This window comes from Talpa europaea (assembly GCF_964194135.1).
Source record: "Talpa europaea genome assembly, chromosome: 5".
Classification (NCBI taxonomy): domain Eukaryota; kingdom Metazoa; phylum Chordata; class Mammalia; order Eulipotyphla; family Talpidae; genus Talpa; species Talpa europaea.
The window spans coordinates 130,542,818-130,614,906 of record NC_140071.1 but is presented as its reverse complement, the minus strand read 5'-3'; positions in this window follow the sequence as shown (position 1 = coordinate 130,614,906).

Sequence of the window (72,089 nt, the reverse complement as noted above, 5' to 3'; positions counted from 1 at the left end):
CCACCATTAGGATTGATGATGGGCACCTGGAATAGGGTGTGGGCATATGTAGATGGGGCTCACCTGGGCTAAGACTGGGCTTATAAGGGCGGCATCACGGAGATGCCAGCAGAAGCAGAACGAATGGAAGAGCAGTGAAGAGAACCACTAGAGAAGCAGAGAGAACGCCGGAGAGCCCAGATAGAGTGAAGTCTTACTGGGGGCTGGGAGGCCTGCCAGGTTCCCGTCCACCCAGCACCCCTGCCTGCCATGTACCTGGTAAATTGCAATAAAAGCCTAAAAAAGCCATGGAGGGCTCCAGAACTCTCTCCTCCTTTACCCCGTCTGCTTGGGTCATAGAGATCTGCCCTGTGTCATTCCTGCTGCTACATAGGTGCATCCGCATGCTGCACAGGCGCTGGTAGTCAGGTGCCGGGATTCAAGATCCTTTTTAGGGAGGTGAACTTGGGTGCTCAACTCACCTCTCTGATCCTCAGCATCTTCTAAAAATTGGGGTAACTACCTCTTGGGCTGTGAGGTAAGTTAAATGCAACATGCGTGTCAAGCCCTTAACCAGTACATACAGCACACGGGAGTCTCTTGGCAAGCGGTCACTGGTGTTCAGAGGCCAGGGTCATGGTCAGCTGTGTTGGCCAGGGTGTCTTCATGGCTGAGCTGCCAGACCTGGCTGCAGCCAGGCACATTCTCTGCTAGAACAGGTTTGGGGAGCCAGGGGTACTGGGGTGTCAGTTGGTCTCTCCCCAGCATCATTATTTACAAATTTGCTCATTGATTCTTTGTATCTTTACATGTGCTGCTTTTACTATTAAATACTGACTTAAACAGAAGATGCCAATTAATAAATGAGCCATTTGACCACCCAAATTGGTGTCCCATCACCAAATTCCAGTGTTTGGAGGTAGGATTACCCATATGTGAAATTTTTAGGACACTTGCTGAGTCCTTCAGTTTAGCTCAATTCAGACTCAACTCCGACTCCACAGATGAAGGGCCATCTCCTAAGACCGTGTCAGAGACCAGTTGCAAAGCTAGGTTGTTACCTGTGCCTCTGACCAACTGGCTTTAAAAATCAGGTACCCGGTACCTTCCTCAGCTTTGACTAACTTGACATTCTTCTCCCAACAACCTGGAAACCCCCATTCTTCTGGGGTTTTTATAGACAAAGCATGGTTGATGAAAGCATTGACCACTGGCAGTTGGCTCAGCCACCAGCCTCTCTGCCTGCCTGGAGGTGTGGGCGTGGAACTGGAAGTTCCAACCTCCTATCAAGTGTTTGGTTCCCTCGACAACCAACTTCCATTCTTAGGTGCTTCCCAAACCTCATTCATTTAACAAAACAGGCCGATCCCATTTAACAGGCTCCTGCTGGAAAGTCTATGGAGGAAACGCCAAAAGTTTAGAGAACTGCAGCCAGAAACTGTGAATAAAGACCAAGTATATGTGAGAAATACATTTTGGACATCTGAGTGGCTGAATATATCTTTCTTATAAATCACAGTATTGCACAAGCCGTTAAATTTTATGCCTGATTTTTATGGTTTACGGCCACACCATCACACAGCTCTAAGTTCGTGTTCACACATGGGGAGATTGTGAGCAAAGATTATTGCATGTTCTAGGTCAGTGAGGAAAAGCCCACAAGAGCTTGGGAAACCCACTTATTACAGGATATCATCAACTATGTGCTGGGCGCTGGCCTGGGCATTCACTTGGAATCTTGCCCTTAAGGAGCTTGTTTTCTGGAGGAGGAGACAGGTGGTCGATAAAGTAGTCTGAGCGCTATGACTGAAAACCAGATCATGGAGGAGAGAATGAAATAGCCAAGGGTGTGCAGTCAGGGCTGAATGCATGACCTGTGAACAGTCACTTGAAGCCAGAGAGGGAGGGTACCGAGTGGAGGCCTGGCTCACACAGGTGTGAGGAGAGCCAATGAGGCCATGGATGGGCTCGATAATTCAGCAGATGCAGATGTCCTGGGACATGCCGGCATCAGTATATAACTGATAACCTCTGAGGATGTGCACTCCTCCAGATCGTCAAGATATGAGCTCCCTGTGCCAGACAGTGGGGGCCCAAGTTCTCTGAGGAATACTTTTGATTGCTGATATAGTCAATAGCCTGTAGGTTTGTGTCTAAACTAGCATAATCACAGAAAACTATAGATTTAGGAATGAGATATGGGTGGTGTTGGAACTAGTCTAGTAAGATGCAAAAAGAGATGGAATCACCATAATAAACACAAGAACATACAACAGCCATGAGAAGGGGACGAGCTTGAGGCCTCCCTGGTGGCGCAAGGGATTAAACACAGCACTACAACGCTGTATGCAGCTTCTGCAGCACAAGTTCGATCCCCGGCCAGGGAGGTGACCCACGTGGTGCAGCTGACCTCTCCTGTCTCCCACGCTGCTCCCCTCAGCAGTGTATTTCAGTAGATCCTCCTGTCTCTGGTGAATCCACTCACCACCTTCCCACCTCTGGCCCACACCCCAGTTCTTCTGTGCATAAATAAATAAATCTTAAAAAAAAAATAAGGGGACGTGCTTGATGTGTTCAAGGAGCAACAGGGAAGGTGGCAGGCAGGACAGCAAGAGAGAAGGCAGAGGCCTCATATTCTAGTGCCATTTAGGTCATGAAGAACATGGGCTTGTTCTACGCAGGATGGAGGTGTCGGTTTGCAAAGGCTCATTCTGACCGCTGCTTGGCGAGCAGGCTGGTTGCATGCTGGGTCGGTGGATGAGAATGGAACAAGGGAGGCCAGTGTGGAGGCAGTGCGCTCGTCTCCAGGGGGCTCGTGGTGTCGGGGCCAGTGCTAGCAGTGGGGCCGGTGAGAAGTGGGAGGTCAGTTTGGGCAAAAACCGTGTGATGTGTCTGGTCAAGCTGGGCCGGGGTGGTCTCCTCTGTTGCTGATGTGGTGGGTGGGATTGGCTGCCACAGATCACAGGGGCTGTAAAAATGCAAACCTCCGCTCCCGTTTGTTTACCCCTGTCACTTGAGCCTCTCACTCTTCTGGTGACCCTTCTTGGAGGGCACCTGCTTCTGGAGCCTCATCCAAAGAGCTGATTGCATTTGTTGGCTTGAGTCATGGTAACCAAGTACCACAGTCTGGGTGACTCAAAGAGCAGAAATGTATTGCCTCACAGTTCTGGGGGCTGAAAGTGCGAGATCAAAGTGTCAGCAAGGTGCTTCCTTCCCAGGGCCACGAGGAAGGATCTGTTTTAGGCTGGGTGGGCCGGCTTCCTGTATTGGCCCATCATCTTCCCTCAGTCCGTGTGTCTGTCCAAAGCGCATCTTATGAGGAGCCAGCTGTATTGGATTATTGCCCACGCTAATGACTTCATTTTAATTTAATTACCTCTCTAAAGGCCCTATCACCAAATATGGCTATATTCTAAGGTACCGGGGGTTAGAACTTCAATATGTGAGTTTTGGGGAGGACACAATTTAGCCTATAACTATGACCCGTGGGCCTTGGGATGAAGTTTGGCGTTGGTTTGTTTAGGTTCACCAAAAGAGCCAAGAGACGAGGAGGACCTTCCCTCCACTGTGGACTCCCTTCCTGCAGGCTTGCTCCTCCAGGGCCCAGAGCTTCCATTTCCACCTCCTTCCCTGTCTGAGCTTGGAAGCCCGCTACCGAGCCAGCCGGCCTTTCTGCAGGCCTGACACTGTTTCTATTGTCTGCCTTCCTCCTCACGCACTGCCAGGTGGTCACAGCCCCAGCAGTGAGTGACACTTCTACTGGCAGGGAAGGCCCAGAAGGGTCCTGGCTTTATCCTTAGGTAGTTTCACAAGGTGTAAAGCCGCACCCTGGGGAGCATGAGAAGCCTGATGCGCTCTGTGGTTTTTTGGTGTTTTACCATCTCAGAACCATTATTATTCTGATTTTCTTCTGTTGTTGATTTTGGCCTCGGCTGATCAAGTATTCTATTGTGATAAGGCCAAGTATATGGAACACGTCATGCAGTCTTTGATGAGTAAGAGACCTGTGGTTTACAGCACTGTTATGAAATCCGTCCTCACCCGCTTCCTTCAGAAGATGCACATCCTCAGAGGCCAGCAGCTGTGCTCACGCACAGTCCTGGGACACTTGCATCTGTAGCGCAATCACTGTGCGTGCCCATTGTCTGACTTATGCCCGTGTGTAACTGTATGTAGTAGACATTTTCATCCCCACTTGACAAATGTAAAGTCTGAAGCTCCAAAAGGTGAAATGACTTGCTCCAAGTCACACAGTTAGGGCGAGGAAGGATTCACACACAGCACTGAGCAGTAACCCAACATTCTTTCAGCCACCCTTCCCTTTCCTTCTCTGATACAAGGAGCTCATATCTTAGGTTCCAGCAACAGCCCAGATTATTGGTTGCAAAGGAAAAAGGCCAGTTTGGTGACTGAAATGAAAAATAATTAGGAAGATGGCCAATATGACCATTGACTTGTAAGCCTTTTCCTTTCTTGCGGAAATTACACTAAGGCAACAAAGCTGATGAAACCTCTTTCTTCATCTCTAATTTTCCCCACAATTTATATTTGCAGATAAACTAAGAGATAGAAATGATCCACAAACTCTGAAATACCTGTAGTGGCCGCCCCAAACCTTTGTGGTAAGAAGACACATGGAGGAAGTACAGGAACCCACCGGTGTAGTGGGATGGCCTGCTGGCCAGAAAATGGTAGCAAAAATATACCTCTTCACAGTGAGGGGCTCACCCCAAAATACAAAAACCATGGCTCTTGTATGCAACCACCGTGGGAGAACTGGGTTAATAAGGCTGGTTGCTGAAGCTCTCCTAGGCTCCATGGTATGTAGGAAACAGTGGCAATGGTGTTCGAGAAATGCGCTGTGCCGCCATTTTTGCAGGAAGATGTCTAGCTTTGTGGCCCCATTGGGTATTGGGTTTTGATGTCTGTAGTGCTATCGTCGCCCCTCCTGCTCCTCCCCTGTAAATGGTTTGGGAAAATCCAATCCATTAAATTATTAGCATTATGTACTTATAAAAGGAACTGGCACAACATTTATACAGAGATCATCTATGAAAAAGAGGAGCAAAGTTTTCTAATAAGCAAAGAGCATTTGCCAGATGACCATATGTGAGGATAAATTTCCAAGAGCAAAGATTTACTGTACAAAATAAAACTATGAACTATGAAAGAAAATGTAGAATGATGTATGTCTAATTTAAAAAGTTAATATCATTAATAAAGATAAATAATGAATTATGTGAAATTTTAGTATACATGGAGAACTAATCCCCCTTGGGAGTATAACTCTCCCAGAAGTGATTAAGTTCATAAACTAAAGTTTATTAGAAAATAATGGGCAAAAACTCAATTAAAGAACAGGTAGTTCAGGGCAAGGGAAGGGCAGACTGCTTCCAAATTGATGGGAGCATGCTCAGTCTGACTTACACTAATAAAAATAAATGAATATGACACCAGGTATCATTTTTATGTCTCAGATATCACAAGTTTGGTAACACACTCTGTTGGTGAGGCTGTGGGAGGGATGGTAAACAAACACTCCTAGGCGCTGCTGTTGGGAAGTTAAACAGGTTCAGTCCCTGAGGAGAGGTGTGTGGAAATATGATGCTGGTATCACTGGACGCAACACTTGTACTTTTGGGAGTGTGTGCTGCAGCTTCTTGTGTACATGTAGAGTGACATCACCCAAGGCCATTCACTGTGGTGGTGTTAAACTTCAAGAGACTGGAAACAACAAATTGGCCAATTAGAATTGACTGAATAAATAATGATGCATTCATACAGTTGACTATTATCTGGATGAAAAAAAAGGAGGACACTCTACGTAGTGATAGGAGAATATATCTAAAATATGTTGCTTAGTGAAAAAACAAAGCCCAGAAAAGTGTTGTTGGAAAATTCTACCTTTTGGGCAAGGTGGAAAATATACAATCACATCTATCTACCTACCTACCTGCCTACCTGCCTACCTGTCAATCTATCTATCTATCTATCTATCTATCTATCTATCTATCTATCTATCTATCTATCGATCTATTTACCTACCTACCTATCTGTCTGTATCTATTTATCACCATCATCACCTCTTTATTTACTTCTCTACATATATAAATACTACTTTTGTATATATTATAGATAAGCTATATAGATATATAAATTATAGATAATAGATAGATAGACAGTTGGAGAGAAAGAATTGGGAGGAGAGAGATTCAGGGAAGGTACTCAAGAAACAATCACATTAATTTCCTAGGTGTCAAGGGGCCAGGTAAGGAATGAAAGGGAAACATTTCATTCTATACCTTTATACATAATTAAACATGTGTATGCTTTACCAATTTTTATTACTTTTCTAAAGTTGCTGTAAGAAATTATCACGAACTTGGTGCCTCAGAACTGCTGACACGCATTCTCTCACAGCTCTGGAGGCCACGTGCAGCAGCCGTCTCCTCCTGAAGGCCCTGGCAGCATCCTCGCTGTGCCAGTTTCTAAGAGCATCTTGGGATCTTTGCTCTGAATCTGGTATCCCAAATCTCAGGGTTGGGGATATCAACAGTTAAGAGGGATGACAGAGTGAGTGCAAGGTGTTGTTTTAGTCAGCTTGGTTTGCTGTAACAAAATATCATGATGAAGGGCCTCCCCAGTGGCTCAGCGGTTGAGCGCTGGGTTGCGAAGCTGCCCGCAGCCTCTGCGGTGCCGGTTCGATCCCCGGCTGCTCCCCGGCCACCGGAGGAGGGTCCACATGGCGTGCAGACCTCTCCTGCCACCCGCTGCTTCCCTCAGCAGTGTACTTCGGTCCTTCTGCCTGCTCTGCTCCCTGCTCTGGCTCTGGTGGATTCTCTCACCCTCCCGCGCTTCTGACTGTACCCAGTGCTTGTATAAATAAATACATGTTTAAAAAATAATAAATAAAAAAAATAAAACGGGCCTTCTTTAAAACAAAACAAAACAAAACAAAATATGAAGAAGGTGGCTTGCACAACAGAAATTCGTTTCTCTTGTTTTGGAGGCTGGGAAGCCCAAGGTCAAGGTGCCTTGATCAGTTGATTCAGTCCTGGTGAGAGCTCGCTTCTGCCTTGCAGACAGTGGCCTCTGGCCTTCTCACTGTGTCTTCACATCACAGGGTTGGGGAGGAGGTTGGAGAGGAGGGAGAAGAAAAGAGAGAAGAAAGAAGAAAAGAGAGAGAGTTTTAACTCTGATGTCTCTGCTTATAAGGGCGCTAATCCTTTGGTCAGGATTCCACCCTTATGACATCATTAAATCCCTTCTCCAAATACAGCCAAACTGGGTGTGGGTGGGGGGCTAGAACCTTAACATACGAATTTTAGAGGAACACAATTCAGTCCAAGGGGGTATTTTAAATGAACCAGAGCATTGTCAACATGGATGGAATTAAAAGGCATGATATAGGATTCTAGTATGGATTATGAATCATGCAGGATTTAAGGTGTTTTTAGGCTCAGTCATGGGGCACTCTAGTTTATCCTTTCACAAATACAGTTTTCTTCTGTTACCTGAAAGTAGACTGTTCCTATTTGCTGTGATTTGTTAGGTTACTATTAATTTACATGGCAATATTTTTTAGCATTCCTAGAGCCAAAAAGCCCTACCAGGTCATACCAAAAAGGAATGTTCTTTTTTTTTTTTTTTAAAGATTTATTTATTTTTATGCAAGAGCTGGGGTACAGGCCAGAGGTGCGGGAGGTTGAGAGGATTCACCAGAGACAGAGTGGGAAGCAGAATAGGCAGACTGACGAAAAGCACTGCTGAGGGGAGCAGCAGGCGAGACAGGAGAGGTCTGCTGCGCCATGTGGGAATCTCCCTGGCTGGCCAGGAATCTAGCCCGCGCTGCAGAGGCTGCGGACAGCTTCACAGCACTACGCTCAACTCACTGCGCCAACGGGGACGGGGAGGCCCAAAAAGGAATGTTCTTTCAGATAAAAGGGGAAACCTGTAATTGCTGGCTTGCATACAGGGGAGAATGGTAAGATATTTATGAGAATAGGAGATATTTCCTCTTAACATCTTTGGGTAAAAAAGACAAGAAATGTACTTAGGAATTAAGGAGTCAGACAGGCCTGGCTTCCCATCGCAGCTCCAGAATCTAGAAAAACAAGGGGAACAACAGAAACAGTAAGATCTATTTCCTTAGCCTGCTTGTACAGCCAGAGAGAACAGCCCTTGAAATATATTTCTTCACTAGAAGGAAAAAATATAGAATTTTGACTCAGAATGTATTGGGATAAAATAGGCTTTCTACCGAATGTCTTTTTGACTACTCTCCTCTCTCCACCTTCTTTTTCTTTACTTAGAACGTGCTTAGGGCATTAAACAGAAGGTATGGAAGAGATGCTATGGGAAAAGTTACTTGGGATCAAGCTGTGGGAGGACCTTGAATGCCAGAGTGAGTTTATCCTTAATTCTGAACATAAATGGAAAGACATGGAATTTTTCTGAGCTGGAGGCAACATATATATTGCATTGAAAAGAGTTTGGGGTCTTACTAGCTGTGTGGCTTTTGGTAGGACACCAGGTCTCGTGGTAGAATAGGAGTAAGATGCCTTTCACTGGGGAAGGCTGTAGGGAAGTCCTGCCAGGGGCACTTTCTAAACCTGGTTTTGGTGGTCTCACCAAGCACAGCCCCCCGTTTGGGGGAGAAGAACCAGGCAAAGGGGTAGATGCTGAGCTGCAGGGGGTGAGGGATACAGGGAACTGGGGCAAATGCTGGCGGGCCAGGGCTGTGAGCACAGACAAGGACTGCAGAGGAGAACAGGGATACAGGCAGACAGGAGGGTGGCCAGGAGTGGTGTCAAACCACCACCACATGGAATGGAGAGTGGCACAACCACTTGGGTTTTGGGGTGAGTGTTGCTAATTATAAACAATAATGCAGGATACATCAGACAGTGAAGGAGGAGCAGTAGGTCTAGAGGCAAAGGTGATGTGTTCGTTTTGGGCTAGGCTGAGTTGAAGTTGCTTTGAGATGCTAGTTTGGCTTGGCGATGGACAATGAGAAAAGTTTGGGGAGTAATTAATGGGGGAAGAAGAACGTGGAAATGGAGAGAATTGTAGGAGAGACTAAAATCCCTAAAAAAAAAAAAAGGGCGATTCACACCTTGAGAGGCAGCACCTTATAGTGCAGGCTTGAGCTATGGGCATGTTGTTTAAACTCCTGTGCCTCAGTTTCAACTTGGCAAAAAGAGGATTAAAAACCAGAGTTTCCTTCATCGGATTGTTATGGAGAGTAAATGAAGACATAAGCATGAAACCCTCAGGAGTCCTTCCTGGCACACAGGCGCAGTCAATAAATAGCTATTCTTCAGATTACAGGTGAATTACAATGGTTCCTTTACTGGGGAGCCACATTATCGGTGCTTTCCCCTATGTATGTGTTTGCATTGCTGTCATTCCACGCAATCAGGCACAGGCATGGGTGTGTAGGATCGTGGCGGGTAGAGCCTTCAGCGCCTAGACTCCTTCGTGAGGGACAGTCACTCACTGACTGCAGATCTCTGGCAGTAATTACAGGTTCCAGCCAGGTCCCCGATTTGAAGCGCCAGCTCTGTGAAACTGAAGCGTGCCAGGGGAAATGCAAATACCTCCAACGTTTTCATTTACCTGCGACTCAAGGCTTTGCTCAAGATCCATTACCTAACTTGTTCAAAACACACAAACATTGGTTCTGACTGCGGTCAGATAGACTGGCTATAATAACGAATTTGGCCACAGCTCTTCCTTTCGCAGGCGCCCTGTTCTTCCGCCACGGTGGGTAGATGCAGGCATGTACTAAAGTGTTGGCATTGTTAGGACACCAGCAGATCGGCTGAGCCCCTCTTACCTGCCCTTTTTAATAATTCAGGGTGGGGGGTAGGGGCGGGGAAAAGCAGGACTAGAGTCAAAATAAGGGGGGGTGCAATTGTATGGGGAATAGAACCAAAATGAAAATGCATCCATTGTGCAAAGATGAAAAAAGATGTAAAAATTATATAAAATAAAATATTTACATAAAAAATAAATAAATAATAATAATAATCCAGTGTAACTTGAAAGTCCTTTTAAATCTACATATTCGTGAGCTTGAGCTAGAAGTTAATGAAGCAGACCTTAAAATTTTTAATAAACAAATATTCCACAGATAGGCATTCGAATGAGCGACTCATTCAGAAGAGTCACTCTGACAATCTTTGACATCCCTAGGGATTTCCTAACACTTTGGGGGAACAGGCTTCCGCGTTCTTGGCACATCCTATTGGTTATCCTTATTGGTGAAACAGCTTTTCTTTTAAAGGGGGTGTGAATTTTTGAAAAGACATGAAAGTCATTCAGATTTCTGTGGGGTGATGCCATTGTTGTTAATAACCAGGTGTCCCTAAAATAAGCTGGCTATTTTTCTTGCCTGGATCATAAACTTGTTTGGAAGGCAAGCTTTACAGAGGAATTCTGCAGCACACTTCTCAAGGTGAATACCACTCCCAGGAATTACAATCTGCATGATAGGAGGCTAACGTGTCCCAGTTTCCGTGGGACTTTTGCTATCTGGACACAGAGAGTGTAATCCTGGAAAAACCAGGAACACTGACCATCCTATCAGAGGCAGGTATATTCTTCCAGTGACCAAGACTTTGACCTTGTCCCTGTGATATCATAATCCAAAGATTTCTCATCCCAGCTCACTTCCCACGGGACTTGGGAATGATTGCTAAAGGACAGTGCTGATTTCAGTGTTTGTGTTGCCATTGACTTGTTGGTTGATTATTCATTTTAAAGACCAGTCTAGTTGAATCCTGCTAGAACCTTTGGCTTAAACATTGTTCTGGGGGGCTCTCTTTTGCATTCTTTTGTGTTTTGCAGTTGCTGCCTCTTGGCAGTGCTTTTGCTTATACTGGTCAGCTTACGTTGTCCAAGTGGACACAGATTTATAGATTGAGCCTCTGAATTTTTAACCATGAATCCCTTAACCTATCTGAAATTCAGTTTTCTTAACCAGCAAAAGAAAAAATAAGAGCCTTTAGGATTTCATAACATGAGAATGAAAAGAGATAATATATGTGAACTGCAAATTATTAATTTTTAATATTTAATTTAGTTGCAATTTATTGAATGCCTACTACACCAAGACCTTCCAGAAACTCCTAATAGACACACATGCATGTTATGTAGCCATAGAACTGACCAGTAGATGATGTCTGTATCACTGTAATACTTAGCTGAACAAAGTTCTAGGACTTCAAAAGAAAGCAGGTTAATTCTGCTTGGAGTACTCCAGGAGGCTTCCCAGAGGAGGTGATTTTTGGATCAGACCCTGGAGGAAGGCTAATGGTGGTGGGAAGTCTAGGATGTGTTTGGGGAACTGTGTGTTGAGAATGAACCAATTTAGAGCCAGACCTTTCAAGGATCTTAAGTGCCAAGCTGAAAAATGTGAACTTTAGGATGGGATTGACCTAATCAGATCCTCTGGCCTCAGTGAGGAAGATGGAATCCACATTAAGAAAAAGCAGAACATGGGAAGACCAGTCATTAAAGTTTATTGTGTGTGCCCAGGGAAGACCCCCAAACTTGCACCTATTACGCTACAATACCCACACAAGGACTCATAGCTTACGTCTCCCTGTTGTTAAGAGATGCATGGCTGTGTATACACCATAGAATGATTTTTTTTTTCACCATAGAATGATTTTAAAAGCAAAGAAATAAATCAGAGCTAAAGGAAAAAGAATTGAATTCAATGATGAGGCACAGAGAATCAGCACACAGTAGACACTTAAATTTTCAACATGGGAATCAAATTCCTATCTGAGCTTTCTGACAGCCAAGGCAAAGGGAACATGGCGGGTCATGAGATCCACAGTCTTCATTAGACAAAGACAGGTCATTTTCTCAGAAGAAGCCCTGGTTCCTTTTCGTGGATGAAGATGGCACTGAAATAATCTTTTGGTTTCATGCTATTTGTGGGGAGACTATTTCTTTAGCTATTTTGGAGGGAACTTGGTGTTCAGCCTCACACATTCACTATAAGAGGTGACCAAAAATGTATCCAAACTAGAAGTAGCTACTGACAGTTTAGTTAACACTCCATGCAGGGCAGGATTTGGTGTGGAGAGGAACGCAAACATTGAGGCTCTGTTCCTTCTATCTCCTTCAGAAACTTTATCAACCTCCAAGTCTTATCTCCACTGATAAAGAGGGAAGTTACCAAGAAGTCTGGCAAAGGTCAATGAAGCCTGGATGCTTGGTTTGTTTCTCTTTGATTTATTCGAGTTCCTTTGAAGTACCACTTGAGTAAGAAGCTGAACGACCACTTAAATGAGAGTTTTGAATTTGTAACCATGCAATTGAGGTGTCCCGAGAGACTCCAAACCTTTAAAGGGGGCATATTCAGCCATTTTCATGAACAAAGGCAAAGAAAGCAGACTCTAGTTGTGAATGGTTTTTAATTGGTATTTTAGTTTCTTCCATTGTTCCACCTACAGTCTATATCCACAATGCTCCTTCCTGCCACCCCCATTCAGCATGGCATGCCTGGAATTGTAGTCCAAGGCAACTGTGTGTAAGAGGGGGTGAGAAATGGCGCCCATTCATTTCGATGGTTCATCCCTTTTCATTCTGTAACATTTGGCTGATGTGTTGTCAAGAGAGTGAAACCAGGTGAGAAGGGGAGAGGAAACTGATTTGCTCAATGATTAAAAAGTGGCTTTGACTCTAGCAAAGGATTTTCTTCTTTGGTTAAAAGGATTGTTGAAAAGTTAATGCATCCACACAGTAAGACAAAATTCAAATAGGGCAAAAAGTCAACCATTAGTGCCACATATTCATATATTTTGGCCGAGATGTTCATATTTATAAATAAGCTTTTCATTATGCAAATGAGAATTTATGATATAAGCTCTACTCTTGCTTTTTTTTTCTGCACTTAATAAATTTTAGAGAATATTCCTTGTGAGTTTCGTGTAAGCGCCTTTATTCTTTTGAAATGTGGAACGGTATTCCATTATCTGAGTACCATCCTTATTGTCCGGTTTCCTGCTAATGGATATTTGGCTGTTTTCCAGTGCGTTGCTATTGTATAGATCACAATCCATAAAATCAAGGAAATTTGAATTTGCATCAGTTAGGGTTTGGGAAGGAAAAAGCACTGAAACTCAGAAAAGTTCAAAATAACAGATTTATGAAAGGAACTGCTTTCCAGAGAGGTGTGAGCAGAGCTGGGGGAATCACTCATAGATGCTGAAGGACCTTGGAAGCTATGATCACCCCTAGGTCTGGGGGAGGGGAGGAATTGCCACTAGAGACACTGAAGAGTGGGAGCATGGAGGAAGGGCCACTGAACAGGAGTTGTATCTCCAGAAACATGATATCAGAGGACAGAAGGAGCAGGGGGAAATGCGCCTCCTCCACTCTCTCTCTCCCTGCCCTGTAATCTTCTGCCAGGGCTTCCCAATAGCCAACCCCAGCCACAGAGGCCAGTAGGCCAATGACCCAGATGGTCACCCTCCTGCACAGAACTGGACATAGAAGAGCAGAAAATGGATATGGTTGGGAGTGGAGTGCATGTACAGTTTATGGAGATTTCTAGAAGTGGTCATGCTCACTCAACGCATATGCTTTGTATTGTTGTCATTAAAATCAATACTCATTTTTATTTACCTGATCTTTGCGGTTCCCCCTCCCTTCTGCACTTCCATATTTCTACTGGGAATAATTCTCCTACTGGAGGAAGCCCCTTCATTCTTTTTTTTTAGTACAGTTCTGTGGGCTGCACATTCTCTCAATTTTGCTTCTCTTCTGACCTTTTGTTTTGAAGGATAATTGAACTGAGTCTATGATCTTACATGGCAGTTATTTTCTTTCAGTACCTTGTCTTCCAAGTTTTATTGTTTCTGCTGACAGTCACCCCCTCTCTTAATGCTGTTCCACACAAGGTTTTCTCTACTTTTATGCTTTTCTCTTTATCTTCGGCTTTCAGCAGTTTCACTATGATATGCCTCAGTGTGGTTTCTTCATGATTGAGTTCAAAGAATTCCTTGAAACTGAGTTATAACATATTTCATCAGTTTCAGAAAATTCTTGTCTATTATCTTTTCAAATATTGCTTCGGCCCTATCCTCTGTCTGTATCTCCAGTTACATATGTTACCCGTTTTTACCATGTCCCATTTGTCTCTTACAGTCTTTTCTATATTTTTCATCCTTTTGTCTCTTTGTCTTTAATCTGGATATTTTCTGTTGAATTCCAGTTCACTAATTTAGCCTTTCTGGATCTCAGTCTGCTCTTAAACTCATTTATCTAACTTAAAATTTCCCTTATTATATTTTTCAATCTTAGTGTTTTAATTTGATCCTTTTTTGTAGATTCTTACTCTATGATGAAATGATCCTTCTTCCTCTGTGTATCCATTGTTTTTGTTATTTAGAATGAAAACATTAGCTGATTAAAATAACTCCAATATCCTTGTCAACGGTGGGTCTACTTTTACTTTTTTTCTCCTGTTGTTTTTTTGGTTATTTGGACTTGTTTCTTAGCAGGCCTGGTAGGTTTTGAATGAATGGCAGATGACACGTATGCAGACAAATTTGAGACTGAAAGTGATTCTGTCTTCCTTTGGAGGGAGTTATCCCTTCCTCAGCTAGTTTGCGAGAGTTGGGACTAATCATTGTGAATCAGAGCAAGTCAGGCTTTCTGTGGGGTCAGTTTTGGCAAGACTGTCCAACTCGATTTCCCCCTCATCTTCAGGGTAGGTTTCCGTAGCGCTCCACTTGTGACTCTGAGGAATTAATCAGGGACCCTTTCTTCAATAGGCCTTGAACTCTCACACTTGCATCCTCACTGCTGTTACAACCTGCTTTATCTTTGGCGCTTTCTCCTTGGCTTCTTAGCCTCCTGCCCACTCAGCCTCAGCAAGTGGACATCTTCTGGGAAAGCTGGTAGTGCTGGTCTCAGTTCCCTGCTTCTTGTCTCCCATAGAGGTCCTGGCCCCTAAGCTTCTAATTTATCTCTCTAGCCCCCTGGATTGGCAAAACATTTGCTACTTTCTCTGCTTAACAGAAGTCTCCTGACTGGTGTGACTTGGCTTCTTCACCTCCTGCCCTACAGCCAGAATTGGTAAATTCTCTGGGGGAAAAAAAGCAATTGCAGAATGTCAGCTCACCTTTCTTCAACTCTTTATCCACCAAGAAGTTTTATCCATCAGTGCCTCAATACCTCCCCAGTGTGTCAAAGAGATGTTATGCTATTTTTATTTTATTTTATTTTTTTTGCTTTCTTTCTTGTTCTTTCTGGGAAGGCTGGCCTGCTATCATCTGCTCCATTATATTCAGAAATGTCCTGTGGGATATTCTTTGTTTACTTTTCCTGATCCTCAATTGTTTCTTAGTTCCTCCCCTCCTAAGAATTTTATAATGAGGATTTTCTTTGTATTTTGGGGGAGAAATCTTATTAGCTTTGGTTCCAAATGAATGTGGACTAGGTTACAACTTTGGCCCTGGCACTCCTCTGGATTGGTTATACATCAGCTCAGATATCCTTAGAGAGTCTCTGATCTCTGGCAAAATAAGTCTACATTTCCTTGTCTGTAAAATGAGGACAATAGTTGTGCTTTTATAAAGTCTGTGAGATATTGAACACCGGGTCTCACACACAAAGAAGCACTCAGTAAAAGTCAGTCATCTTTGGCTTCTGGGTAGCTTCTTTATTTTCTTTCTGTCTCAGTCATGCATTCCAGAATATTTAAGTCTTTGATCTAACATTTTTAATAGTTGTGTTGTCAGAGCAAGAGGATGCTTAATTCTAAAACTCCTTACTTAAATTAAAATGGGAGCTGATTTAAAGTGACATGAATTAGACAAAAGTGCTGGAAAGGGTGGCCTCTATTGTGAGGTCGGCATAGGACAATTTGTCTTTTGGAAGACACAGGGCTAGTAGCTCTTGTATGCTAAGCAGCACCCCAAGATTCTGCAGAGCCTACAATTAGTCCTTCCTGACCCAAATCTCCCATAGGAGTAGTTGAACTTACTAACATTCTCCAAAGTACTTTTTTCATTGAATACCACCTTCTGTTAAAGCTGGAGCATGTAACCCCAATGTATGTTTGTTACAATTTGTCACTTTTCTGGTATATGTGAGAGACAGAATAGTGTAATTGTTATAAACATAAACTCTAGCCAGAGTGGGGTTCAAATCTCAGCTCTGCCACTGGTTGGCTGTGTGATCATGGAAGGATTCCTTGACTTGTCTGGGTCTGTAAGGCAGTACTAACCTCATAGGATGGTTACAGAGGGTCAGTGAAGTGATACATGTACACTCTTAGAGTTTTGCCTGGCAGGGAAAAAGAATTCATTAACATTATCTATTATGAGATACCTGTGCTATAACATAAGTCTATAATCAAGAACAAGGGAAATATAAATGTTAAGATGCAGATAAATACATGGAAATGAAAGGCCAAACAGATTCCATTACATGGATGGTCCTATAAGTACTGGGGTGCATTCACACCCTCTTGGAGACTGCTGTCTTTGGCAATGACAAGAACCAATCATGTCCCAGAGTATTCTGAGTCTTGACACACCTCGTGAAGCTTAGAGGACCATGGGTGGATTTTCCCACACCTGGATTATGCACATGCTCATTTCTACAAAAAAATTCCTGCTGGTAAACAGTGATCAGGGGAGGTTGAACGTTGGACCGAGAACTCCTGTCCTCCCGACCAGTCCTGCGCCATCACTCCTGGGGTGGAGCACTATCTGGTGTGTACTCCTCACGTTGCATATGCCAGTGAGGCTTAAGCAATTGCCGCAGAGCTAAAGCCAGGGAGACGGTGGCCCATGGAACAGATACATGTCAGTCTGTCTGGGAAACCAATCATCATTCTTCTCCGTTCCCTGCAATTTCCTCCTATTTGGGTTTAATTCCTTTCTTTGGAGTCAAGGGGTCCATGAACTAAATTTAATCCCTGATCTGTGGACCAGCCCTTTGAATAATTTGAGATAATCATATCCTATTTCCACCCTTTGTAGCTCAACTCTAGGCTTCTCAACACACTGTTTACTGTGCAAGTCCCTTTATGAATAAGCAATATTCTCAGAAATTACTGTAGGCATGGCAACATTCCAGCAAAGTCAGAGAAGCATGTTCTGGGGCTAGTAACTCAGGAAGAACCATTTTTCCCTCTGGCTAATTAAATCACTTAGCTAATTTAATCACCCCGTGCCTAGGGAGCTGATAACAAAAATATTTACTTAGTAAAGGCATACGATCTTTGAGACTCATTTTAGATACTGGCATAGGATTAAGTGATTTATAGGCATTTAGGTGTTATAATAACTGGAAAAGAAGTGCTAGCATTATTCCCATTTCACAGGTGGGGAAACTGAGACAGGGGTAGGAAAGCGCCAAGTTCATGCAGTTAGTACACAGCCCAGCAGGATGTGGACTCAGTCTGGCCGACTCTGAAGCCTGTGTCCTTCACTGTGGCGTTGCCTCCTGGGCTGGTGGTTTGCATGATGGAGAGAAGCAGAAGAGAGTTTTTTGGAAGGAACTCCCTTTGCCTGTGGAAATCCCCTTTTCCAGCAAGAGCTGCCTGCTCTGAACACGTGGGGAACAGGCAAAGTTTTAAATAACCCTCTTCAGAAGAGCTTTGAACTTCCTTGAGAGAAGCCTTGACCTCTTCTCCATCCTGGCCGGATCTGCTCCTGCTCTCCCTCAAGTGGTCTAGTTTCACAACTCCGGAGCTGCCTGTAGATTGGGAGCGAGAAGAGCGAATTGCTTCCTCTCCTCTTCCTGTTCCCCCAGACAGATTGGGGTCACCTCCCACTGACTTCCCTACTGAGTGGCTCCTGATGAGCCTCATGGGGAAGAACCTCCCTGAATGTGTAGCAACAGCTTTCCTGCCTCCTGGGCAAGGATGGTTCTGGCCTGGGGGTGCCAGGGATTGGGGGAGATGCGGGGTGGTCCTGTGTGTCCCCAAACAAATACTCTTCCTCACCCAGCTGCCTCCCCAGAGAAAAGCTTCCCTGCAATAAACCAAAAGCCACCTCAGCTTGTCACCCACAAAAACCATGCCAGACTAGCCACGCATACAACCCAGCCTCCTGCCTGGGGGTCTGAGGGAGCTGCTCTTTCAGAGGATGCTGTACGGGGGCTGACGCAGGCTTTTTTTTTTTGCTTAATGTGAGATAAGGAAACCAGAAGCTTAAGCACATATGAGGAATTAAGTAGAAAGCTTCATTTGCCACAGGAGGAGGGTGTCACACTACGCACTCTCCTTCGGGGTGCAGTCTTTTGTTGGGAAATTCCTTTAATCTTCATTCAGCCTCCTGATCGAGAACAATGAACCCATCCCGCCACTCCATTTGGTGGATGACTCACTCATACCACCACCAACTCCCTGGAGGTTCTTTGCTGATCTGCACAGCAAGGGCAGTAGCAAAGGCTCCTCGAGGTTGGTATTCACCTCTCCAGTGGGTGGTGGAAAGGGAATGTTGGATAAAGTGACCCACAAGGTAAAGTGTGGCCGCTGTTGGTCAATGCAGATACTGTTTTTAAAAAGATTTATTTTTATTTATTTATGTATACAAGAGCTGGGGTACAGCCAGAGGTGTGGAGGGCGAGGGGATTCACCAGAGACAGAGTGGGGAACAGAACAGGTAGATCTGCTGAAGTCCACTGCTGAGGGGAGAGTGGGTGAGACAGGAGAGGTCTGCTGCGTGGGTACCTCCCTGGCTGGGGATTGAACTGGTGCTGCAGTGGCTGCAGAAAGCTTCATAGTGCTAAGACTGAATCCCTTGTGCCACCAGGAAGGCCCAATGCATATTTGTTTTTTTTTTTTTTTTTGGCCTAGACAGATGGACATTTTCAAGATGGCGACTTCCTTTAGGATTTTATATTTAGGAGTGGTACTTCAAAGCCTAGGGGTGGTTTGTATATCTTTGGCATCACTTGTTATTTGCCTGGAAAAGTCCTCAGGAATAAGGACATAAGGCCAAGTTTACTTTATAATCGAAGAAACAAACAAAGTAAAAGAAGAGAAAGGCAAAAATCCCAAAAACAAAACCAAAGAGGAGCCTTTGCTGACTAGGACCTCACTAATTATTATTATACTGTCACTACCTTTATAATGTGCTATAAATATTATTATTTATATTATATTATTAGTTTATGGTATGATAAAAAGGGCCAAATTGCTTTCTCCTATCAAAATAACTCAAAAAAAAATTGAAAGAAGTTTAGGTATGTACTGTAAAATGATTAAAACCTAGTATTCCAAAATGGTCTCTGAACTGGAGCAAAATCAAACTGATATTTCCTTCTGAAGTGATTGATACTAAGTTGGCCACAAGAATAGGTTTTGTTTTTAATATGAGGAAAAAGTTCTATTTAGTGAAAACCACAATTTGGTGAGTTTTGGCAGGTGTGTAACCTGTGCATCTTATCAGTGAAAATAGAATGACTTCCTGACTATAGACATTTCCTTGTGTCCCTCTGGTCAGTTCCTCATACTCAGAGGCAATCAGCCTCTGTTCTGATTTGCACCATAGCTTAATTTTGTCCCTCCTTGATTCTTTGCTCCACACAATGTTTTCAAGATCCAGTGATGTTGTGTCTATCAGCTGTTTATTCTTTTTCATTGCTGAATAGTATTCCATTATATGAATGTACCACAATTTGTTTACCCATTATTTTCATGAACAAGTTTTTATTTTTTTTAATAGAGGCATGTTTTTATTTATTTATTTATTTATCTATCTATTTATTTATTTATTTATTATATTTGTTTGTTTGTTTTGTTTATACATGCACTGGGTACAGTCAGAAGCGCGGGAGGGTGAGAGAATTCACCAGAGCCAGAGCGGGGAGCAGAGCAGGCAGAAGGACCGAAGTACACTGCTGAGGGGAGCAGCGGGTGGCAGGAGAGGTCTGCGCGCCATGTGGGACCCTTCTCCGGTGACCGGGGAGCAGCCGGGGATCGAACCGGCGCCGCAGAGGCCGCGGGCAGTTTCGCAACCCAGCGCTCAACCGCTGCGCCACCGGGGAGGCCCTCATGAACAAGTTTTTATATGTCTAGAAGTTCTTTAGAAGTGATTATAAATACATCATACATTTATTCATTGGACAAATGTTTTTCCAGACATTGTTGTATGGCTGGCATTTTTGGAGGTCATAGGACACCCTGATGACCAAAATAAACTCCCTGCCTTCACAAACTATTATTGTAGTGGGAGAGAGAGACATGCACATGTAGTCAACAAAATGAACAAGATGGTAGTCAGAAGCGCTAGGAACTTATTAAATTTGAGTAATGGCATCAAAGTGACTTGTAAGGATGCTGCGTCTGAGGAGGTGATTGGATTATATCAGGATGACAAAAAGGTTATCACTGGATGAAGAACCAGAAGAAGAGTCTCCACTTAGAGGGAACAACTGATAAGAAGGGCACAAAGTGGAGCTGAACGTGACACACCGGTATTGAAGGAACAGGAACAAACTACTATGCCTGGAATAGAATAAGCAAGGGGAGACGTGGTGAGAGGCAGGGCCAAAGACGAGGAGGGTGGAAACAGGTGTTTTGGGTTTTATTCTAGGAGTGATGGAAGGCCAACAGAGGGTTGAGACAGGGAGTCATGGGGTCTGATTTACATTTCAAAGGGTCATGCTGTCCAAGGGGGTAGAGGGAACGGTCAGCAAGGTCAGTTAGGAGGCTACTGGAGGGACTATGTGAGATGATGTTGATTAGGGTGATATCGTCAAAGATGGCTAGAAGGACACTGGTGAATTAGATGGAGGGAGGACTTAGAGAAGTGAGAGAAAGGGAGGAAGGAGCCAGGCATGACTCCTAGATGGTCCATGCAGAAACAGCTCCTGAGTTGGGTAAGCCGGTTGCAGGTGGAGTGGAGGTTGGCAGAGAGGAGACCAGGAGGGGTGTGTTGGCCACAGCAACTTTAGGATCCTTGCTGGCATCTTCAGTTGGGGATGACTAGTTGGCACTGGGATATACATGATCTGGAGTTCAGTTGAGAGGCCGAGGCTGGAGACAACTATGCACATCCTCAACATATGATGGATATTTAGGACATGGGGACTAATGAGATCACCTGGAGAGAAAACAGGGTTCAACACTGTGTCCTAGAGCAGAGCAAGTGAAGGAAGATGAACACATGATGTGTGTAGTCCCGCTGCCGCCATCTTCTCTACACCCATTGATTTATTTAATTTGGTTCATTTTAACTGAGGGAACATTGCTTTATAACACTACATGATTTAGAGGAATAGATTCACACTTCTTCAGATGTATGTCACCTCTGTAAGTCTTTAAATTCACAAGAGACATTGACATGGATTTTGTTGTGACAATTCTGCCAGATACTCTGTAGAAATGTAGTTGCAAATTGGCCTAAGGTAGTTTGGTTATAAACAGATACAAGGTTCTTTTTTGTAAATTTGGAACCCTCTAGAACTAGAGATAAGTGAGGGTTAGCTACTGCCCTACAACCTCAATAGAAACTCAAGGAAGGAATTATCAAAGTAAACATTCCTACACAGACATTACCTGCCTCAGGGCTGTAAAGAGTCCTAAAGAGCAGCCTCTGGGGTTTGGTGAGTTCTATGAAGTTCCTTTTGCTGGTCCCCAAGTATAGTCATAAAATGTCCACCCAAAGAGAACATTTTTGGTGGGACACAGGATCTTTTAGGGTTCAAGCCTCTACTATCAACCCTGAGCGTTAAGGGTGAAGGGTCAAGTAAAGGTAGGAAGTTATCTTCAATTTCACTCATATGTTGAATACCACTAATTTAATCAGTGGGGCCATGTGGTACATCATTCAGCTGATTAACAAGTCACTAACAACCCCCTAAGGAAACTCATTTTTAGCATCATTATGTGGGTTAACAAAGCCTCTGGGTTTCATGATTGGATATAAAAGTAGAGGAGGCACTTATAGTATTTTCTGCTCAGTGGGGTCTTTTGGGTTTAGTGATAACTCCCTAGTCTCCATACTGAATCAAGGTGACTCAATGCCTCTTGTTAATGCCCATTAACACCCGACCCTCATTCTCATCAAATCTGTTTTGCTGAAGTATTTTACAATAAATTATTAATATCATAATGTGATTTGTACAATTAGAAGACATGCTGGGATAATAAAAAAAAAGTCTCTAATGCAGAGGAGGAGGAGGAGTAATAGATACTAATTATAGATACTTACAAAAGCTGTATCCTTATTCTTGTCTGTATGAGGTATTGAGCCAAGTTCTTTGTATATGTTTCATTTAATTTTCACATAAAAAATGTGATGGATAGATGCTATTATCTTCATTTTATGTGTGAGAAAATGGAAACTCAGATAGCACCTTGCCCAAGGATTCCTGGTTAGTATATAGTATATTGTAGGGTAAAGAAAATGTCAGGCTTTTCTGCCCTTCTGCCATCAGGATAGATGATGGATCCTTGTCCTGAATGCATGCCTGATGGCGGGCACCTGGAATAGGGTGTGGGCATAGGTAGATGGGATTCAGCTGAGCTAAGACTGTGCTTTTAAGGGCGGCATCACGGGGGGACGCCAGCAGCAGCAGTAGCAGCAGCAGCAGAAGCAGCAGCAGCAGCAGCAGCAGCAGCAGCAGAAGCCGAAGCAGAAGCCGAGAAGCAGCAGAACGAACACCAGAGAGCCCAGATAGAGTAAAGACTTGCTGGGGGCTGGGAAGCCTGCCAGCCTCCCAGCCCCCCAGCCAGCACCCCTGCCTGCCATATGCCTGGTGAACCCCAAATAAAAAACCTGCAAAACTACTGAGGACTCTGACTCCTCCTTTACCCGGTCTGCATGGGATCAGAAAACCTGCACTGTGCCCAGTTCCTGACTTTACATATATATACCAACTATATCATATAGTTAGTATATAGCAAAAGATGACTTTGAATTTGACTCTATTTCTACAGCATGTGTTACAACCACAGCATCACGCTGCCTGGGTTTGAGAACTGGATTTGACACTTGCTCTTGGAGAAGTTGCTAAGCTTTAGTTTCCTCATGTATAAAACAGGGGAGGGGTGATCATGATGAATGAGCCAATGCATTTGGGCCTCCCTGGTGGCGCAAGGGGTTAAGCAACGCCATATGAAGCAATCCACCACCTCTGCAGCACAAGTTCGATCCCTGGCCGTCCAGAAAGAAACCCATATGGCAAAGCAGACCTCTACAGTTTCACCCCCTGCTCCCTTCAGCAGTGTGTTTTGGTCAGTCTGTGTAGGGTAAGGAAAAATGTCAGGCTTTTCTGCCCTCCCGCCATCAGGATAGATGATGGATCCTTGCGGTCCCGAATGCATGCCTGATGGCGGGCACCTGGAGTAGGGTGTGGGCATAGGTAGATGGGATTCACCTGGGCTATGACTGGGCTTTTAAGGGCGGCGTCATGGGGACGCCAGCAGAAGCCAAGAGAGAAGCAAGAGAAGCAGAAGCCGAGAGAAGGCCGGAGAACCCAGATAGTGAGGATTTGTTGGGGGCTGGGAGGACTGCCAGCCTCCCAGCCCCCCAGCACCCCTGCCTGCCATATGCCTGGTGAACCCCAATAAAAGACCTGCAAAAAAACACTGAGGACTCTGACTCCTCCTTTACCCGGTCTGCATGGGATCACAGAAAACCTGCACCGTGTCCATTCCTGACCCTACAGTCTGCCTGTTCTGTTCCCCACTCTGTCTCTGGTGAATCCTTTCACCCCCCGCATCTCTGATTTGTACTCCAGCTCTCATATGCATAAATAAATAATTTTTTTTTTAAAAAAAGCATTTCATAAGTTGTGAAAATGTTCCTGTGTGTCATTGTTTGCATGACCCTGTCCTCTTCCTGGTCCCTCACCTAAGTGCCCACAGGTCTTCCTTGATGACAGGAGTGTGGCTGGGTGTGTTTTGTATGGTGTCCAGCATAACCCTGGCCTTATCTTTCCTGGGCTGGTCTGCAGCTTAGGTTCAGGTCCAGTAGCCCAGAGCCCTGGAATTTTCCTGAAAGTCAATGCAAAGAGAAGAGTCCCTTCCTGTTTCTTAGAAACAGTCTCAGGTCATCTGCCTTGAGAGGGCAAGGTTGCATCCTGGTGATGGCTGTGCCAACCACCTTCTTCCTCTGGAAGGTGCTGAATAGCTGTTGTGGCACTTATATATGTGAATAGAGGGCTTGTGACTGGGGCATGGGGAAGATTCCATCCTGGTGCTGTATGCATATTTTTACTCATTAATTCATTCAACCTACGTGAAATTAGCATCTACCACTAGATGGAGAGAATATAATGGTGATTAACCTGACATAGCTTTCTCCTTGAAGCTGACAGACTATTTGGGAAGGTGATGATAAAACACTTTGAGTAAAAACTAATAACATGAGCCAAGAATGCATATAAAGTACATGTAAAACTAATTTAATGTAGTCTTGAGGAAGTCAGGGAAGGCATCCTGGAGGAAGGGATGTTTAATTTGGAGTTTATCCTGTAAAGAGAGTGAGTAGATGGGAAAGACTTCTTGTAGTGGCTTTTGGGAGTGATATAGATTTCATAAATTAAATACATTTGCATGAGGATTGGAATGCCTTTGTATGGTGCACACACAACTAACATTGCTTATCTTTCCTCTGTGTGTTCTGATGTCCAGGCACCAGCTTTTTGGGAACCAAGAGGCAGGGGGCCAGACATCTACTTTTCACAACATTGGATCTCTTAGCTGTGATGTGGCTAACACTGCTAATTCCAACACTTAATGTTTGAAGAAATGTGTTTCTGAGCCAACAGCTCCAACCGTGGTTTCTTTATTCCTTTCCTCATGATGGTTGTGGAGATGGCAGCTCCCCGGCAGGCTGGTTCTGCAGTGTCATCTGCAGGGCCCCGGTTCAGAATCTGGTGCTTCAGCCCTCCCCATGATTTTTGTAAATTCTTCAATTTCCCAAATTAAATCCCTTTCTGCACAGGATGGTTGGAAGGGTTTCTACTTCCTGCTACTGAACTCTTGCTGACAACTGCTTAGGTAGTGCCAGACTGACTTATTTAATCAGTATTTTCTGAGTACTTAGTATGTGCCAGACACTAGTTTTAGACTCTGGGAATATGATAATAAGCCAACGATCATATCACTGCCATCATATTATAATGACAATTACATTCTCAATCAGAGTGACCCAATAGAAATACAATGAGTACAGTTTCAAAAGTTCTAGTATCCACATTTAAAAGAGTAAAAAGAAATAGGTGGATTTAACGTTAATAATTAATTTTATTTAACCTAATATATCCCAAATATTATAATTTTTACATATGATTAATAAAAACAATTATTGAGATATTTTGTATACTTTTTCATATTAAGCCTTGGAAATTCAGAGTTTAGTTTTTACTTACAGAACATATTGAATCAAACATAAAATTTTCATTGGCTGTTCTTGATTCATATTACATGTCATAAAATTTACAGTTGAAAAAGTAGCTTCACAAAGCAAACACACTTAAGTTTCCTATTCCAAATACACTTAAAAGTTTTCCACTAACTAAAAAAAGTATTTAAATAAAACTTATCTTTAATATTTGCATCCATATTGACAAAACTTGTTCATCTTTTCTAGAAGAATTGATTTGACTTTGGAGCAAAAACATATTTGTTTCAAAATTACATCTAATGAATTCAGTAAACTCGCCAGCTCTGGGTCAATTCAGAAGCACATTGCATAAATTGAAAAACAACTAAAATTTATCAAAGACAATGAAAAGCCCCTTACTTTTTTTTCAGTCCTGGCAGCCAATTTACATACCATTGATTATCATGAAAATAATTTACATAAGATTACATATCGGGTACATTACATATCCGGTAAAGGTATATGATTATGACTATTGATTTGTATTATAAAAGTTTCAGTTTCAACATAAATTCTCATACTTGTCTAATTATGTCACAAATAACATTTTCACTTAGGAATTTCAAATTTAGTTCATTCATATGCAGAATGTTTTTGATGAGAAAACATAAATCACACTGCAATTTCCTGTCTTTGATTATTGAATATTTGGCAAACATTCCCTTTATTTCAAGAAAACCTGGGAGTTTAAAATGCAGTAAATCTTTGTAAAACTCTCTCAGGACTCAAGAAGCACTGACAACCACACAAGGTCATTCCATTGTCATCTTCTGTTTCTTTCGATTCTTCTGTAAACTGGAGATGCAGTCTTGAGGAAGTCAGGGAAGGCTTCCTGAAGGAAGGGATGTTTAATTTGGAATTTACCCTGTAAAAAGAGTGAGGAGATGTATTCAATGTATAATATTCAACTGTATACAAAGAACAGTTTTTTGCAACTATATTCATGATGCTTTTCACAGAGTGTCTGCAGAAAATTAAGCACAAATATTTTCAATATACATCATATTGTGGAGTAAGCATTAAAAGAAATATCAGTTTCTTTTTTGAAAATTCCTGTACATCTGAATTTTTGACATAACATGGTGGAACTACCATTTTTGGTGATTGAAGCTAATTAACTTTTTCTTAGCCAGCTAAAATTCCTCTTTGATAGATATAAAAAAATTTAAAAATACCTAGCCATTTTTAGGCAAACAACGGTTTCTTTGCAAACTGAAATTTTTTTGAGACAAATGTACCCAAAGGACAAATTGGACCGTGTCTATTACATCACAAGATTCATCTAAGAACGAGCACTTGTGATGTTTCAAGCTTTTTGGTTGATCTTTGGCTATTGTTAGAAAGTCTTGTATTTTATGGGCAATTATGTGGTGACTTAATTGAAGAGCTTTTGCATTTGTGAAACATGCATCTCTTTTGCTCTTTTCCTTAGAATTTTCTAGCAATATTTCCATTTCTAAAAAGTAATTTATTTTTCCATTTGTTCATCTAAAAATGTTTTCCTTTTGTGCAAGAATCCAAGGCCAAAATAATAGGTGCTGGTCTGTTTAAATGTATTTAAAAAAATGAAAAATAATTATTTTTGTTGACCATTTAATTCTGTTTTTAGACAACTAATTTCACTGTATTTTCTTTGACTATGAAAAGGGAACTTCTTAATAAATCCGCTGTGCATTTGCTGCAAATGTGTTCCTATTATCCACTATTGCCTCTTAAATTATTTTTTACACTACAATCGCTGTAGTAAATTGCCATTTTTTTCACCCTCTTTTCCAAACTTGACTCTTCTGAGCAAATCACTAGCTTCTGCATCCCCACTTATTTTCAGTGTACCACATAGGATTCTATATTTGTATTGCTGATGTAAAGAATACAAAAGCCAGTTACTTTACCAGCAAAAAGGATCTAACAAAGAATGGCACAGGACTTTCCATCTGGAAAGTGCAAACATAGGGTAGACCACAGGATAATCCTGATTCTGGAGAAGAGTTTACTTAGAGGAAACAAGGACATGGGAGGGGCTGTTCTGAAGGAGAGTTCATTGGAGAACAGCAAGCACACAGGGTGGTGAAGGTGTCTGGGCTGCAGAGCTTATCATTGGTTGAGATCAGAGCTGTTGCTGGGCCAGATAACTCTGCCTTTGGAATTATAAAGTAACAGACATCGTGTTGGATGTGTAGGGGTATGCTGCTTCCTGTGGGGTGTGCCATGAAGAAGACGGCACAGAAATGATGCCAGCAAAAAAAAAAAAATGCACGAGTGCGCCCCCTACAGGCCACCTCAAATCTAATGTTAATTGAGGTTTCCTTGTTTAATTGTTATAGCCTGTATTGCAAAATGATCACCACAGTAAGACTAGTTAACATCTGTCAAGTAGTTAACATCTGTGCAGTAGATCTCCAAGACTTATTTATTCTCTCACTGGAAGCTTGTACTTTTGGCCGCTTTCTGCCATTTTTCCCACTAAAAGTGTTTGTTAATGGTTTGGGGTTCAAAGTCTGGCGGGATGGGGCATTTGCTATGCACATTTCTATCCTCAAACCAAACGTATTCATTTTGGAGGAAAGGCAGTTTACAAAATAAGATGTTCAGCAATCTGCTTTTCCTCTCTTTTCTTGGCAAAACAAAATGAGAAAAAGAAGAGCAGACAACTAACCGTGATTGCAAGGTGTCCCCCGAGAAACCAAAGCCACAGAGACGATGACTGTGTTTTTTGTCCATTGCCATCCTGGTTACCAAAACAGTGGTGATGTCTGAATGGTAAATATGACTTCTGCCTTCTTTTGATTTTTGCTTCTGGCTTCTCTCAAAGATCTAAAACAAGTACAACCTCATCTGAAACCTAATTACCTCTCAAAGTTGCCACCTACAAATACCACGACATTGGGGCCTGAGATTCAACATGTGAATTTGGGGTACATGTGTGTGCATTACGGGGAACACAAACCTTTGGCCAAAACCACTCATTCTCTATTCCATTCAATGGAACACAATTTTCACCTTTACTGCTTTTTTGGGGAGGCAGAAATCTAGTCTTTCCAATAAAATTATAATGCCCCTAAGGGCAGGGCCAGGGCGGGACATGTCTTTTGTGACATGACAGTCTCTGATGCTTTTCTGGATACTTGGATTGTGGGAGACTCAGTGCCCACTTGTGTGGCTCGTGGGCTGGTGAAGTCACTCCCTCTCTCAGCTTACCCAGGAGGTGGCATGGCTTTCCGCACAGGTCTGTGAATTGCAAGCTTGTGTTTTAGAAGGGCCCACAAGAGAAGCTGATCAGGTGTTGGCTCTTTTGTGATGAATTAATCTAGGTATAATAAAATGTTCTTCATTATTATTTCTCACAGTTCAGCGTATCTGGGAAAACTCATAGGGCAAGTTCTAATTAGTTGTCAACTAGAAATTGTATCTGGAAGAGGGGTGTTCAGCTCTGCATGTAATTTCCTCTCAACTCCTGATTCCTAAATTCTGCTATATGTGTGGCTCACCATCTGCCTTAATTTAGTCCTGAATTTCCCTTTGAAATCCGTCACAAGTTGGCTTCATTTCAGTCCCTTCCTTATAGAGTCGAGACTTTTCTGTTTCATGATTAAAGCACTTTTCAAATGGTTGCGAGCGGCTGGTGAGCTCTTCTGCATTCGCTGTTCCCACATCATCTCTTAGAATCTTTCCCTGTTGCTTCTCCTCGTACTAGTTCCCCTGACTCCTACTGGCACATGGAGTCACTTCACCTGACTGAAGTCAACCTCACTCATATGTTCCTTTCAATTCTTTCTTCTTGCCAAATCCCACAGTTCCAGCATTCTGGAGGTGACCTGTTGACCTAAAACAAAAGCAATCCATTATTCTGATGACAAATAGGGTTTATTTGGAAACCTACAACAGTAGAGAGGGTAGATAGGAGAGTGTATTCATGGGGAAACCCATGTGTATTCCCCCAAACCCAAGGCTCTCACCCCCTAATTGACCTGTGGAGGACCTCCCTCCCATTTCTATCAAAGGTGGAACCAACATAATTTCTGGTGGGATGTGCAAAGCCCTAGATTTTGGGATGTGGTGCCCTAGAGTTTGCTGATTTGCTCATGTGTCAGCACTCTTGACCGTCTTCCAAGCTCATTTAAACAGGATTCTGCTCATTAATGTTCACAGTCCTCTTAATTTGCCCTGTGTTTTTGCCTACGTTCAGATCACAGCTTTAAAATAAATTAACAGCGGTTTGAGATTTACAGAATTGTTGGACAAATAGTGCAAAGAGGTCGTATCCTCACCCCGTCTCTGTTCTTATAATTTCTCCTGTTTTTAACATCTAGCATTAGGGTGGTACATTTGCTGCAATTAATGAGCCTATCCTGTTGCATTATTATTAACTAAAGTTCACTCTTTGTGTTGTAGACATCTATGGATTTTGACAGATGCAGTGTGATATGCATCTCTCTCTACAGTTTCATTTGGGATAGTTTCACCGCCTTAAGTGTCCCTCACACGGTAGCTTTTACGAGGTTTTTTATGCCGTGGTACTTCATCTCCAGCTGACGATGCTCTAGAGTTCAATTTCTGTTTATTGGCTGTCTCCTCTCACCTGAATTCTTTCTAGGTTGTAAGCTCCAGGTCCTAGAACATTCTCCACCATATTATGGCACTCAGTAGATATTTGTTGAATGAATGAATTGATGGGTAATTTAATCACCACTTAGAGCTTGGGTGGATTGTTCATGGATGTTAACATTTTGTTAGCTGTTGAAAGCGTCTTTGCAAAATGTATTAATACAGCACAACGTCTATGGATCCCTGCCTGAAAATGGCCAGCCAGCCCTGACAATGGAGGGGTTCTGCAGCAGTGAGCTCATCCGATTGATGGGTGTCAGCCACTCTGCAGAGCCCACCCCGGGACTCGTGATGTTTTGCTATGAGCCTTGTCCTCTAGACTAGCACTTCCCAAACATTTTTTTATCATCATTGTCCCCTTAAGGACACCTTTTCCTAAATTAGACACCCATTCCCCTCATGAAATTTAAGCACCATAAATGATCTGCTTTATAGCTGTTTGTATATTATATGCATGTTTATGATTTGTGCATAAAGAGTAAGATGGCTTTTAACCCCTTGGGGTGATGTCACCCTCTTTGAGAATCAGACTGTGAATCTTATTGTTGATTTGGAGAGAAAATCAGGGCAGGCATGCTAATGAGAGTCGGATGAAACTGTATTGAGAGGGATGGGAGCTATAACAGAGGGCCAAATTCTGATTCAAAACTGTAGAATCTTGAGAGTCTCACCAGCCAGCACAGAGAGGCTAGGGGGAGTCAGCTCCTGGCCTGCTTGAGTTGGACAAGGGTTTCTCTTTCTTTGGGAAGTGATAAATTTGCCACATTCCCTGCAGACTTACTACATATGAAAAAACCTGCTCCATTCTGGGAATGGCATGTAAATGGGGTCCTATGGATATCAAAGATTCCAGAGGTGAGGAATGGAGACTCTGCCATCTGGAAATGGTGGCACAATCCCAGGAAGGGAAGACTAAGAGTAGACAGACTAGCTGCGTCTAGGTGTGCCCAGTCCTGTGATAGGGTGGTATCATTCCGTAGGTCATTTTATGGGCTGAACTGTGTCCCCAAAAAGATGTTGGTCTTATTTGGAAATAGATGAACAAGTTATGAGAAGGGTGTTCTACAACTAGGGTCCTTGTAAAAAGCGGAACTTTGGACACTGACACAAACAGTGCGGGAAGATGCTGTGAAGGCACACTGAGGGGATGGCCACCTATAAGGAATGCCGGGGCCTATCAGAAACAAGGGGGTGGAGTGGATTCTCCCTCAGAGCCCAGGGAGAAACTGAGCTGCACACACCCTGGTCTAGGGCTTCCAGCCTCTAGAGCTGTGAGACAGCGCGCCTCATTAGTCCCAGCCGGCCTGCCTCTGTGGTCCTCGGTTGCAGCAGCTCCAGCAAACAATAGAGGTCATTAGGATGAGGATGGAAACTTTAGGGAAGCGGGTCTTAGTTCCACAGGGCAGAGAGGAAGGGGGCACTGAGGCATCTAACTGCTGGCAGCATACCTCTCGTTCTTCCTCACCAAGCGCCCCCAGAAGCAGGTTTTACTGACACCTGCATTTCCCTCACTGGGAAAAGGAGGCACAAAGACAGAAGCCATTTTGCTCCGACCTGTGCATGTCAGCACCAGGCTTCCAATGTATCTTGGTTCTGTTTTAATGTCTGCATCCTGGGCCTCCCTGGTGGTGCAGGGGTTAAAGACAGCGCTATCAAGCTATTGCCCTCCACTGCAGCCTGAGTTCGATCCCTGGCCAGGGAGAAACCCACATGGCGCAGCAGACCTCTCCTGTCTTCCTGCTGCTCCCCTCAGCAGTGTATTTCCGTAGATCTACCTGTTGTGCTCCCCACTGTCTCTGGTGAATCCTCTCATCCCCTGCACCTCTGGCCTACACCCCAGTTCTTGTATGCATAAATAAATAAATCTTTTAAAAAAGTCCACATCCTTCCATGAAGCCTGAGCTTCGAGAACCTGGGAGAGAGTGGAACAAAGAGCATCAGGCAGATGGGCTGCGGCTCTGCCAAGGGTGAGGACCGGGGTTCGAGATGTCCTAGGGTGGAGGGCGCCTCCCTGGTGGGGGAGAACTTGTGCTCCCAATACCTCTCCCAGGGCCTGGCGCCCACTTGCGCTTTCTTCTTTGGTTCTCACAGCAGCTCCTTGGGGATAATCATTTCCCAGTGAGAAAATCAAGACACAGAGACTTCCACAACTCCCCAAAGCGAGGACTAGGCTGGAGTCTCCGAAGTGCAAAGTCCGGCCCTGTCTCTGCCTCCTGCTTTCACGTGGCAGTGGGATGACCCTGTCAGCGCCCAGCACGGGGAGCAGCCGTCTCTGATAAGGATCTGACTCACCGCAGGGGCTCCGTCCTGTGATTTAGAATAAAGAGTCCTTACCCAAAGGCATATTTGCTCACCTTGCTCCGTCTGCTCAGCCAAGTTCCCGATGTCCAGAAAGCTGGTTTCATCTCCTGCTCAGCCCGGCAGAGGCAGCTGCCCAGATGCCCACATCCGAGGTGATGCGGCACAGAGCTGAAGGCTCCGGTTCCGACCCAAACCACCTGGGTTTGCACCCAGCTCTGGCTCTCACATGCTGTGTGTCCTTGGGCAGCTTGCTTTACCTTTCTGTTCCTCTGCTCCCCGGTGAAATGAGGACCACAGCGAGAGTGTTCACCCACTGAGTTCTCCCGTGGATTCTGTGCTGTGGATTCTCTGCTTCCCTAAAGTTTCCATCCTTCCATCCTAACATCCACTTTTATTTCCTAGAGAGGCTATAAGCGAGGCCTAGCGGCTGGGTGGCGTAAGCGACTGACGTGCACGTCTCATGGTGCTAGAGGCTGGAAGTCCAAGGTCACCGAGAGGGTTGGGAGTAGCCCTGGGAGTAGCCCAGGGATGTGGCCCTGCACGAGCTCTTAGTCTGTTTCTTCAAACGTGTCCCCTACACCTCAGTTGGCCCCTGAGTTCCAGTCCTCAAGACTGACATTTATTTCCCCAGTAGCAGGGAGGCAGACAAACTGGGGTTTAAGACAAAAATGGAAAATATCTTCTTAGAAGGGGAAGGCATCCACATAAAATGAAATTGTTTGTTTTCTCCCTGTGGGACATTTTGTCTTGCGCTCTTAAAAGCACCTACGGGGGAGTTTGTAGTTCCAATGGGTGGTAAATCCTTAAAGGGCTATTGTCGTCTGTCAGCTGGTCTCCTGGAGACACAAATAAAGAAAACATCCCCTAGAATAACAGGACCTTTGTGTCTTTTATTTGTGTGGCCCTTTGGCTCAGTGGTGCAGAGGCCTGAGTCAGCAGGCATCTTTAATTTGATATTAAGACCCAGGAGAACCTTAACACCCAGGGAGAGAATTATCCCAAATGGACTAACTTAGCAGGGGGAGCGAGTGATCACAGAAATGTTTTGTTCAGGGTCTCAGGAAGGAGTTGCTGCCAACTTCCTTGCTGAAGCTCACCCTAGCTGTCATGCTTTTCCTCACCGTGGATCACTGGGGTTCCATAAGGATGAGCTACTGAATCTGAACCCTGATTTTAGCATCTAAATGAGGGAAATTGCAAGATCCAGGGATTTCACAATTGCATGATCCAGGGATTCCCCTGTCCTTTAATGGAGGGTTGCTGGAGAGGGGTGGAGATCGTAGGGGCCCTTCCTGACCACAGAAGAGCCAGCTGAGTGAGGGCCGTGCTGCATGGGAAACCAATGTGAGGTAGAACAGGAATTTAACAAAGAGGCTGCCGTCTCCATTACCCCCCAAACTCTGGAGAAAGGTCTGTGCATGTTCCTAGGTAAGTTGGCCCAAACCCTACTTGTTTAAAACTGCCTCTGGAAGGGTCGTGTTATGGCTCAACAGACTTGCTAAAACACCAACAACTGGTCAGAACCAGTTCAGGATCCTGCTGTGAAGCCCCTGCTCCCTCAAACTAAGCATATATATCAGCAGCCTCAAAACCCAGGTCCTCTCTTGAATCTGCCTGCACTAGCTTTCTCAAGCACCCGCTATCGCTTGCAATAGAAGACTCATTCTGATTCGCCTGCTCTCACTCACATGAATTCTTTCCTTCGTGGAAGCTGAGGACCTCCAGGGTCTCTCAGCGCCCATGGGCCCCATCAAATGCACACACTGGGATAGGAACTGATGGGAGAATAAAAGATCCAGCCACCCACGATGTCATTTTGGGCACCTCCCATCAGCCTTCTGAGATTCACTGTTCTCATCTACAAAATAGGTCACTTGGACTAGATCAATCCCTCTCCCCCTCCCCTCAACATCTTGCTCATAATCTGGGGAAAACAGATAATAGCTGGTCCCCCCACCCCCACCCGCCCCCTCTGACTTGGGGAGGAGGGTCCGGAACCACAGCCTCCAACCTTTATCTTTTTTGACCACTCCCTCCTCGCTTTCCAGGAATCTCAAGGAATCCCAACCGCAAAGTGGGCAAACAACTGAAGCCCAACTATCTCTCTAGTGCTTTTCACCAAGTAAGATATTGTATCTTATCTTAGGAACCTTAGGAAGGACTTCATCCTCCTGAAATTTCACCACCAGCAGTTTATCTTTCTGTGTTGCCTTTTTCTTCCTCCTTTAAGCAAAATCACCTGATAAAGGTGGTTTTATGTCACCTGTACTTCAGTGTGAATCTGTGCCTTTGACCGTCCTGTGCCCTTTCAGCGGCACCCACTCTGCGCCAGGTGCCTGGCTAGATCTGTGGGTGTGCGGCTAATGAGGTCTAGAAATGGACCACACAGCAGAAACCCCCAATTGTGACCTGAGGGTGTGGCTAGAAGGAGGTCAACATGGGGGCCCAGGAGGAGACAGGTATCTCTGGGAAGATAAGGAATGATTTCTAGGAAAAAGGACTCTTGATCTCAGTCTTAATGTAGTAGGAATTAGCAGATAAAGAAGAAGGAAAAAGTAGTTCCGGGTTGAAGGGCCATCTACTGCAAAGGCTGGGAGATCGAAAATTCCAAAATGCCCTTCTGCTGGGCGTAGGGCCAAATTAAAAATCCTATTTTTAATTAAAAATAGGAATTAAAAATTAAAACTAAAAATCCTACAGAATTAAAAATCCTATTTCCCTTTCTAAGGATGGCGGGAGGTTGAAGGTGCAGATAATGAAGGGGAAGCTTTTTGCCCCTGGTGAACTTCACAAAGGAACTATTCCTGTGAAACACAGTATTTTATATAATCTTTTGTGTCAAGTCTTATCCTACACAATTTTAAAAGACTAGTATTCACATTCTTGTACTTTAAAAATAGCTTATTGTCATTTAATCATGATGGTTACTTATATGAAGATATTCTCCTTGATAGCATTCCTTTAGAAATATTGTTCCCAGAAGTAAATGCAATAAAAGTAGAACAAAAAAAAAATGTAGAGAATGTGTGTGTATAAACATTAACATGTTATAACCCTTTACAAGTCTTATGAAACACCCCATTGTATAAATCAGAGATCAGCAGGAACGCTGGGTAGGATTTTAGGGATATGCCTGCAGGTGTATGTTAACACTGGAATCTACCCCTTTTATACCTTATCACTTGATTTGTTTCTCTGCTCTCCGGAGCAAAGAGGGCAATAGAGAGCTGGAGGAGAAGAGGCAGGATCCAAAAGGATGAAAGTTTGTGTAAGGATTTGGTGAAGGAGAGGCATGCCTCTGGCTTATGCTGCAGAAACTGGGTCTTCCTTGTGAACACACTGCAGAGCCCTGCCCCCCAGCAGCAACCCCCAAACTCTAGTTTGCTTTCCACATTTTCCTGGACTCATCTACATTCTCCCACAGTCCTCTTTGCAACTGGCACTAGTCAGGGTTCCTTTATTGGCAGGATCCAGAAACTGACAAATCAGTTGGACACAGCACAGGCACAAAATAGGCACTCAACACATGTCATGGCTAAAACTGAGTGATGGTGGTGATGTTGCAGAATACATCTCCACAGAAGGGGGAGGAGCATTGCAATGCAGAGAAAGGATGCCATTTCCTCCACCCCCACTTACCTGCAGCCACCTTGGATTACTAATCCCAGTATGCCGTGGACCAGACTCCCTGGATGGGGTGTTACTGGGAGCTCGGGGTGGATCAGGGTGGTCAAGTGAACATACATAGGAATGAAGGCAGGAGGGAGGGCTTCTTGCTTTTGCTCTCTGCTTTCTGCTGCTCTGCTTGCACTTGGGAGACACATGGAGGAGAGACATGTAGAGAGACTTAGAAGAGACACTCGGAAGAGACACACAGGAAGGCTGCTCTCCTGGTCCTTGGCAGAAACAATGGCACCTGTTGTCCTGACTCCATGGTAGATGATTTTGCTACATTTTGAATTCTGAATCTCTTCTCTGGGACCTGTTGAACTTTATGGTTCCCTGCAAGAATTTACCTTAGATTTGTGGCAAGCTTTTTGGTCTCATGGACCCTACTTTGGGCCAACCCTGTTTGCCTGGCATTTTCCCGCAAGTGGATGGGTCAGTAGGGGAGTGTTATTGGGAAGCCATTATTGGGAATATCCATTCTTCTCTCTTTATGCATACCAATTCTATTAGAAAAATTTCACACTGGCAATCTTATTTCTTTGTCTTTGTGTGACAGTTAGCTGAACTTCTTTTGGAGTGTGCACCTCTTAATAGACTGGGGCCTCTGGGTGCCCCTAGGTTGCATGCTAACAGTGAGGCCAGTGCATGATCTGAGATACTAGAGAAATACTTCTTGGCACCACACATGTTACACAGGTCAAGTGGTGTCTGGAGTCTGAATTATATCACCCATTTCATGGGGTACCTTTGGTCAGCCATTCTGTACCTCACTTTTCCCCACCATAAACTTAAGGGCTCCATGATTCCAAAAACATCTCCCAGCTCTGCCCAGCTGTGTCTCCATGTATCACCCAGACTCATTCAGCAGTGAGAGGACTTCATTTTGTATCAGTCAGTGATGATTTACTTGTGTGTGAAGACACTTGCATGCTCAGACAGGGTGTGGTCAGGATACTTAATTTCCAGAGACAAAGGGCTACACACTAGAATCTCCATACTTTCTTGCCACGCAGGCTGAACTCTACATGTCAAGTTCAGTGATAATGTGTTATCTTTGAGTTTCCATTTTCCTCATGGAACAGGAAACAATTGGCACAACTCACCAAATTGCACCCCTGAAATGGCCAGTCAAGCTTCCCCTTTGGGATAATTTATAACTGTCATGTTTATTACCCCTTAGATTGACTTCACATCAAACAAGTTCCATAATGCATCTGCCATGTCAGAAAATGCAGGATAAAAGGCCCTCCAAGCTTACATGGTTGGATCTCTTGTAATTTTCTGTACCAGTCACTTGTTCCTTTTTTGCATTGCTGTATAGTATTCCACTGCATGCATACACCACGATTTATTTATTGATTTTCCTACTGATAATCATTGGTTATTTTTTGTTTATTATCCCCACTCATTAGTAAAGATACTGTGATCATTCATGTCTGTATACCTCAGTGGAAAGTGCTCATTTCTCTTAGAGATCTACCCAAGAATAGATTTGCCAAGTTGTAGATAGGGATATGATAATTTTTACTAGATTTTGTCATGTAGTTTTACTGAGGGATTGACCCAGTTTACCCTTTCACATGCAATGTTTGAGATTTCCAATGCTCCACTTCCTGTCAGCAATCTATATTGTCATTCTTTAAAATTGTAGCCACTCTGGGAGATGTGTAGGGATTACCTCCCAATGATTTTAAATTTCATTTTCCTGATAAGTAATGAAGTTGAGTTGCTAATTGAATGTTTTTTTCCCTTTGTTTATGAGGCATTAATTCATGTTTAGAAACTATTTTGGGATTACTGGTGATCTTAGGAAGTTTTAGAGGCACCATTGCTGTTCTGGGATTTAGCTTCCTTCTAAGGAAAGTGAACACTGGACACCAGTTAATACTTTGTCACCACAAGGGCTAATTGTGATGAGAGTGGCAGACTTTTAAAGCCAACATAGAGTGGCTTCTGGTAGCCATGAAGCCCCTCATAATGCGTCTCTGAAGAGAACCCCCAGAAAGTAGTGACTGCACTGGAAGGCACAGGGATTTAGAACCAGAAGATCTGAGGTTCAGCTTGGCCCTTTTAGCCATGGGACTTTGGGAGATCATGTTCTGGACCCCTGTTTGCTCATAAATTAAATTGGATAGGAGCTGTGTGTGGCTCCAAAAAAACATGGGAAAAATCACTGACACAATGGTACGTGTTAATGATAGTGACTGTTCAGAATGGGTGGGGGGGGGTGTCAGCAAGAGAGAAGCAGTGATTACCACAGGGATGCTGGAGTCAGCTCTCAGGGTTTCTTCAGGGAACCAGGAAACCCTGGAAGATTCTTGAGTAGGTATTGTGTATTGAGGCCTCCTCCCTTAGGTCTAAGCTCTGACTCTAGGAAATACCAATGCATAAAGAAGCTGACTTCAGTGATACTGCTGAGATGCCTCTGGTGTCCGGATGAATCCATTCAAGGACATGCAAAGTGGGAAACCCTAGGTGTGAGGGTGTCCAGTGAGAATGGAAGAGGTGATCTGAGGTTTCCAAATACACAAATCTTCTAGAGAGATGAAAGCCAATGGACTGGTTTTTGCAAGGACTTAATATCAAATTTTGACATATTTTTTAATTCCAAAAATCAGGAATAATAGTTGAAGGAAATCTGAGAAACAAAGGAAAGTATAAAAAAAGAAAATTACCTGTAATCCCACCTCCCAAAGTCAATTATTGTTAATATTGTACACCTCCACATTTTCCCCACTTAGCATTATAATACACTTTTCATAATGCTTTAATATTATATTTTAAATAATTATAATTGCATTCCATTTCTGGATGTACAAAAATTTAACCACAGAATGGTTGTTTTTCTTTTAAAATCTGCTCCCCACTTAATATTTTCTGATTACTTTAAGATTTGTCAACCTGGCTCAGTTTATTGTGCTCACAGGAAAAAGGTGCCAGAACTTGCCAAGTTATCACTTTTTGAGCATTAAATCTCCCACCTGTGACAGCACTGTATGGTTAACAGTTATTTATGGACAAAGAAGTGACTCTAAAGAAAATAGGGAAAAAAGAAAAGCCCTTAAGTGGGACTTTACATTTCTAAAATATATAATACTCACTCACTTGTCCTTTATCATTCATTCAATTATCTCTCATTCATTCATCATTCCATATTCTTAGGAGTCAGCTCTATGTGTGTCTTTGACTTCGTTCTGCTATTTATCAGCTTATGCCCATGATCTCTGTTCTCTTGGGCAATGTTCTCCCAAGAACATTGGGAGAACAATGGAAGAATCTGTAAAATGGGTAACAATGCTCCTCAACTTTTGTTATGAAATTTAAATCTAAAAAAGTATAGGGGGCACATTTTCCCACCAGGCCTTTAAGCCATCAAGTTCTAATATATTTATCCACACAGGGTCTATAAAGTCAGTTTTGTTGATGAGTGCAGGAAGAGAATACAACTGGGGCAAAAGCAGGATCATCCATAAAAATCAGAGCTACAGTCAGAAGAACATTCCTTCTCATGGTGTAGGGTGCTTCTTGTAGGCTGTGTGTCTAGTGGAGTTCAGAAGGATATACAAATATTTACTGATTTTTTTTTTTCTAGTCAGTTCTTCATGAACATGCTGAACTTGCTCACTGAGTGGTTTTCCCCAACTCCAATGAGAACCTTCCCTGATGCAGAATCTTTGTTCAGGCTCTGCCTTTCTGGCACCCTAGCAGCAGCCACTATGTTTCTAGACACTTGCTTAGCCTTTTTGCTTCCCTGGCAGCTCAGATAACTTGATCTCTGAACTTTTCCAACTTCAGGTTTCCGATTCCTCTTGGCTATTCTGTCAGCAAGAGTCATACCAGTAATGTCCCTCTGGAATTTGGTGGGTTATTTTCTTCTGAATTGAAGACTGCCATTTCTGTGCTAAGTCCTGCGGAGGAGAGTTGAAGTTATGTGATGAGAATTCGTGTGGGAAAGGAACGCAGACTCACATTTTGCATTAAGAGACTAAATAATTGGGCCTCCCTGATGGCGCAAGGGATTAAGACACAACCTATGAAGCTGTCTGCAGCCTCTCCAACATGAGTTCGATTTCCCGGCCGGCCAGGGAGCTACCCACATGGTGCAGCAGACCTCTCCTGACTCGCCTGCTGCTCCCCTCAGCAGTGTATTTCAGTAGATCCGCCTGTTCTGTTCCCAACTCTGTCTCTGGTGGATCCTCTCACCCCCCACACCTCTGGCCTGTACCCCAGTTCTTGTATGCATAAATAAATAAATCTTTAAAAAAAGAGAGAGTCTAAAATATCTTCCCATTGGTCTCGGCCTAGTGCCTCTGAGTCGGAGGCAAGCCTTGTACCCCTTCAAACACAGTCTCTGTGCTGCAGCTGCTGGGGAAGAGGAAAGATGGCAGCAAGGAGAGGCTCATGGGCAGAGAAACTATGGCTGATTCCTCCCTGTGGTTTTCTGTGGGGGATGGCAAACATAATTTGAATTTTGGAGCCTGATACAGCAAAATAAGCTGCACTTATGAGCCTTTACTATTTTCCCTGTAACTTTCCCAGCGTTTCTTTGGCATCATTTTTTGAAATACTAACAACTCCCAAAGACGTTCTTAATCCGCCGAAAGTAATCAACACTCAATTCCCATAGCATTTGCTTCTTTATGAAATTCCGTGTAAAATGTATATCAAAATTGTACAAGAAGAACTTTTGTCATGTAAAAATAGAGTAAGGTTCAATAGATGCAGATAATTAGAACCGTCATTTACCGTTATGTAAGACAGAGTTTTCATTTGGTCGAGCTGTATGGCTCTCTGATTCCTTCTAGCACTTTTCTCTGAGAATGAAGGAAGAAGCCCATGTGAAGTCTTCAGCACTAACAGAGTCACCTCAGTGACTTCCGCGGGCCATTAGGCAGCCAGTCAGCAGCATTTATGTCCTTGCTACCAGCAGAGTATGAAATGTGGGGCTAGGAGGAGTCCCTTTCTCCTGCTGGCTCTACATTCATTAATGTGTTAGGAAGAGAGGAGGCATGGTTAAGTGCAACTCCCACCTGAGACACCAATTTCCAGAAAGAATAATGGTCTCTCCAATATGGAAAAAAACAAAAAGAGAGAGAAAGAAGAGCAAAACCAAACACCCACCTGGCCCTTCCAGAAAGCAGCCAAGGCTGTGCCCTGTGCAACCTCAGCCCCTACTTCTCCTATTTCTGCCATTTTGTCTGAAGAAGAATCGCTCCATTTCTTCTTCTTTTTTTTTTTTTTAAGGTTTCTTAAACATTCCATTGCTTTTTTTTTTTTTTTTTAGATTTATTTATACAAGCACTGGGTACAGTCAGAAGCGCGGGAGGGTGAGAGAATTCACCAGAGCCAGAGCGGGGAGCAGAGCAGGCAGAAGGACCGAGGTACACTGCTGAGGGGAGCAGCGGGCGGCAGGAGAGGTCTGCGCGCCATGCGGGACCCTCCTCCGGTGGCTGGGAAGCAGCCGGGAATCGAACCGGCGCCGCAGAGGCTGTGCACAGCTTCGCAACCCAGCGCTCAACCGCTGCGCCACTGGGAAGGCCCAAGAATTGCTCCATTTCTACCATAAGAACACTCAATTGCCCAGCACATTGCAGTGATTGACTTCCCCTGGTGCTGGATCCTTTTGACAACCTGAAGTCATTAGAGAAATGGATCCTATGGAATCCCCCACCCCTTCTGCACAGCGAAGTGGAACAGGTCTTAGCTTCCTCACTTCTTTCCTCACCTCCTAATCCACTGTGATTTCAGCTTGGCCTTGGCCTCCACTGAGCCTGTTCCTGCCAAGATGACAGTGTCAGTAGACCCAGCGGTCATCCTTCTGTCCCCACCCCACTTGACCCCCTCAAGCCTTTGGTACCACGACCACCCCATCCCTTTTGAAAAATGTCATTCCTTAGGCTTCCTGGTCAGCAAACATCCCTCCTTCTACTCCTTTATGAATTTCTCTTTTCTTTGCCCATTCTTTATTTTTTTTTAAGATTTATTTTTTTCTGCATGCAAGAATTGGGGTACAGGCCAGAGGTGTGGGGTGTGTGTGAGGGGATTCACCAGAGACAGAGTGGGGAACAGAATGGGCAGACTGACTGAAGTACACTGCTGAGGGGAGCAGCGGGTGAGACAGGAGAGGGCTGTCCCACCATGTGTGTAGTTTCCTGGCCAGCCGGGAATCGAACTCATGCTGCAGAGGCTGCGGATTGCTTCAACGTGCTGTGCTTAACCCCTCACGCCACCAGGGAGGCCCCTCTTTGCCCATTCTTTAAGTGAGTGATTTTCAAACTTTTAGTTTTTGCCATGGAACCCCCTTATTTAAAACAAACAAACAAACAAATGCACTTTTATGTACCTTCAGGCCCAATCTAAAAACCATAAAACCAGAGCGGCTGGAAACAGAGGATGGGTGTGGCTCTCAGGGGCTGGCGGTGTTAGGAGCAGCCCTTTACCTCCCTTCATCTCTCCCAGAAGCCCTCAAAGCTCCTCTTCAGGATCCTGGGTGTTGAGAATAAGTTTGCAGATTATAGCCTGAGATGTTGTGGTTCTGCAGACACTGACTTGGCCTCTTCACATTCCACTCACATCCTTCTGAGGAGTCACAATTACTATCCTTTCTCCAAGTGCGATGTGTCTAAAGGGCAACAAGCAATACACATTTCTTCTCTTAATACTTCTGTTAAGCAATTGAGAAATGAGATGTAGGAGACAGAGATCAAAAAGTCATTTTTATTGCTGTCGAGGTTGATTAGAGAACATGACTCCAACCTTGCAGACAAATGAACTGCTCTCTGTCTTTCCAAAGCTAACACCCCAGAGTCTTGGGCTAAACGGGACTTTCACAAGCGTTTCTGTCTGGCGGTTTTATTGCCTATGGTGTTTTGTAATTTGTGGGGTGCAAAGACATTTAGTGGATGGGGGGCAGTGATCGTGGGCTTCTATGTAAGGAACAATTCCTTATGTTGAAGAATTCGCCCTAATCCTGCATGAGCTTTTATTTTTAAAGATTTATTTATTTATTTATTCATACAAGAACTGGAGTACAGGGCAGATGCGCAGGAGGGTGAGAGGATTCACCAGAGACACAGCGGGGAACAGAACAGGCAGACCGATGAAATACACTGCTGAGGGGAGGAGCGGGAGAGACAGGAGAGGTCTGCAGCTCCATGTGGGACCCTTGCCGTCAGGCCAGGATCGAACCAGCACTGCAGAGGCTGCGGACAGCGTCACAGCGCCGCACTCAACCGCCTGCGCCACCAGGGGAGGCCCCTGCTTGAGCTTTGAAGACCCATCAGATGTCCATGCAGGTACATGGGCGTTCTTGTTATCTCACCTACGGAGGCTGACTCTGTGTTTATGTGATGGCTGTATTTTATTCTTTTATTTCTTGCACAGTTTTCATGTGCATTTTACACTCCATTTTCTAGAGAAGCGAGCACTGGGAATCGAATGTTGGTTGCATGTTGGCGGATTGAGAACTCCTCTGAGGGTTGTTCATATTTGAGAAAATGATGGAACAGCAATGACTCCTGTAGTGTTTTCATCACCATATAATACAGTTACCACTGTCAGTCCTATATTGGCCAATCGCTGTGACTGTCACCTTCACTGAATTTCCATATATAGGTACTGATACCTCACTGCACCCTTTTGGCTTCTAGTAAACTTGTACACAAATATTTACATATTGAAATTTAATTTATTAAAAATTCCCATTTTTTCACTCCTTTACATTACAGTTCAGATAGTATAACAATTTTTTTTAAATATTGTTTTCTTGGTGAAGGGAGGAATTAGAGCTGGGAGGGAGGCAAGAGGGTGAAGCCTTGAATGGCCAACTAAGGGGTCAGAGACAATGGGAACCACCAGAATTTTAATAAGAGAACCTAGTACCAAAAAAATAATATTGTTTTCTCAGGTCACTTCTATTACCTGTAAATTCCCTTCAGAATGGCAGGACAGTGTTACAAAATGCTGATTCTGTCCTAGAGGAAACCCTCATGGAAACATGAGGTCAGAAAAATGAATTAAAAAAATTCAGATTCCTGGGCCCCATCCAAAGCTGCTGAATGAAAGCCCTCCAGAGAAAGCCCTGGCTTTTTCTGTCTGGGAGGCAGCTTCTGCCTTCCTCTGCGCCATCCCATGCTTCGGGCTGGCTTGGATGCAGGCACTTGCCTTAAGGTGACCAGCTGTCTCTCTCCTCCCAGACACTATATCCCTGCTCTTTCCTACCTTGTCTGAGAAGCATCCCTGACACCCCAGTGTGAACGATGAGTCCCTGCTGTGGGCTCCAGAACATTCCTGCATCTGCACTAGACTCTGTTGCTGCCTCTGCCCCTGAAACTTAAGTTCTACCAGCATTAAGACCATGTGCTTGTGGGCCTCCCCAGTGGCAGTGCAGGTTCGATTCCTGGCCGGCTAGGGAGATACTCATATGGCGAGGCAGACCTCTCCTGTCTCGCCCACTTCTTCCTTTAGCAGTGCTTTCGTCAGTCTGCCTGTTCTGATCCCAGTCCTGTCTCTGATGAATCCTCTCACCCTCCTGCGTCTCTGGCCTGTACCCCAGCTTTTGTATAAATAAATAAAAAATCTTTAAAAAAATAAAATGGAAACCTTTTCTGAAAATAAAATAAAATAAAATAAAAATAAAAAAGGCCTAACAGGCATATGAAAAAATGTTCAACATCACTTGTCATCAGGGAAATGCAAATCAAAACTACCATGAGATACCATCTTACACCAGTGAGAATGGCACCTATTAAAAAAACTAGCAACAACAAATGTTGGCCATGTTGTGGAGAAAAAGAAACTCTCCTGCACTGTTGGTGGGAGTGCAAACTGGTCCAACCACTGTGGAAAGCTGTGTGGAGATTTCTGGACCTACTAAACATAGAGCTTCCATATGATCCAGCAATTCCACTCCTAGGTATTTACCCAAAGGACACAGAAACATCCATTCCAAAGAACACCTGCACCCCTATGTTTATAGCAGCACTGTTTACAATAGCTAAGCTTTGGAAACAACCCAAATGCCCAAAAATAGATGACTGGATCAAGAAGATGTGGTACATATATACCATGGAATATTACTCAGCATTCAAAAAAGATAAACACATGCAATTTGCAGCAACATGGATGGCGCTGGAAGGGATCATGCTCAGCGAAATAAGCCAAAAAGAAAAAGAAAAATACCGGATGGTCTCACTCATAGCAGGAATCTAGAAAACTTAAATAAGGGACCAGGAAAATGAATATAAGAAAGTGAAAATCAAAATCAACAAAAAACTATGAACCAGAGACACTTTTAGGGGGGCGGGGGCAGGAGGAGAGGGATTGGGGTCAGAATGGGGGGACTGCAATTGTATGGGGAATATAACAATAAAATTTATTAAAAAAAATAAACACATAAAAGATAAAAAAAAATAAAAAAGGCCATATGCATTTGATCTCTCTAATCCTTGTGCCTGGCCCAAGTGCAAACATATAAGCATCCCTTTCTTTGGGATCCTAGACAGGGATCCACACCAAAATAAACAGTATCTCTGTGAAAAGTTCTAAATCTTTGGTCCATTGGGCACTAATGGGGACAAACAGTTGACTGTCCCCATCAAAACCAGTCACGGCCAACCTCAGCTGAGATAAAGACCTCAAGGAGAAAATCCTTCCTCCCAAGATTATCTGGGGAGACAGTGTCTTTCATTCTTTAGTGTCTCTGCCAGAAAATCAATTGTTAAATTATTCATTGAGTCAGATCGAGTCGTTTTGAAAACAATCTTCACAGCGTGCAAAGCTTTATCAAAGTTGACATTATTCCTGATATCAGAGCAGATTAGTTGTATAATTTAATACTTAATCTGTCCACAAAACACAATGATGAAGAAGACATTGCTCCTTCCTGGGCGAGACCTTCCTGGGTGACTCCAAGGTCTTCTCACCTTATCAAGTGAGTCAAACCTCCGAGTAGTAAAGAGGCTCCTGAAACAACACTGATTTGGTTTACAGTTCATCCCTTGCTTATCTGCAGCTTAGCTGCCTCTCCTGATTTCCTGCGGGATGAGAGAGACATAGGAAGGAAGCTGCTGGGTTGATCAGCGCTGGCGGGATGCGGGCACACAGGTGAAGCTGGCACAACCAGATTCTGACCTCAGTTCTTGAGCTCGTGGCCATGGAGAGGTCCCCATATCTTCCATGTAAGATAGAGTGAGGGGGGACCTCCCTGGTGGTGCATGGGGCTAAATATCAGCACTATCAAGCTATCCACAGCCACTGTAGCACGTTCGATCCCTGGCCAGGGAGGTGACCTACATGGCACAGCAGACCTCTCCTATCTCTCCTACTGCTCCCCTAGGCAGTGTATTGTCAGTCTGCCTGTTCTGTTCCCTACTCTGTCTCTGGTGAATCCTCTCACCCCCTGCACCTCTGGCATTTTGGATGGCTAGTGTTAGATCATGTGTTACCACAGCCCAGATCATGTGTTACCCTGGCGCTTCCCTGGGGATTGTCAGCCACACAAGGCCGGGGCCCATGTCTTTCTCTGTGGGTCAGTATCCCTTGGGACAGTGTCTGATGTCTTGGAGACATATATCTCAAAATATAAGTAGCAATGAATCAGTGAAGATATCTCATCCATTTGAGGATCATTGTCTTGAAATCGACACATTCCTTAGGTGTGTGACCTCAGCGTTCCGCAGCCCAAGGAATTTTCTGTATTTTAATGTGATGATGGTTGGGAAGATGGCTCTATTTTGGTGGCCATCTACATACAGAACCCAGCGGGCTTTGCCTTTGGTGTGTTTCTTTCAGAGGTACCCTTGAGTAGGCAGCTAGAGGACATGCAGGGAAATTTGTACCATAAGAAAGTCCATTAAAGCCTCCAATGGAAAGAATTTAGTGACCTGCAGTAATTCTGAAGTTTGAGGGCAAAGTCTCAAGTCTCTCCCTTCCCGAGGCCAGTGCTTGCTTTTCCTGCCTGCTCGGTGCTTTTGTAATGGGCTGTTGGTGTTGAAATTCCTAGTGAAATACTGGCCATTCAGAGCACTGTTGAAAGCACTTACTTTAGTAAATGAGAAAATCCAAGAATTGTCTCTTTTTGTGTTAATTTTTACCAGATTTATACCTCAGGAAGGCAGTGGGTGGAATTGGAATAGTGGGAGAATCAAATATATAGTGACTGGGACAGCCTTATTATTATCACCGGCTCTGAATTACAGTGGCTGCTTGCAACTGAAATACTATAGAAAAATCTCAATTAACTGCATATCAGCCTTGTAGGAAAGTCGAGTAATTTGCTGAAGCACAGCACAACACCATAACAAAACAACCAAATTTCCATTGGGTTGTGTAAGTATGCAGTATGCTTTGCATGCTTGATCTACATTTTGCATATTACTATCAATATCCACTTACTGTATTAAATAATGAGAGTGATATGAGGCAAGAAGGTCTTTGAGGCATTTTAACATCCCAGTAGGTGTCCCTGGATTATAAAAATATTCTAACTGTTCATACAGCAGTTAGTGACTGCCTGTGCCTACAGAGTATTTGATATGAGCTAAAGTGACTGAGGAAATGAATTTTAATCAAATTAAATTTAATTGTGAATGCAAATTTAATTATTGGAAAGCCCAGCTCTCTATTTTGGGTCAATAGTTGATTTTTTGTTAAACATTTAGAAAAGAGTGTTATAAACCACCAACTGGAATATACACATCATTAACCTTTGGCTATATCTGCTTCAGTTATTTTGAAGAAATAAAATATTAAAGATGTATTTGAAATTTTCTTTGAAGTTCTCTCCTTTCTCTGCTTTCCCCCATTCCTGAAACATGTATATCCTGCTCATCCATGTTTTAATTGTTCAACTATTTATACACAATACACAGTGTTGTTTGCGTTTAAATAATTTAAACAAATAGTATGCTGCATATATGATTCTGGAACTTGCTTTTTTCACTTTCTAATGTATTTGGGATCCATATTCATGTTGATGTTTAAAGATTAATTTCATATATAAATCAATGCCATTCATTTAAAACTCAGCTAGAAAGGGCCAATTTATAGGTACCTCACTACCTAATCTTCAAAGGGTGGTAAGTTTTGGTTATTTCTAATTTTTTTCTCTTACAAACAATACTGTGATGAATATCCTAATTTATTTTTTCTTGGACATATGAGGGGAAGTTTCTATTGTCATTTTATGTTAATTATTGTTACTATTAATAATACATATGGACTTGTTTTTGCTAGTTAATTTTATGAGTTTTTTTCCCATTTATCATGATTTTTGCTTTGCTTCTCCACCCATCTCTTTCCTCTTCACCTCTTTAGAAGTTAAATATTTGATTTCATTCATGTGCTGATTAATTGTTAGCATGCATGATAAAAGGTTTAGATTTAGTCAATATCCTTATCATTTCCCCAGACAATACAAGGAACTCAGAATGCTCTTGAAACCATCCACCATCTGTATTATTGTTGAATAATATTTTAGTTTCACATTTAAAAAAAAACAGTTGGTCATCATTGTCACAATTTTGCCATCAGCATTATTTAGATTTATCAAATTTTCATCAATTTCTTGGCTTACTATTGCTTTTTGCATCCTACCTTTTCCTTCTGGATTGAGTTCTTTCTCGTGAGACATCCCCTTTGATATTACTTTTAATAAGGGGGTGTTAGCACTAAATGATCTTAGACTTTTATGAAGATAAAGACTATATCTACTCACTCCTGCATAATGATTTGGCCTGATCTCCCTCCTATTACATCTATTAGTTTTCTGGGGCTCCTACTAAATATGTGTTGAATACTTTCATTTTATTGTATGAACCTCTTAGTTCCTTTCATATTTTACAGCTCTTTATGACCTGCATTTTGGATAATTTTCTCAAATCTCCAACTCAGTTCATCAGTTCTCTTTTCCAGGTACTGTCCATTGAATTTTTACTTTTAATGACTATTTTTTTTATTTCTAGAAATTTGGTTGAATCCTTTTTGCAAATTTCAGAGTTTCTCCCTTACTGTTGTGTTCATTTTATTTTTTTCTTGAGAGAATGGATTCAGATCAGATGCCCGTGCAGGATACAGATTGGTGTTCTGCTGTGTTTGGGGTTGCGGGGAGTGCTTTTACTTTTCCTTCCCCTCAAAAATAGTCAACATCCTTCTAGTGTTCCTGGCCAATGCGAGGTCTTCTGTTGCCTGCTTAAGAGACAGTCTCCATGGCTCGCAACTTTATGTGGGAGGGGGCCCTGTTCCAGCTCCCCATCTCAAGATCCTGAGTGGTTAATCACCAATCTCTGCAATATTTACCTGGTACCAGGACCCAGAAGGACAGTGCCTTGTGTAATTGACACAGGGAAAGACTGTGTTAAACTAAAGTTAAGAATCCCTTGGTTACTTCAGCAACTTGAGATCTGTTCACTCACCATGTGGACTGACCCTCTCTCCTCTGCTCTCTCGTATTTCTCCTCCTCATCATTCTCTTTATGATGACTTCAAACTGCACCTTCTTCTCATTTCAAGAGACAGAGCAGCTGTGTTCTCTCTAGCTTTGAGCCTCAAACTTACTTCCACACCCATTCGGTGTTATAAACCAAGGTGCTTGACAGAATAGGACTTTCCAGAGAAGGGAAACCCTCCCCTCAAAAGGAGGTTGTTATTTAAATAGCAAGTTTTCCATCCCTTTAATTTTTGTAAATCCCATGGCACAGTGACTAACACAGCGTCAACACTCAACAAATGTTAGCTACCATAATTTCTGCTTCTAAAGTCTGTGATTCTAAATCATTTTTAATGATTGATTAAGCAGGAATGATTTGAAGAGGGAAGTGTGAAGACAAAGCACTGCTAATTCCAAAGTTCAATTAAAATTACTTTTTAATTACTTGCATGAATATTCCTTTGCTAATATGTATGAATGGAGATAATAAAGGTGGCTTGGTGCAAACACAGTATGCTATCATTGAAGAAAGAAGAAAAGAAAAAACACAAATATATCTTACAGAAAGGCTCTCAACCTCATTTATAATCAGGGAAATTAAAAATAAAGCCACAGGGAGATACCATTTCATTCTCATAGCATGCAAAGAGTTAGACTATACTAGAGTTGTCAAGGACGCGGAATGACAATGAATACAATGAATCCCTCACCTGGAGACGGGTGGCAGGGCGTGGGGACTGTAAGGGGCAGTGTTTATTAGTGCAAACACATTGGGTAAACACCTTGATATTATCTGGCAAAATTGAAGTGACTGCCCTTCTGGAAAACTTACCCATGCACACCTGGAATTTGAAAAGAATGGTCACATCCAAACAGCCCCCAACTAGCATCAACTCAAAGTCCTAAACAGTAGGATACATTTTTATACTCTTTGTGCAATGGCATTCCACAGAACACCCAAAGGAACACAATATACTGTAGCACATGACAGTGACCGACAGAGATGATGGAGGTGTTAGCTAATAGTATAGTGGCAATTATTTACAATGTACAAGTGTGTCAAATCAAAAGGTTGTAAACCTTAGATGTATACAATGTTGTGTTTCAGTGAAGAGAAGGAGAAGGGAATTAGGTACGTAGTGCTTGGCACATAGCAAAAGCTTAAGGAATATTTGGGTTTTTTTAAAAAAATTTTACCTTCCTTTGTGTATTGTGTGTTTAGTCTATGTGAGATTCATTTAGCTCCTTAGGTAATTAGGTTTGTAGTTTTCATCAAAGTGAAATATTTTCGGAAATTAGTCAGAAGGAAAAAGATAAATAACAGATAGTCTCACTTATATGTGGAAGATAGAGAAATTAAGCAAAAGGTCAAGAAAAAATCAAAACCAGCAAGTTGACCTTAGAACTGAGGCATACAGCAAAGGCTGGGGGGTGTGAGGGGGCAAAACAGGGGAGGGAAGACCACAGGGAATATGGTGATGGTTCATGGGTGATACGGTGGCAGGAGAGCTATGGGGACTACACCACCATAAGAAAAAAAGTATTAATTAAGATAAAAATGAATTTTTTTAGTATTGTATTTTTTCAGATTTTATTATTTTTTTTAATTTTATATATTTGTTAACTAAAGAGGAGTCCTATAAAAATGCCTCCCTTTGAATAAATGGGCCAAAATTTATCTCTTCCCCTCTTAGCATTTGTGTATATGGACATGATATTATATATACATATATTATATATATGATATTATATACATATAATATCATGATATATACATGCATGCATGCATGTGTATACACACATATATACATACATGCATGTATGTGTATATATATGTATATATGTATATGTGTATCTATACACACATACATGCATGCATGTATATATCATATATAATACAAGTAATTTTAACATGGTATGTTATATACCCCAACAGTATATGATGTATACTATATCTATACACATATATTCATATATTACTGCTGATAACATAATTACACGTAATGATCCCTATCACTGTACTATATATACACATTAACAATTCTAGCACAGCCATCTTTGTACGTACCCCAAGTTATTTTCTTAGGACAAGTTCCTAGGAGCAGTATCTGAGTCAGAGTGTATTGACCACTTCTAGGACTTTTTTTCTGATGTGCTCTGCCAAATTGCTCCAGAAAAGTAGAGTTGTTCAGCCCTTCTGCTGTGGCCTCTGAGGGCCCTGCCATATCTGCCGTCACCCAGCCTCTGTCCATACTGTTCACTTGACTCATTCATTTATACAATAAGCATAATTGATATTTTATTGTTCCAATTCTTTGATTATTAGTTAGGTGTCTCTGGTGAATCCTCTCACCCCCCACACCTCTGGCCTGTACCCCAGCTCTTGTATGCATAAATAAATAAATCTTAAAAAAAAAGATATACTATCTGCTGACTTCAATTCCTGCTGCTGTGCTGCAAAATCAGTTACTGTGTTACAATCTTTAAAATCTCAAACTGGGTGTTCATTAATGTTTTTGGTTAACACCTACATTCTTTAGTGTACTAAGATTAGGTCAGTCTTAACTATAAACATAATAATAGTCTACTAAAGTCATAATATTTTATACTTATTGTTTCTTTGCAGATCAAAGAACTGTGATAATATTATTTTAGTGAATCACCTTTGCTAATCCTGCCTGTTATTCCATCGAATGTCTATGTTCATACTAAAATAAAAATACTTCTTGAGTATCTGAAATTCAAATTTAACTAGAAGTTCTGTTATGTGTTTCCCTAAAGGTGGCAGCTTCACAGGAGGAGGGTCTGGAGTTGAAGACCGGGGTGGGGATCTGTATGAAGCAAGCACTGACACCCGGGTTGAGGGCTTCCAAGCCTCTCCCTTCCACCCTTCGGCTCTCACTCCTGTGCTTGGGTCTCAGGCAGCTGTGTGGCAGGGGTATGCATGCAGGTGCCTCTGAGCCTGAGTTGGCATAACCCTGTTATCCCTTTCCATTTATTTCATCTAGAAAGATTCCATCTAGTATGGCAGGAAGAATTTTGGCGGCAGATAGTTTAGAGTTCAAAACCCATCCCTCTCATTAACCAGTCTTGTGATTTGAGGCAAGTCATTTAAGCCCTTTGAACCTTGTTTCCTTGGAAAAAGAGGCCAAGGAAGGGAGATGTGGGACCAAAACACGTGGGGCCATGACCCCAGTCCTGAAAGTAAGCTCTAGACTTGGCCTGAAGTGATATCCTGTAGCACAAAAGACATAAACCTAAGTTCACAAGGCGATTGTGAGGTTTGCATATGATGATGTTTGAAAAGCACTTAGCAGAGTCTTTGGTGTCTCTGAAGCCAGCAGAGAAGCCAGCCTGAATCTTGAGGCAGCGGGATTAATGCAGGAAGAGTAATTACTCTCACACTTGCGTCAGTGTCCCTGGAAGAACTGGAAGGATTAACAAAGCAACAGAGAGTGGTGCGATGGCAACCCCTAGAGACCAGGAATTCTTGTTCTGGAAAGCATGAAATTTGGGACCCTCCACAGGGCAACTCTTTCTGTTTTTCTCTAGGAATGAAACTAGATTGGTGAAGGTGATATTGATGGGAGTTTAGGGGACACCAGCCTGGGGCAGCTCAAGAGGAGGCCGTGTCTTGGTGAAGCCTGCAGTCACCTGGTTCCCCAGTCAGCCCAGGTAGACGTGGGAGCTGACTGGGCTTTCACATGCTTTTCCCGGGGTCAAACAAAACCCTTGACCCCGGCTTCAGAGCTTCCCTACCACCTCATGACTCAAGATCTCATTGAGAAGCTAAAGAGTCACCCATTTGTAAATATTTTCCAGGCAGGTGTTACCAACCTAGCCAGCTTCTTCCCTCTCTCTCTAAGAGCCGTAGCCAACAGTTGGAGTGTTTTCCAGTTTCTACGGGAAGGGGCTTGCTAACTGTTAAGTGGGGAGTGATTTTGAAGGACCAGAAGAGCAATTAGGGTTTTGGCTGCTGGGGCCCTGTTATTAGTGGGACAGGTGGTGTCTCCACTGGTTCCTCACCCATGCAGTTATCTCCCGCCTGCCTGACAGGCTCTCTCCAGCACCCTGCTTGATTAAGGTGTGGGAGACACACCTCTTGCCTCCTTCTAAGGGCACAGCTTTGACCTGGGAGACAGCATGAGCTGAAAAGGACAAGCTGGGTTCAGGGAGCAAAAGGCACCTTCTGACTCCACGTGTGCCTTGACGGCTGGCCCAGGTGGGGTGTGCACTTATACGGAAGAACGAGACAGTGGACCAAGCAGGGGGACAGCTACTAACAGGAGACATCTGCTTCCCAACATTTGGGCGATCCACTTCATGACTTTTGCTGAATCTCTTTAATGGCTCTGTGATTGTTTACTTAATCTCTTTTTAAATCGACTCTATATTTTTACTTAAACACCATTCTTATCTTTAACTTAAGCAATATCAATGGAATCATGGGCAAAGTATATGGTGTCTTTCTAATATACATTTATTTTTATAAAGGCACATTATGAACTTAAAAATGCTTATCCACACAACCTTGAAAACCATCTCATTGTAATAATAACTGAGGTTTATTGAGTTTGTGGGCCAGGAACTGTTTCAATCCCTTCGTGGGTAGGAATTTATTTAATCCTCCAGGCAAGTCAGGGAGGGCGAGGATAATAGCAGTACCGACATCTACTGTTGCTGTTTGAAGATGAGCTGGTTGATGTTTGTAAAATGCCCAGAACTGTGTCTGCCGGGGAGAAGACATGTGCAGTTGTTTGCTACTATCCTAGTACCATTGCTTATTCTGCAGTTGGGGAAATAGAGGCAGGTATGGTGAAGGTAACATGCTTCCGGGGCTGAGACGGGGGAGACTAATTGGGGACTCACACCCAGAGCCCAGTCTCTGTTCCCAGATGGTGTATACCATCCACACTTTTGGAAACTAGCCAGGGACCAGGTCCCCACTCACCAAAAGAGGAACCACTGCCTCCCACCTGGATGCAAAGTGTGTGGCATGGCACCAACTTGCCCGGCTGGTGAAACTGAGTCAGGAGAGACACTCTCACTTCATGGTTTCTATAACTCAGAACTGACTGTTTCACCTTGGGACAAAGACATCAGTGTCCAGTTACCTGCCTGCAAAGCTGATTGCTTCCTCTCTAGAATGAGAGAATCAGTAAAGTTATTGATGGTGCAGTAGCTGAGAATTTCCAAGAACTACATGGCACTGTTGTTTGTCCAAACCCACAGAATGTACAGCACAGACAGTGAGCCCTGAGGTGAAGGTGCACTTTGGGTGGTGGTGATATGTCAGTGTTGGGTTGTCAGTTGTACCCTCAGGTGAGGGGTGTTGATAATATCAGAAGCTCTGCACATGTGAGGAGAGGGGGTGTATGGCGAATCCCTGTACCTTTCTTGCAATTGTGCTGTGAACCTAAAATTGCTCTTTTAACAAAAAGTCTTAAAAACATTTTTAAAAAATGCCTGAGAGGCCCCTCACACTGGTGAGGATGGCTCCTATGGGGAAAAAAAAGCACAAAATGGCAAGTTGCAAGGATGTGGAGAAGAGCATGACCGTTCCTCACAAAATTAAAATCAGAACATGACCCAGCAATTCCATTTCTAGGTACAGATCAAAAGACTCAAAAACAAAGGCACAGAGATTTGTGTGCGCTCGTGTTCACAGCGGCTTATTCACAATGGCCAAATGGTAGATCAGCCCATTCACAGATGAATGGAGACAAAATCCCCTATCTGTACAGTAAGTACTGCTTAATGACATTGGATTCAGCAGATGGCATCTGTGATGCCTTCCCAATAAGCTACATCACAGAGCACAGGTGAGAGGCAGCTGCCATCCAGGTGAGTGGAATGATGCAATGTCATGCACTGACAGCATCATCAAAGAGTGCATTTCTCAGAGCACACCTATCTTTCAACACTCATACCATAGATACTATTACCTTAGGGACAGATTTTATTCAGCTTCCAGAGGGAAGGAAATTCTGGCACCGGCTAGAACATGCATGAACCTGGAGGACATTCTGTTAAGTGAAATAAGCCAGTCCCATGGGCCTCCCCTGGTGGCTCAGGAGCTTGAGCGCCACACTATGAAGCTGTCCGCAGCTTCTGCAGTGCAGGTTCGATCCCGGCCGGCCAGCGAGAATCCCACATGGTTAAGCAGACCTCTCCTGTCTCGCCTGCTGCTCCCCTTGACAGTGTATTTCGTCAGTCTGCCTGTTCTGTCTCTGGTGAATCCTCTCACCCTCCCGCGCATCTGGCCTGTACCCCGGTTCTTGTATAAATAAACAAACAAACAAATAAATAAATCTTTAAAAAAAGAGAGAGAGAGAAAGAAAGAAAGAAGCCATTCCCCAAAGGACAAATTCCATGTGTCTCTATTTATATGAGAGTCACATATGATTTAACTAGAGTCAAATTCATAGACAGAATGTAGGATGTTAGGTGCCAGGGGCTGGAGGAAGAGGAGATTGGAGAGTTACTGTTTAAAAGGTGTAGAGTTTTGGTTTTGCAAAATGAAAGTGATCTAGACATGGATGGTGGTGACGACGATTGTGCAACAATGTGGATGAGCTTAGTGCCACTGAGCTGCACACTTGAAAAAGGTGAGGGTGATAAACTTTATGTGGTATGTGCTTTGTTGCAAAAAAAAAATCCCTGAGAGTTAGGCGTGGGCTTGTAATTTGAACTTGGCTCCTTTTGGACTATTCCAGGATCTCAAGATGAAGTGGCCGTGAAAGGGGGGAATGGGCTAAGGAGCCCGAGAAACCTGGCCTATGTCCTCGCTCCACCACTTCACAGCTCTGCGGCCTGGCAGGTGTTCCTGGCTCCATCGATCTGGCTCCCGTCCCACCCTCCTCCTGCTGCTCCCCAGAGGTGAGACCCTTCTTCATTTTTCTCATTTCAGTGAGATGCCCACAAGAGCTGGAGGTGTTCCTCTGACCTTTCATGCTTTGTCCTACCCAGACGCCATGTTCGCTGCTCCGACCCCCTCCTGACATTTCTCCTTCACAGCTGGGATGGAGATTTCCTGTAATACCCCTGGGCTAGTGCTGCACAGGGGCCGGGAGCCCACCCTCCTCCAGCCAACTGGGGGGGTGCGGCGCCATTCATCACAGCTGTCCCTTTTCCTCACCCAGACATCAGGAGCAAGGGTTCCCTTCCCAGAAACCAACAAATCAAGTGGAATGATTTCCAGATAAAGAGAAATTCTTAATGTGGAACGCACAGTCAGTTCATGTTCTTGCCTTCCCTGCATTGTGTGGCCTCTCCCTTCTAGAAGCACACAGAGGCCTCTGAGAACAAAGGGTGGCAAAAGCACAGGCTGTTCCTGCTTCCCCCCCCACTCTGCTCCCCCAGAGAAGCCAAGTGGCTGTGTGTGCCTTCGTGGCCACTGGACACTTTCCTGAGAGCGTCCGTACCCCCTGGGAAAGGTCCACAGCCCTCCTCTGCAGGGAGTTTTTTCCCATCTGGATTTGGGGATAATACTATTTCTCCTCCATGACTGTACTGAAGAGAAATGTAAAATGCATTTAAATATACAATATGAAATATACAAATATGAAGCTAAATAGTTGTTCTGTTCCAGGTTGCATGCTAAGCGAGAGGCAGGCGAGGCCACAGCTGTGCTCACAGCAATCTCCTCCCTTCGGCTCTGGTGTCCTTCTGTTTTCTGGATGTGAAAACTGAGTCTTGTCTTGCAACGATGCCCCAGACCCAGAACACCAACAATACCCACGTCTGGCAAGGGTGTGGAACAGCGCGAGCGCTTACTCACTGCCGGTGGGAACGAAAGTGGTGCAAGCACTTTGGATGACAGTTTGGCAATTTCTCATAAAGCCAAAATCACTGTCATTACACCCTCCAGCAACTCGGCTCCTTGGTGATTACCTGAAAGAGATGAAAACGGACTCTGGGGACTACACCTGAGAGGAGAAAGCAGATGTTGTACAAAAATGAACAATGGTGTAAAATATACATAAATAACTAAATTATATAAACATTTTAAAAAAGAAACCGAAGACCTGCATAGCCGCTTTACTCACGATTGCTAACACCTGGAAGCCGCCGAAATGTCCTTCAGTAGGCGAATGGATAAATAATCGATGTGCACCGAGACAGTGGAATATTATTTAGTGCTAAAAAAAATGAGCTATTAAACCGTGAAAGGTCATGGTGGAATCTAAACACACCCTACTGCCTGGAGGAAGTGACTGTGAGGAGATGGCAGGCTGGATCATTCCAACCCCATGACTATGGAAAAGGCACAGAAACAACACGATCAGTGGTGCCAGGGGTGGGGCCAAGGGTAAACAGAGAAGAAGTGGAGCCCAGAGGACTTTCTGAGCACCCGAAACCATTCTTATGCTACCCGAATGGCAAATGTATGTCTTTATACACTTGTCCAAAGTTCCAGAATGTACAGCACCAAGAATGGATCCTAAAGTGAACTGTGAACTCTGGGTGATTATGATGTGTCTATGGAGGTTCATTCTTGCTTAACAAAGCAAGGCCCATTCTGGTGAGGGGTGCTGATAATGGGGGGAGACAGTGCACGTGTGGGGCAAGGATAGATGGGAACTATCTGTACCTTCCTCACAATTTTGTTGTAAAGCAAAAACTGCTGAAATAAAGAATAGCCTTCAAAAACCATAGTCTAACATTTAGTACGATCCTCACCTGCCCCCCGGCCCCCCATCCCAGGAATGGTGTCCTTTTTCTGTTAATGTCTTTCTTTGTAAGATTCTTCATCGTGGGTCTCCCTGGTGGCGCAGGGGTTAAAGTCTCAGCACTAGCAGGCTATTGCCAGCCACTGCAGCAAGAGTTTGATCCCCAGCCAGGGAGCTGACCCACATGGTGCAGCAGACCTCTCCTGACTCACCCGCTGCTCCCCTCAGCAGTGTATTTCAGTAGATCTGCTTGTTCTGCTCCCCACTGTCTCTGGTGAATCCTCTCACCCCCCACACCTCTGGTCTAGACCCTAGGTCTTTTCTGCATAAATAAATAAAAATAATTTTTTTTTTAAAAAACGATTCTTCATGATGGAATGCCCAGGTCACAAGAATAAAGAGGATCCCACCTACAGCAATATGAATAAGATAATTAAATATGCCAGAAACATTTTAACATTGCTTGGTTCTTTTACCAAAAAAACAGAGAGAACTTCACTGTGATCAAAATACTATGTCCAGACATACTTAAGTTAAAAAGAGTTCTAGGGAAATACCAGTTTCGATTTTGGAAAATAACAAAGTTAGTTTAAATTAAATTTAGTAAGTTCTATAAAGCTTAATAAAATAAAATCTTCATTGTAATCTAAGAGTAAAAATTACTGTGGGTTGTAGTTTGTCCTACAAATTTCCTCCAGATAGGAATGATGTAAGATGTGAATTTTGGGTTTCATCTTTGAATCACTGGGTTATGTTATTTCCATGTACTCTGTTCAGCTTGATGTCCTGAATCAATTGATCAGTAATAGCTTTGCTGTTGATCAGTAATAACTAATACAGTGCTTTTCTGAGTCATGGCAAATACGATTTTTTATTAGAACTTCTGCCATGATAGAATTTCATCCAAAAAGGAACCCAACTGAATCTTAAAAGAATATGTTTCTGCCTTAGCCGCGCAGAGAGAAAGTAGGACGGTTTCAGGTCAAGGGCTGACTGAGTGACTCCTGAACCGAGTTCTTAAATTTCCTTGCTTCCTCCTTGCCCTGTCAGTTAGTGAAGCCCATACTCTCTCTTTCTCTCATATTTATGCATATTCTTTTATATTTACATATATTCTTCTGTATTTATAGATATTATTTTCCAGGAAGACGAACAGAAGTACTGGGCATGAACTCTTGCAATCTCTGTCCATTCTGGCACCAGTTCCATTTCCTTCTTGAGCCTCGGCTCTCCAGGTGAAGGATGCCAAGAACAGACTCAGCGCCCTGCTAAGAACACATTCTGATTGCTCTCGCCACTTCATCTCTTCTGGGAAGACTCCTGGGCTCCCTTGGAGACAATCTCGGCAAGCGCTTCGAGTGGCATTTACCGTGGCTGTATCGGGCTCTGACAGGCTACAGCTCAGGGGGTTACAGTGAGCAGAGAGAGAGAGAGGAACCTGGCTTTGAAGAGGGGAAAAAATGCCAGCAAATACTGAATTTGGACCTGCCACATCCCTCTGTGACCTTGGGCAAACCATTTAACCTTTATTCACCCCAATTTCTTTAATGTATGAAAGGAGCATAAGGTGTAGCTTAACAGGTTGTGAGACTATGTGTGTAGAAGCGTTTTCAGACTATAGAATATTATAGAGCTATAAGTTGTCCTTCATCGTGGGCTTTTACATTTTTTCTGTAAGGCAGAAAAATTGACTGGGTCTGCCCTGACGAAGTCTGGAGAGCCACATGGGGAGTCTCAAAGTACAATTCTGATTTAATCTCAGCAGAATAAGTAGTGCTCATGCTGCAGATTCACAGACTTCATTACTCCTGCCAGGACAAACCCCAGGGCCTTTGCACAAGTGCCTGAACTTGTGTGTGGCTTGTTCTCTGATATCATTCAATTTAAATCTCTCTTTACCAGAGACGTCTTCTCTGACTACACTATTTTAAATGCACCCCCTTCCCTACCCCCATCTGGCTAGCATTTTTACTCTGCCTTTATTTTCCTTCATGGCATTTAGACCCTCCTAACATATGTCAATCTATAAACTCAGAAGGCAATTAAATTGGAAAAGCATATTTATTTGGGATTAAAGAACTTCAATTCAGGGCACACAGGTTTTGGCAGAAAATGTGCTCCCAGAGGGGATAAATTTGGAGGTTTATATGGCAGGAAAAAGGGAAGATGAGGTAAGCGGTTTAAGAGAAGAGTTGATTGTTGCTAACAAGCTTAAACTAATCTTGACTACATACAATTGGTTACTGATTCTCTAGAAAGGATGAAAAGGGAACTGATGAATTCTATCCTGGCTAAAAGGCCATAACTATCAGTTCCTGTGATAGGATGACTTTTCAAATAATTATTTGCTTGATGGTTTCTTAAAACAATTGGTTTCTGGACCAGTCCAAAGGTCCCTGGCCAGTTCACCAGAGACAGGTAATGCAATTTCTGTAATGGCTCCTTCACTCCATTTTAAAATGATTTCATAGAAGTGCACTTTTCACACACATTCATTATGTGCTCTCATTCCTCTGCTGATTCCCCCCACCAGAATGAAAGCTCCATTAGGGCCCGGGCTTTGCTTGTCTGAGATGGAATGGTTGCTGAGTAAATATTTGTTGAGAGAATGCTTGAAAAAGACAACAAAAGAGATTAATCCTTCAAAGACAGCAGAGCAAGCTGGCGGGGGAGTGGGGGCGGTTTTGGGATCTGCCAGGGGCAGGGGTGGGGTGGGAGTTACAGAGGAGCTCTTCCCTCTTGTCATCCCTGTGTCGAGATTTCCAGAATGAGAAAGCAGGTCTGCATTTGGAGACCCACAGCATTTTCTCAAGGGCTGTGACCCTGCTTTGGTTTTTTTTTTTTTTAATGTTTTAAATTTATTTATTTTTAATTGAGGTAATATTTGGATACCACATCATTTATTACCAGCATAGCGTACCCACTACAACATCACTCGGAGTCCACTGCCATAGTCCATTGTGCTCCCTTCCCACTTTGTTCTTTCCCAGCCAGTCCCCTTTCTGGCTGCTTTAGTTCTGTACTCAGCTTTGAAAAGTTTATTTATTTTTTATTTTATTTTTTTAAATAATAAATTTTATTTTTATATTCCCCATACAATTGCAACACCCTTATTTTGACCCCAATCCCTCCCCTCCCGCCCCCCACCCCCCAAAAAGTGTCTCTGGTTCATAGTTGTTTGTTGATTTTGATTTTCACTTTCTTATAGTTATTCATTTTCCTGGTCCCTTATTTAGGTTTTCTGGATCCCTGCTCTGAGTGAGACCGTCCGGTATTTTTCTTTTTTTTTCTGGCTTATTTCGCTGAGCATGATCCCTTCCAGCTCCATCCATGTTGCTGCAAATTGCATGTGTTTATCTTTTTTGATTGCTGAGTAATATTCCATGGTGTATATGCACCACATCTTCTTGATCCAGTCATCTATTTTTGGGCATTTAATGGCCTTGAGACATCTTTGCTATCTACCAGGCCACTGAGTTAACTGTAATTAGTCATTTCCTCCCCTGCTCTGCCTCCCCCTGCTGTTGTACCAGTCCAGACAATACTTATTAAATACCCACTGTGAACGCAGAACTGTGGTAACAGCTGGGAATGATGAGAAATGAAATTGACTTTTCAGCCTTCCGTAGGTCAGGGGCAGAATGGCTGCGTGGTTAAGGGCAGGGCTGGGGGCCTACTGAGAACAGAATCTGGCCAGGGTTCAGACCCTGGTAGTACTTCTTACTGGCTGGCTGTGTGACTTGCACACGTCACAGATACTCCATGTACCTCACTTTCTGCACCTGCTTTCCTGGGCAACAGGAGTTGATTGGGATAAACTCTCACCACCTGCTTGACCCTTAACGTATTAGTTATTTGTGTTGTGTTGTATCGTGAAGAACAGTGATGTCTTCAAGGAAAAACAAATAACAATATGTGGATTGAGGCCTCAAGGCAGTCTCTGTACACGTATACACCATGTACTGGGTCTAGTGGAAGAAACATGTCCTTGGGGGCTTTTGACCTGGGTGGAAAGCCTGTTGTATGACAGCCATGAGACCAGCCAGCAGCCAGACCTCCCCGCCTCCCAGCCCCAGCTTCCTCATATTGCTTAACAGAGTGCGTGGCTGCTTCTGTGCTCTAACAATGCGTGTGGCTCTTCATCCTAATGCCAAGGCAAAGCTTGTTCATATGAGGTAGGCAATAATGGGTATGAGGTTATTACCTCCCTGACAGCAAGAGGGCTTAGAGTTTTGATTTTTTTTTTTAAAGGTCAAATAATTTGCTCTCTCAAAATAGGAAAAAAGGAGAGGATAATGACTTATTATCTTGTGTTGTCCAAAGTGTTGACTTGAGATTATGAGCATCTTTATCCTACAAGCTGGTGCCATGGTGCTCTAGAAACCCATTCACTGTGAGAGGCCCAGGGGGTCTCCTTAGCTCCCTGCAGAAGCCCTTCTGTACCATCCCATAAAGGGGTCAGCCATCTCTACTTAAATACTGCTAGGGTGGCCGATGCACGGTCATATGAGGTTGGCAGTTTTGTTTTTGATCAGGCCAGCTCTTTTTAAGATTTGCCCGCTCTCCACTAATCTCAGGCAAAGTTCATTTTTCCATTTCTTCTCCCTGTGACTTTCAGGGACTGGATTTGAATGGTAATCTACCAAGCAGTGCACTTTACAGTGTTTGATAATAGGCTAGTGTTCAGACAAATCAATACTAGTAACAGTGTAAGTTTAAAAACATTCACAAAACACCCATTTGGGGTGGTTTAATAGCATTGCATTTGTAATTCTCAGCACAATCTACAACAGAGTGGTTGGAGCAATGGCTCATGCTGGCGATGATAACAGGGATAATATATTTCCTGGCTAAAATATATTTCTAAGTATTGCATCTCCAGTCCAGTTCCTTTCATCAATATTATTGAGCATCTACCAGGGTGTGGGAGGCAGTAAATCCAACACAAGTCTTCACAGAGGCTTTCTCCTTCAGTTTCTGTTATCATTGTTAAGAAAGAACCTCATTCACAAGATGTGAGTCTGAAAGAACATGATAGATACTCTTTTTTTAAAAAAAATAATTTAGAACATTTTTTAAAGATTTTTTAAAGTTTATTTTTATACAAGAACTGGGGTACAGGCCAGATGTGCAGGAGGGTGAGAGGATTCACCAGAGACAGAGTGGGGAACAGAACAGGCAGACTAGCCAAAACACACTGTTAAGGGAGCAGCGGGTGAGACAGGAGAGGTCTGCCACACCATGTGGGTTTCTCCACAGCTGGCCGGAATAGAACTCACAATGCAGAGGCTGCGGACAGCTTCACAGCGCTGCGCTCAACTGCCTGCACCACCAGGGAGGCCCACATGATAGATACTCTTAACAAAGACATGGGACCAGGGAGGGTGGGGAGGCAGCTTAAATTTATGCTGGAAAACCTTGACGCTGGGCCAGCCCCAGGCCAAGAGTGAGCGTATGGGGGCTCCTGAGTCACCAACATGGAGATGTTCACTGTTGGGGAGTCTGTTACCTCCGCCCCCCGCCCCGGCCTGTCTTCACCACCTTGCTTGGGTTCTGTGTTTTGTGACTCAGTGCATACAAGTGAGGTGTGTGGTTTTGAAAGCCACCATCTTGGAAAGCTGTGCTTTCAAACAATGCTTCTATTGGGACGTTTTAGGAACTCTTTCTTGAGAATTATCTCCACTGCTGCAGGGCATTTTTACTTCAGTACACCTTTGGGGATGGTACATCTTAATCTTCTGAAGTTGCATATGAATTTTGGAAGTAGACACAACCACTTGTGGTCAAATCTAGAGCCTAACATAGAGCAGGCAAGTCATGCCGAACTATCTGGGCTCAGGAGTAGGTTTCCTGTGTGTCTTATGAATTGACCTTGAAGGCAGAGAAATATCACAATGTGTATTGAGCTTTAGCAACACTTTCCAAATAGGAACATGGTCTTTAAGGTCACTACTCCCAAGCCAACACACTTGTCTCACGGAAATTCTAGAAGTGTTTACTCTAAAAGTCACTCTCATTACTTTCTAGTCGAACTTTGTATTATTAAGTTACAGTAAATAGAAACCATTTAAATGCTCTCCAACCTATTTTCTTAAAGGCTGCAAGTCCGGAGAAACCACATAAGAATAATCTATCACCAAGTGGAGACGTATTTGCTTTATAATTCAGAGTTGACCCTCCAGAGAGTTGAACGGAACCAAGGCCCCTCAAGTTGTCTCTAAACTTCCCAAACATCTCAATTTCTCTTGAGTTTTGATTCAAGTATGTAGTGTTGGTGAAATCCAAAGAGTCTTTCATGACAAACCATCTGACCCAAAGCATTTACTAAAATTCTCTGAAGGAGTCTATAACAGAGGGGTAAGGTACATTTCAATATTTCTAGTGCTGAGCTATTAGGTCTAAATTGGCAGAGGGAAGGAGGAAGGACTGAAGGTCTTGCCTCCCAACCAGGAACACAGTTCCAAGAACTCAGCCTTGGTGACGTCTGCTGTGCTCATGCAGCGAGTCAAGGTTGAAACAGAAATCTTGGGCCCCAATTCTCCCGACCACCCTGACTGCCACAGAGCTCGTAATCTCTCCTGATTTCCACTCACCACTGACAGGACCTTGCCTCTCCAACTTTCCAGGGAGCTTTGTATCACCCAGTGCCTATCACTGGACTTCAGCCTCAGCTTTTTAGGGTCCAAATCCTGTTGGCCTCTTCCTAGCAGTGTGGCCTCCAGTTGAAAGTGGCCTCCAGCTGTGCTTTGCTGACCCTGGGTTTCCAGGAAACTATTTTGTTCTAAACTTCAAAGAAGTTTCAAACATTCACAATCTCCCAAATCCCCTTATTAATCTGTAAATGGGAAACTTGAGCCCACATTTATGCTTCCTGGTAATTAATTGCTTGATAACAGAGGTATTACTAATAGTTTTATGGTTTTGCCACTATGTGTGGTGACTTAGAGTAGTGTCTAAGCCAAGATCCAAGAATCGTATACCTTCCAGACATTTCGAGAAAAGAAATTATACTTCAATAGAGGGAGTAATGGGGGAAGATCCAAAGGATTATGCTTGAAGAACCTACGCTGGGCCTGGCACTGCCAATAATTTTCCACATTATTCTTTTTGAGGTTTTGAGCTATTTGTTCATTTTTTAAAAAAGATTCATTTATTTATGCATACAAGAACTGGGGTACAGGCCAGAGGTATGGAGGGTGAGAGGATTCACCAGAGACAGAGTTGGGAGCAGAACAGGCAGATTGACTGAAAACACTGCTGAGGGGAGCAGAGGGCGAGTCAGGAGAGGTCTACTGTGCCATGTGGGTAGCTCCCTGGCCGCCGGGGATCGAACTCGTGCTGCAGAGGCTGCAATAGCTTCATAGTGCTGTGCTTAACCCCTTGCACCACCAGGGAGGCCCTATTCATTCCTTTTTAACAGACCAGTGGCAACTTAGAGAGGTAAAGAAAGTTTGTGCAATGACAGAACTCGTGAGGGGCAGAACCACATTTCTAAGCCAGGGTCTAACAGAGGGTGGAAATTTTGAGAGGTGGGGAGAGAAAGAACTGTTGGATAGTGGAAGGGACAGAAAGTGGAAACAGAACTTCTGCAGAGGTGAAGAGTGTCAGGGAAGGTGACGCTTTCTGAGAAAAGCTGAGGGAAGAGTGGAAAATGAGACCAAAATGTCCCACTCTGATTGACTCATTTTTTTACTCAGTAAACATTCCCAATTTAAACTGTGCAAGCCTCTGCTGCACTACCTTTGTGGAGCTTTGCCTTTAAGCTGTGCGAGCAGAGAGAAAACAGTATTGACTATGCAGGTCACCAGTAAAGCCTCCTCACAGCTGTGCTGAGATAAGGCTACAGGGAGGAAGTCAAACAGGCAGAGTTCCTGACCTCTAAGCCTTCTTCCTGCAGAGTAGCAGAATCCATATATTGCTTTTCCCACTTCCTAGCTGGGTGTCCTTGGGACGGTTACTTTACTTCTCTGAGTCCTGGCTTCCTTGTCTGTAGAAGGGAGGAATAATAATAGTAGCACCTACCTGGCTTGTGGGCACATTATTTGTTGGGGATGAGTTGGATTCTGTGGCCTTTAGCCTAGAGTGGCCCACCCCCCCCTTACCTCTCTCTCATCTAGGATCCCTTAGGTGAGTACTGCCACCCCCACCAAAAAAAAAAACCATAATAATGAGCTGATCTCAGTGTTATATGTATAGTGATAATGGAACAGAGTCTTCTGGAAAGGTAAAAAGCTGCCATAGGGGCCACCTTCCCTGAGAATGGCTCTGTCAGGCATATGTATCCAAGATGGCCCCAGGAACCCTTATATCTGGAAATTCATAGCTCTTCATTGCACCATTAATGCAATGTGCTGTCCCTGAGTACCCACTTTTTTTCTCCTAGTGAGTGATGAGGGGACACTTTCCCAAGAGAGGCTGTTCTCATTCCAGCTCATCCTCTCCTGCTATTAGGCACAGGCATAAGCTGATAGACTGACGATCCAAGAGGTGTATTCCAGTCTGGTCCAATGAACTGTGGCAGGTGAGGGGCGATCAGGAGGAAGCAGGGTCATGGGATACAAATCCTGTCCCCCATGCAAGCAGGAGCTTAAAGTGGGTGCCTGGAACAGGCCGTTTGATTAAACTTCCTACTCATCTCCCCGCTCCAGGGCTCCTCTAGAGGCTAGCACAGCAATACGGATTTCACTGACAGAGTCCTCAGCCCACATCATAAACATCAGGATGCAATATTTACGAGCCGCCTACAGACTGGGTGTCAAGATGAAAAAGAAATAATAATTCTAAATCTCACACAAGGGCTTTGGAGATCAATGAGGTAATTTATATGAAATAGTTTGGGCTCCCTGAGAAACAAAGTGTGGCATAAATTTAGGCTTTTTCACTGAATGGACCCCATGCCAATAACTCACCCCAGTTAATGAAAAATTCACTTGGCAGTATAGACGGCAGGACTGTGCAGGCTGCTATCTGAGTTCGAAAGGATGGAGTATTGGAGTGGAATATTTTGACCAAGTGTGGACTCGACCTAGACCCATAATGCAGATACCTGCCTCAAGTCTTTTTCATCACAGAGCAGGGTGTAAATAAAAGGCAGGCACCTAAGCTTGGAATGTGTAATGCAGTGGCCTGGCTAAATGGTGCCTGGGGATTGGGTCATGAGAGTCAAGCCATAGTGCAGTGGCTTCTAACATAACTCTAGATACCAAGGTTCTCTTTTTCTTGTGGATCCAAACAAATAGCATGAGTTACTCAAAGCAATGTAGAAATACTCAGTTGCATCCTAGAATGGTCTTGAATGATCCCAACCCTGGGCCGGTGCCTGGTACACTCTGCAGTTCTGGAGGAATTGGAGCTGCTGTACCATGAGTCCATTTATGGAAAAGGGATTACCACGATGGATCACCTCCTTCTTGCCAGGAAATAAAACTCCTCAAAAGTGTTTGGTAATGCCATGCTTGTCCTCATTTTGGACCTGTTCCAATCAGACTTTCTTTTTTAAAATTTATTTATGCATACAAAGATTGGGGTGTAGGCCAGAGGTGCAGGGGATTCACCAGAGACACAGTGGGGAGCAGAACAGGTGGATCTATTGAGATACACTGGGGAGCAATTGGCGAGGGAGGAGAGGTCTGCTGCGTCGTGTGGGTCAGCTCCCTGGCCAGAGATCAAACTCATGCCATAGTGGTCCTGGATAGCTTGATAGTGCTGACTTTAACCCCTGCGCCACCAGGGAGGCTCTCCAATTAGGCTTTCACCCTCACCACTCCAGTGAAAATGCTCTTGTTGAAGCCAAGCGCTCCTACAGTCATGGCCCATTCTCCTTCAGCCAACTCAACCCTCAGCAGCACTTGATACCATCCATCACCCCCCTGGCAACCCTTTGTTCACCTGGTTTCCAAAACACCCCGGCTTCTGTTCTCTTTCCACACTGAACAGCTCCCAGGACCCTGTCTGCTTTGATGAGTGTTTGGCAAACTACAATCTGCCAGCGAAACCTAGCCCAGTGCCTGTTTTTTGTCAATAAAACTTTATTAGAAGATAGCCATGGCCATTCATTCCCATACCGTCTGTGTCAGCTTTCATGTTTTGATGACAGAGCTGAGAGGTGGCTCTTGAGGATGAATATATTTACTCTGTGGCTCTTTATGGAAAAAACTTTCTGACCTCATGGCATAAACTCTTTGGGGACCCTGATTTTCTTACTACCGTAACCATTTCTAGTCACCTTTGCTGCTTCTCATCTCAGGTTTAGGGAAACCCTAAAGTCACTGAACTTTTCAATTCTGCATGAGTACTTTGTCCCTGGCTGAGCAGATCCAAACCCATGGGTTTATAAAGTGCCCTGGAGATGAATCTGTTCGGACTCTTAGTGGTGAACTTAACGTAGTACATACAGATGTTGATTTAAATGAGGCACACCTGAAACTTACGTAATATTATATGCAGTGCTATGTCAATTTTAAAAAGCTAATAAAATAAAAATAGCCCTAAACTCCAGGTCTACTGGACTCAGCACTCCCACTTGACTGTCCAATACACTTCTCAGATTTCACATGCCCAAAACCAACTCTTGATATTCCCTCTGCAAACCTATCCTTCCTGTAGGATTTTTGTTTTTTGTTTTTTGGGTTTTTTTTAGTTATTTTAGTTAATGACAACGCTCTGTTTCCAGGTGCTCAGTCCAAATACCTGGAGTCATCCTCGACTCTTCTCTTTCTGTATCCACATCTAATTCTCCAACAAATCCTGTGAGTCTTACCTTCAAAACACAGTCACATATCTTTTAACCAGGGGGATGTTTTCTGAGAAACACATCTTTAGGTGGTTTCATTTTGCGAATGTCAGGGAGTATCATTCCACAGACCTTGGTGATATAGCCTATTACACCCCTAGATGATATGATAGGCTCTTGTGACCTCCATTATATCTGGGTCCAGCGTTGACCTAAATGTCATTAAGCGAGGTATCACTGCCCACCCCTTATCCACCCACGTCTCAGCCTGACACACCGAGATGACAAACATCTCTTGCTTGCATTATTTTATGAATGGTCTTTCTCTTTCTGCTCTTGCATATTCAACCTCTTCTCAAAGCAAAGGGATCCTTTCGAAATATAAACCAACCCTATGTTTTCTTGGCTCCCCAGCTCACTCCAGGTAAACCCAGATCTACTTTTCTGCTCCTCCCTCTCTGTCTCCTTCTTCACCAAACTCACTCTGCTCCAGCCATGTTGGTCTCCTGGTTCCATGATCCCTGCTAGCAGGCTCCTGCCCCGGGCCCTCTGCACCACCCCCCCTTCCACCAGGGACCCTCGCCCCCCAGTTGTGTGCATGATGCACTGTGTCCTTATCATGAGCCTTCCTGACCGTCCTAAATATAGCAGCAGCCTGCCTCCTGCTCCTCCCTCATCATCTGACCCTCTGCCTTTATGTACTTTTCTGTTTTGGTTCCTCTTGCCCCTCTTGATGGGGAGTGTTAAGAAGCAAGCCTTTGCTTTGTGCCTCCTGTATCTCCATTACCCAGAAGAGGGCCTGGCACATAATAGGCGCTCAATAAACACTTAAGTGTCTTTACTCCTTACAACTCCGTGAACCCTATTTTACAACTCGTGATATTGAGCCTTGGAGAGGTGAAGGCACTTGCACAAGGTTGGACGAGGGTGGTAGCCAGGCTGGGTTGGAATTTGTACCCCACTTTATCTAATTGCAAACTCAGGGCTCATTTGACAGGACGTGTTGTTGTCTCTGAAGATTGTTTTGTGGAAAGACAATTGCTCCCATGGCATAAAGCATCCCCAGGATCCCTCGATAACTCCTTGTGAGCCCATGTCTTTTCTGGCGTATTTATATTGTCGGTTCTGACCACCCCAGGGACTTGGCGTATGTATGTGTGAGTTCTTTAAACTTGCCCTGATAGAAAATTTCTATCGGTTTACACCATCTTTAAGTGTCTCCGGCTTCCCAGGAAACTGCACCATCAGTATGGGGGGTTGGGATTCATTTTGTAAATGACCAAGTGCCTAGATTTTAAAGTTTCTTTGGCTCTTTGTTCCTCTCCAGTGTAAAGATCTCTAGTATAAGTGTAAGTGGAGCAGAGGGGTTCCAAGTTAAAGTTGAGGTCGGTTAGAACACCTTTTTTTTTTAAAATAGCAAACAATTGATAGGGCCTCCCTGGTGGTGCAGGCGGTTGAACGCAGCGCTGTGAAGCTGTCTGCAGCCTCTGCAGTACGGGTTCGATCCTGGCCAGCTGGGAAGATACCCACATGGCGCAGCAGACCTCTCCTGTCTCGCCCGCTGCTCCCCTCAGCAGTGTATTTCATCAGTCTGCCTGTTCTGTTCCCCACTCTGGCTCTGGTGAATCCTCTCACCCTCCTGCACATATGACCTGTACCCTGGTTCTTGTATAAATAAGTAATTTTTTTTAAAAAAGAAAACAATTGATAATTGATTTCTAGACTTTTTTTTCTATTTTTTTTTAGTTTTAATTTCTAAACTGAAATTGATTTCCTTCCTCTTTCCTCCACCCCTCTTCTCTCCCTCCCTCCCTCCTTCCTTCCCTTCTACCTTCTAAATAATTTCCAGAACTACAGGAGGCTTTATCATCACCACTTTGCTCTCACATGATATGTGAACGTCCCTTTCTTCAGTGTGGCCTGACAAGGTCTCAGGGGCCCTGGAGGGGGGAACCAAGCACTGGGCTGCAGGCAATCAGGAGAGGCTTGACTCCCATCTCCATTCCTGATTCCTGCATCCTCCGTGGAAAGTTCAATCCTGCTTCTTTGACATCCTTGCCACTTTCCCCTGACATCTCTTCCCTTCCTTCCATGTTAGTGGAGTCTCCTGTCATTCTCTGTGGCTCAGGTTCACTGCCAGCATCTTCAGCCCCACACCTGTTCCCCACTCCGCAGGCCCCTTGCACACCTACAACACCCCCCTCCTAGGAAGGCACACATCCCCTACCTTGGGGTGGACAGCTCACCAGCCACCTGGACAAACAGCTGTCACACTCAGACTTTGCTCTGGGGGCTTGACTTTAATCCCCAACCTCTCCAGCTCCACCTTCTTGGAGCTGCATGGTTTTGTTTTGCTTTGTTTTGTTTTTAAAGATTTATTTATTTATGCATACAAGAACCAGGGTACAGGCCAGAGATGTAGGGGGTGAGAGGATTCACCAGAGACAGAGTGGAGAACAGAACAGGCTGATCGACAGAAATTCACTGCTGAGGGGAGCAGCAGGTGAGACAGGAGAGGTCTGCTGTGCCATGTGGGTGTATCCCTGGCCGGGATCAAACTCGTGCTGCAGCGGCTGTGGCTAGCTTCATAGGTTTGGATTTTAATCTGATTGCAAAGTGTTTGACTTCTTGGGACAGTCGCAGGATCGGGTGAGAAAGCAGAATATCAGCTGAGCAAGGACACCCCCACTCCCACAGAGCCTGACTCAAAGCCTGCCAGCTCTCTTCTCTACTCTTTCTTCATTTCAGAGACAGAGGGGATGGTTCAGCAGCACTGATCCAGTCTAGAGTTTTCCAGACTCTTTCTTCTCACCCTCTCTCACTGTCCCTAGTGACATTCTCCTTTTGACCGTTTGACTGAAGTATCAAGGGCAGCATGGCAGAGCACAAAGAGCCTTGCCACTGGCTTCTGTGTGACCCTGGGCAAGATGCACTGGTGTCCTTAGGAGACAGGACATCACAGCACCCTCCCCGGCGGCTGTGGGAGCTCCACAGACACTGCTCACCCATCACTCAGCACAGGGCATGTTGCTGTCGTTGCTGCTGGCACAGTTGATGGAATTGTTGGCAAAACAGTTGAACTGTTCCCCTGATGGAGAGGAAGACACATGGAGAGTCTACAAGGCACAGAGGCCTCCGTGGGAATGGCTTGGACATTGGACAGAGTCCAAGCTGCTGGTGGATATTGATGTATCATGTGTCACTGTAAGGCTTTTACTGTGACATCATCATTCACAGTCACTTGTCTTCTTTTCCTTCTTTATACCCAGAGACTAGGACCTGAAATTGCCTTTGGTCAATGACGCACACTCAAAGTCCTCTCCCCCTCT